Consider the following 72089-nt stretch of genomic DNA (forward strand, 5'->3'; position numbering starts at 1 on the left):
TGATATATTTGGATTGGTTAATTAAGGGATGTTTGAGCATTTTGAAGTCACATCCAGTTAGGGTGATTTCAGTGTTACTGTTACTCGATGCTTGCGTCATATGTACCTCGAAACAGCAGAATGAATCCTTTTCGGTCACCATTTGCTTAATGCAAATCGAAACTACCGTGCAATGCAAATGATTAAGCGTTCTGTAGGCTGCTGTGGTGCTAATGCTCCAGAATGCAAACACATACGGTAAATGTCCATGCATTAAAGACAACTGCTCTGCGCTGTTATGCTTTTGGCAAAACATAATGTATACATCTATAAATTGGATTATAAAGATGTCAACATTTTAAAGATTAAAAGCAATTGGCCACATTGTTAACCAGGCATTGTTGAACAAAGGCGACATAGCAACATAGCAGTACGGTAAGATACTGTTCCCAGAGTCTGATCCAGAGTATTTAATATGTTTGTTGCAATGTTTCTCTTTCATGGTTGGGCTTCCTCTTTCTGTAACAATGGTTGGTGTTGAGGCATTTGATTATTGGCATCGGCATGCAATACTTCTCACTACAAAGTCAAAATGTCAGATCCAGCATAACAGCTTTTGGAGCTGCCCGTCAAATGCGTGACATGCTGTAAAGTTAAATTATTTAAATGTGACTAAACACATTTTTGGATTTCAGAGAAGTAAAGCAAATAAACCATTTGTTATTAAACAAATGACAAACTTGCTCTAAATCAGTGAGGACGTCTGCAGTTGTGACAGTTGTTTCCAATTTCTGTTTGCATGATGCAAATGTTGATACCCAATAACATTCACATTGTATAGAAGAAATTCTGGTCACAAGTTATGATTCTGAAACTCTGTTTTGACATGACAAACCCTCTGTGCTCTGGTGGTTGAAGTGTAAAAAAAAAAAATTGTTTCATACAATCTCATTATCACAAAAAAAAGTCATTCATGTCATCCTCACTAATAGGACAAATTAATGCTAATTGATTTAGTTGCCCACTGCAAATTCTGAAGTTCTACTGAAGGCAGTTTCTTTTTTCTGGCATTCGTCCCGCCAAATCCAGTTGCGTATTCTCTTGTTGCACAAATTCAAGCACTTTCCTGATGTCCGTGGATACAAAACGTTTTTACTGTTTTTGAAGTGGCCTGACTGTTGTCCTTTGTTCATCTCTGCAGACACTGCCACCTCTGTTCATGGGGAATCAGGGGCACAGGCTAGAAGGGTTTCTCTAAAGGATTCAGTTACCGTAGAGCTAAAGCATTTTGGTGCCAGCGTCACCATCTAACTCAGTTTCCTAGTTGCCTTTTTCAGCATTTGTCCTCGTGGCATCACAATCCTGTTTGTACGTTGTGCAAGATGAACATCAAGTATCCACTGCTTGCGTTGCCTGCAGTCTCTACTACTACTGCCCCAAAATGTAACAAATTATAATTATTTTTTAAATCATGTTGAAGCTATTGAGATAATGATTCTTTTCAGTTGGGCATATCGACTAGTTGATACGGGCTGATGTTGTTTGAGTCTTCCTTATAATAATCAATCAAATTTAAAGCTGTTTTAGTTGTACTAACGTCAAAAAGGCTACTTAAATATTTGTGATCATTTCTCCTATAATAAGCCATGGTGAGGAATTTCTTTTGAGCTAGTGTGACTCTTGTTGCCCTACTTTTGTTGATTGAATCTGTTCTTTGGCATTAAGTCTAGAAAAGCACAATTTAGTATGCAATTCACTGCCTTGCCCAGTTGAGGGCACTCTTGTTTTGTTTTTGTTTTTAACTCAGTGTTTGGAGCTTAGCCTCGCGACCTACACTCAAACTACAAACAAAAAATAACAAATATTGGGGAATGATTTTCAGTAGTGCTAATTCAACACTATGTAACACTATAACAATATTTTCGATGTTGCTAAAGCTGGTCAAGGAAGAAGGGAGTGTATTTGCTGTGCATTTAAAGTAACACTAGAGTTTTAATGACAATAAAACACTTAAATCATGCTATTTCCCAAAAAGAAACGTGCATTTGCTGTGTTTATGTGTGTGTCCATGCACTGGCATTTTAATTTAGACAATACCCATCAAGTGTTCCCTTACTGTGGGAAGATGATGCCTGTTTTTAAAAAGAAATGTGTACGTGTGCATACTCTTTCCCTCCCTCCAAAGTAATAATTAGCTTAAAAAAACATTTTATTTTTTTGCAATGAAACGGATGCCTCAGAAACATGTAAGACATCAAACGTTACAGGTTACAAACACTGTTTTGTATTTAAGAAAACAAACAATGAGAGGTTGTATAAATATGTTCCAAGTTATTTTTGTAAGCCCGAAGTTTTACAGTGTTTTTAAAAGGGTAAGAATGTATATTGTTGGATACTGAAACAGGTATGGATGATAAGCTTGTTAGAGCTGGATTTAGTGTTTACCAGAAAGTGACATTTTGGCTGTCGAAGACGACTCCCAGACCAGCCTCTTGATCCTCGAGGCTCTCTCATTGCAAACTTATTTCCTAAATGCTGACCTAACGAGACACCATTTGAGAATATATATTTATAGTGAGATTTTTTAATAGGTTTCCTTGTGGAATGTTTAGTTGCGACATTTTAGGATGTTCTTTCTCACATGGCTAATTGTCTAGCGGTCTGGCTTTTATTTGTTTGGTTGATTATTTTTTTTTTTTGGGATTTCTACATTTTGTTTACTTTTTTTTTCTACAGCCACCAATCCGTGCTATGCTACAACATGACAGCAGCGTTCTTGTTGACCCAGCTCGTTTCCTCCAAACCAGAAGAGAAATGGCTCCGAATTAGTTTTGCGACACAACTGATATATTTTTATATATTGTACAACACTGTATTTTCTGTGTGAGCAGAATATTCATCATCAGTGACATTAACATGGAATACTTCGAGTTGCATGGGACTGGAACTGTTGCATGTAAATGGCAATCCATTTTACCAAATTTGTGCATTATTTTAACTTGATTTCAGTTGTCCTGGTATTTTGATGTTTATTTTTTATCGTTTTAATGTTGTTTTTTTTGTTTTCTTTTTGAGAGGAGAGCCCTAAGGCTGTGTGACAGTGCAATCTGGATTGAAAGAACATCAGATTTTATGTTAGGTTATTATTATTATTATTATTATTATAATTAATTTTTTTGCACCGTTTGAATAAATTCTCATTGTATTTCAAGAAGGCTGTGCTTCCTGTCTTTTCTGTGTTTCATATGAAAAAAACTGTTATAAACATATCGGGATCATAAATGATAACTGATATGGGATTAATTCCATAAAAATATAATTGACATTAATAAATGTAATGACATAAAGATGATTTTACACATTTAAAATGTCAATACATAAAATCTCAGCACTTGGCTGGAATATCTTGGAATTATCGGCCATTGGTAATTGACTAAGGAATCAATTATTTAATGTTTAACGCTAAAAGAAGCCCTGGTTCCAGCCTTTCAATTGTGAAGATTAGCTGCATTTATGTCTTATTTGATAGTAAACTGAATATAGTTGGGTTTTGGACTGTTGGTCAGACAAAACAAGCATTTTGAAGAAGTCCTCTTTTCACAATTTCCAAACACTTTATTTACACTTTACTTTACCAAGGGAAGATAACTGACAGATTATTCCAAAATTTAAATAATCCTCAATTGCAGGCTGTTTAAGGTTTTCAGGTGATGATGTGAAACTGTCCTTTAACTGGACAGAGTCACCAGAAAGCATCTGTCCTGCCAAAGTGTCCTTAAGCAAGGCACTAAATCCCGACCAGCTCCACAGTCACTGTTATATAGCTCTCGACTCTATGTGTAGAGAAAACAGAATTACTTCTTCTATCAAACAAGGATCATATTATCATCAATCTTTTTAACTTGGAGCTGCAGAGAAGCTAAAATAGTTGGAGACATTTCATTGGACTAAAAATAAATAGATAAACACAGAGCTCAGCCATATATTTTATTGTAAATGCTTATTTGTTATCTGTGTCATTCGGTATTACCCTCACCTGGTTGCATTATACGTTGTTGAATAACTCCAGCTCAGATGATGCAAGGTCCTGTGTCTGGGACTGTTTTATGTATTAGAGAAATCGGAGAGCCTTATGTAATATTGAACAGTTTCCCATGTGGTAAAAAATCCAGACCTCTCTCTATTATAGTTCACAAGGACACCGTCTCCCCACCTGTTAAGCAGGACACACTGTCGCTCAGGATTATTCAAACTGTCCCTGTCCTGTCTGGAAAGGAATTTCTGCATTGGCCTCCTGTATTTGCCTGGAAGCGAGTTATTGTTGGTTTCTTTCCACAAGTTTGGATGAGAGAGGAGCCAGTTCCAACACAGACCTGCTAAAGGATCAGAAAAAGGTACTGTTCACCGAAAAGAGACTGTAGATGGTAAATTCACAGAATCATTTCGGGTTTTTTTTAAGAGGGATTTTGTAAGACTGAAACACCAAAAAGGTCAAGAGTTGAATGGTTTTATGGATGTTGGCTTGCTTACAATGCCAGAGCACTCACTGTGAAACCTATCAAACCTCACTCTTTCATGTGTGCATAACATTGAATGTCATTGGAGAATAAAGTCAAATTTATATGAGATCCACTTTAAACAAAGATTTATCATGCGTGTCAACAAAGGACACAGATATAGGAAATGAATGTCAAAACAAAGGCCAAGATAGAATAACAAGCGTGGACAGTTTGAGTTTAAGGAGTCTAACTTGAAACTAATTATACAAATTGAGAGGAGTTTTATAAATGCAATGGTGCAAAGAAACTAAGTGCATGTACCTGCATACATTATATGGTATTGAGGTACTTTCCTTTTAATTATAATTAATACTTCTACTTCACCACATTTCAGAGAGAAATATTGACCTTTTCATTTTTTATATATAGGACATATGATTAACTCTTATAAAATGCATATTGTTATGGGTTAAACTACCAATGTTTGTATAAAGCAGTTGAATTACCTGAGATAAGATAAGATAGGCCTTTTTTTAATCCACAGAGGATACATTTGGGTGTTGCAGCACAAGGACAGACATGAGTACAGATGAATAGAGAGTAAAACATAATAATAATTAGAAGTATATGGAATAAAATAGGAAGAAGAAGAAGAAAAATAAGCTACAAGATCAATTTAACTCAAAATTACAAAGCAGCAGTAGCTACGCAATTCTCCACGACCAGTGTACTTGGATATACTGTATAACATGGTGATTTCTTTTTTATTAAAGGTGCAAGTTGCTGATAATACTTTTGTAACTTGTTTTGAATGCAAGACTTTTACTATGGAGTATTTTTACATTCTGGTACTTATTCTACCACTGTGTAAATGTCAGTGTTGCGTTTGTGGTGAGTTCGAGGAGTCTAGTGAAAGCGGGGAAAACTGACATCTTTGCACCTTCTGTCACTGTACTCAACTTCAATTTTGGACTCTCAAGGATATACTTTTTTATTTTCAAGATGTAGCCTACTGGCCCTTTAAGAAGCTCCACCGCTGCACTTAGTTTTTTTTCCTTCCACCAGTGTGCGTTTCACTATGGCGAATGGATAAACAAACAGAGCCCAATGGGTGGAAAGCAGCAGTAACGGTGAACACATCTCCCCGTTAGTGACTAACAGCAGTTAGTAACAGTCCGGTGACTGGTGGTGGGTTTCGGCAGGGTGTGCTCTCGGGACACGGATGCTGTCAGTGCGAATAGCGATGAAAAGAGCGAAACTAGTTTGCTTGTCCACACTGAACACCTCTTTTGTAGCAGCCGGTGATACAGGCTAACCGTTACTGGACTCCGGACCCTTTCTTCGGTCTCTGACGGTTTCTCTCGGCTAAAAATGGAAAGAGGACAACACTAACACAGCGACCGTTTTCACACATAAAAAAAACAAACAACATTCAGTCAGCTTTATTTCGCTCGTATTCTTTTCTATTTAAGTCGAGTTGACCAGTCGTCAAAAATGTTGACAGGATCTAAAACCACGTTCAAAGTGAGACAAATGCTCCCAGATATCAAGGTAAGGTCATAACGTTAAGTTAGCTATGTGACGCTAGCTAACTATATTGTCTCTGTTTAGTGGACTTGTAACAGCACTATTATTAACTTGTTTTTATCCTGTTTTATACTGCCGCATAACTAAACTGAGCTATAGTTTGGGTATTAAAAACCCAGTCTTGAGTGATTTAATTTTCTAATACACAAGATGTTAATTTCTAGACATTTGGGAATGGAAATATACGTTTGTGTATATTTTTTTCATATTCTCTGCTCTGGGACTTGCCACTAACGTTATAGTAAAAGCTGTTAAGTCAATTTAGCTTGCTCAGTGCTAAAACACACCAACACTCATGTGATGTGAACACCAGAGAAGCCAGGAAGCAGATGATGCAGGAAACACTGGCCATAATTCACAATGCAGAGCTATAAATGTACATTCAGGTAGTTTTCAGCCTGGCTGGATTAGAAACCTGTGATCCCTCCTCAGAGATCCCTCTGTGAGCCTGTTCAGTGCGTGCATGTGAATGTGGACAGTCTCATGTTATTTTTGTTCACAACTCAGGATGGCTTTACAGAGTGGATGGGGGATTGACTACAAGGCTACAAAGGGCTGCTGTTTCTTTCGGTCTGGACAACAGGGAGATGCATACAGTAATTACTGTAAGGGTACATAATGTCGCTCTAGCTTTGGCTGCAAGCCTTATTAAAGGCCAGCGAAGTGGTGGCGAATCTTAATCACTTCTCGTGGCAGGTGGGTTTGCCTCATATGGGATTAAGTTGTTGCACACAAAGGCAAATGTTGCAGACCATCATCATCTCCTGTGCAGTGAACAGTTGTAGCCAGTTCCAGCTGCTTTAATTGACAAAGCTTTGAAAGGTCACATGGTGCTATAATAAATTGCTTTGAAATGCTGAAGATGAAATCCATGCATTTCAAATGATCACTAACTGCCCCAGTTTTGGAGCACCCGCGAGGTTTGAGGTTAATAGGACTCATTTAGTTTGTTAGACAGCACAAAGCAATGTGTACACACAGTATGAATGTGTTCAGAGTTGCTCATTCCTTTGGGAACTTGGCACCGCCTTTGTGTTGCCTTGGCTTTTTGTCTCTTCCTGGTTATTTTCAGCAGCCGCAGGGGGAAACGCTAACAGATGCCTCTTTACTCTGCCCTCAGGCGAGGCTTGCATATGGAGTGGGGGTGATGTGCGCTGCACAACATCTGGCTGTCGCCATGGAGACAGCAGTTGAGAGGTAGAGGGGTTTTGAATTTGATTATCTCCGAATGAGACGCACAGAAATCATCACAGCCCCACACCAATTGAGTCTCATATGTCCAAATATGAGAATGTGGCCGAGCCTAAGATATGGTAATGTAGGGTAGTAGGCTGTGTATTATATGTGCACAGGCCACCCACACACACTTGTGGGTTCCACTTCCATGAGCATGTGCTAAGACTGCTTTAGAAAACTGAATCCAATCCTTAGCTGAATGTGGACCAGATGGCTTTGCAGTTTTCATGTATTGATGAACCTTCTCTTCCTCAATCAGGGTGTAACATTTTAGATGGCATAAATTATGATAGGGCTGCAACAATTTATTCACTATTATAATTTAATCTGCAAATCACTTTCTTGATTAATCAATTATTTGTTTCACAAAACTCAGAAAATAAAAATCACAATTAACTAAAACAGAAGGAGACATCTTTAAATAGCTTGCAACCAACATCCAAATAGACCTAGTTTATACTTACGTAAGATAAAGAAAAGCAGCAAAAGGCTTTAATTAGGAAATGTTTGACATTTTTGCTTAAAATATAAATGAGAATACATCAGCAGTACATGCTACACAAGGATGCTCAGGCCTGCATCTTGACAGAATAGCAGACCTTAGTTTGGATGCGCCTATCCCCTTGAGTTAACTCTATCTACATCTCGCAGCCAGCTTTGAAGCAGTCAGCATGAAAGGCACAGAGCACAAAGCTCCACAGAAGCAAAAATGCCAGAGGAGGGATAATCTGAGCTCTATTTAATGTGGCTGAAGATCCAAGCCTGATAGGAGTGGGCCAAAGCAGTACAGTCACCCACACCCGCTCCCATTGGACCCAGACATCACATTCACCGCCAGGCCCTGAGCCGCAGAGGCTTCTACTGCTTAAACAGAGCACAACAATGGGCTCTTCTTAATGGCAGGGCAGATTTATGGTCACATTAGAGAGTGTATTGACCTGGCATTGGGTTATAATTAACCAGAGGCACTATTCACTTGCGATAGGGCTGAGAGGCTAGGTCGTTTGTCTGTTTTGAGTATATGTAATGGCTTGGATAATCTCACTCATGGGACCTGAGCTGTCAGAGTAGAGGTGACTGTGAAAAACATTTTCTATGAGAGATGATTATGAGCCACTGAGAATACAATATTCAGCATTAGATTTTCACTTAAGCCATTTACCTGACACTGGCATCTGCAACGATGTACTATTAGTGAGAATGTAAAGGGTTTAGAGATGCAAGTGTGCTCCAGAGACCAAGAGGAGGAGATGTTGCTGTTGATGAACACGCTGCATGTTGTGGGCGTCAGATGTGATCCTTCAGTCACAGAACGGTCTGTCTGTCCACTACACAACCCTCCAGTCCTTTTTTAAAAGAAGAATCCTGGAAACTGATATGTCAGGGCTCCGCTGACAGGCAGTATAGGTATTGATGAAAAAAATACCAAATAGCGCATAATTTGTGAATGCACCTTTTTAATTTGATGCTTTTTTAATACTGCCATTTCATTTTTACCATGATGGTAGCCATGCTCGCAGCGTGGCCTGAAACATCGAAATGTTGATCAGTCAGTCCATCACTATTGGATGGATTTCCTTAACATTTGGTACAGCTATCCATGGTCCCCAGAGTGGATAAATCCTATTGACTTTGGTGATCCCCATTTCTTTAATCGAGTGTGCTTTTGACTGAAATGTCTTGATGACTATTGGATAGATTTTCTGAAATTTGGGCAGACATCACGTTCCCCTCAGGACGACTTGTCATAACAAGGGATGTCTAAGATTTAAGGTTTAACATTTTTCAGACCCAATCCAGGTCATAGTCCTTTCATATCGGGTATCTCCTAGACAGTGTTGGATCTGATATTCTTAATTCTCTAAATGTTGATTAAATATGTATCTGACACATTGAAATATTACATGTGTAGCCTTCCAAATTGTTAGCATGCTGACACATGACATTTGATGGTGAACATGATCAACATTATACCTTCTAAACAGTAGCATCATCACTGTAAGCGTGATAGCATGCTGATGTTAGCATTTAACTTAATGCACCGCTGTGCCTAAGTACAGCCTCAAAGAGCCGCTAGCTTCAGATGACCTTTAAACCTTCCTGTACTGCCCATACAGTGCATCATCAACTGCAAAAGCATCTGTGTAGTTCTCTGTCAACACTGAACAATTTAGCAATAAGGGGAGGAGATAATGAAGAAGCAAATATGTTATGAGACAATAAATAGCAAATCATTCAGCAGGGATACCATTAAAAAAAGCCAGTAATTATCTTTTTGTTGTGCGTCTGGAAGTCTAGGCTGATTGTGTTATAATTAAGAATGGATAAGAATGCAGACACTGCTGTAAATATTCCCTTTTATTTTTTTAGGCGTTTGTGGAAGGTTTCAGAATAAAACGTCACAACAGGGAGAGCTGCGCTAATTGCGGGAGGCATTTGCAGAGAAATGGCTTAAAAGCTGGATATTCACTATAGTGTGAAGCTGAAATGGTCTCATTAATTATTAAACATCTGAATTCCCAATTCATGAAACATTTATTTTACTACTAACCTCTATATGTTGGAATCTGTTTTGGTCCTTGAGGCCAAAATGCAGCTTTTTCTGCATTGCAGTTGTTGCGTTTCTTTATGCGATACACTAGGTAGTATGCTTCCACTGAGGCTGTTTCTATCATAATGTAGCAAATACAGTACATTGTTGCAGGTTTGTTTCTAAAGGAATTAAAGAAAGTTCTCAGTCTGTCTTTTTTTTTTTTTCTGCAGACAAAAATTCAAAGTGAGCCCCCTTTAGCAAAACTACCTCATGGCCTTTTTCCTTTCAAGCCAGTTCACAATGCCATATGACTGTCCCCATTCATGTGAGGAAATGAAAAGCACAATACAAACGAATGGGCTGTGACTTATTCAGTACAGAAAAGTGGCTAAAAGCTAATGCGTGTTTTACAAGCCCAGAGCGGAGCGTAACTCAGAAGGAGAAGCTTTCAGAAGAGACTCAGAACGGATGCTAGGTCCACAGTGTGTTTTGGGGACGTCTCTGCAAAAAGTATCCATAAGTCAGTAATTGAGTCTTGTTTGGAATTGAAAATCATATTCTTGAGACTGTTCAAATGCAGCTCAGCTTGTTGGTACAGATTTATTTTCAAAAGAGGTGGTGGCAGTGTGTCAGCCCAGAGCTGTTTTTCCCTCTCAGAAAACAACTTGGAAACAGAATTGTAGTGAAACAGCTCTCGTTATCTCATTGCGTTGTCAGTTGTCCCAGATAAAAATAAGATTTTACTGTGCTATTTCTCCAGTGTCCCTCCAAAATTCCCATTTGTTCTTTTTTCCTTATGAGTTTGACAAGAATGTTCCAGACCCAGGAACAAGCACACTTACTGTAGAAGTCTGGCCGCAGTAGCAAGGGAAAGCCATGAGCAATGGAAACTGCAATAAGCCTTGGCCGCTGTCCCTGGGGATGAAGGGAGGGAGCAGAGGAGGGCAAAAGTGGGGCAGAGAGGCAGCACGGGGGGAGAAAGCTGCAATGAAAGTGATAGGGTTGGGGACGCTGAAGCCACACAATTAAAGCAAAAGTCAAACGTCAGCTTAAACACAGCCCTGGAAATGTTTTTTTTTTTTTTTTAAGTTATTTGTGACTCCGAGATCAAGGCAGCCTTGCTTTCACTAAGGCAAGTTTATGCCTAGACATTATGTCATTCCTATTTTCCTTATCTTTGTTGCTTGTTTTACCTCTTGTGCAAAACTGTGAAGAAGTGAAGGAGAAATGCCTGGATTTCACATATAAGTACATTGGCTGTATATCTTTCTGTCACATTTATTGTGTTCACAAATTTCTGCTGCTAGTCTAACAGAGGGACTCATATCAGCGTTCTCATATTATGTGCACAGCCCAGTCTGCAGCTGATTGCCAGCCATCTAGTGAATTCACTTGCCTCACAAGACCCTGAGGCTTGACAACCGTCAGAGGACAGATCTAAGACAATAGATTTTTGAAAGGAGTAACAAAACAGGATCTGAATAGCCTCTGATGTTCTTAAAAGGGAATCAGGAATTCAGCTGCGGGTTTGCTGTGGGTGTTGATGGAGAGACTGAGGGAAAGCATAAAACATTTCAAAGCCAGACAGAAGAGAAAAAAATGAACAATGCTCTGGCAAGCAGCAACTAAGTCTTGTAAAAAAAAATTAGCGTCCTGCTGTATAATCAAAAAAGGCTTTCATTTTCTCCAGCGGTTTTTGCTATAGAGCTTTCAGCCTTTTAACTTGGTCATTAGAATTGTTGGAACTATAACCATATTTGAAATATATTTCATGGGGAGCTCCATGCTATTGGCGAATACTTGTAGTTTTATTACAGCTGTTGGAGTTGGCAGAACCATTTTATAGCAAGATATTGAAACAGAGCTAACTTTTGTCAGTTAATTAGTGCTCATATTATGTGGATTGATTAAAACCGTTCTTTGTTTTTATTATGATCATGGCTCACTTAGCCCTAGTTTAATTAATTAGCAAATAAGTAAGGTTTTCTTTCTTTCTTTCTTTCTTTTTTGCAGTTTACAAAGTATTCTACATTTTCTTTTCTTTTTAAATGTAGAAAAGAAATGGTTAATTGAAAGTTTGCAGTATATATATTAAAATATTGGTTTCGTATATACCATTATATAAAAAACTATTAACTAAAAACTTAAAGATGGCATCAAGATACCACCAGTAGCAAACTGAAGAATCCGTGTGTTTATGTTTTTAATAAAACAATCTCACATACATAAAAAAACAACCAGCTGGGAATAAGTGTGATTTTACTACCTTTTCAAGGAGCAAAGGTCCTCTTTATTTATTGTTTTTATGTGGGGCCACAAGCTTAGAGTCTCCGGTTTTCATGAGCAGGCTGCTAACACAGAATCCACCACACTGCAGAATTGGTAGCATAACATTGGCGACTGAGTAGATTCACTGTTATTGTTCACACATCCTAGCTGACTCGAAGAAATATCGGTGTTTTGTGACAGAGCTGGGGCTGTAAATGAACCAAGGATTAATAGATTCATTGTGGGGAAAAACTCAGACAGAATTGCTGAGAGAGACATTTTGGGGCTCCACAATGTATAGTTTTCTTGGAGGTCAACTCAGGGCCTTAACTCTAATTCTATTTCTGTACTACTATAAAGCTTATTCACCACCTGTATAATCACAGCGTCCTCTTACATTGCAGGCCTTGGCGTATTATGGGATTTGAAGCCGATAAACGTAAATGGCCTTCACAAGGGGGGCTAGTGGCAAAGTTAAGTGGAAGCATATGTGCTATTGAGCTCGCAGCCTGAATATTGAAACCTCTGTTGCTCTGTGGAGATGGATTCTTGTTTGTAGAACAGACTCAAGTACGTGAGACTTTGTGACTTTTATAGAGAAAGCAGGAACAAACAGCAACATGGAAACTAAGAATCATGGAGCATTGTGCGGTTTCTTTGTCTTGAAAATGAGTCTATTGAGACAAGCCAGACTTTGATGAGAGAAGCAGGCGGAGCCACAACTTAAAGTGCTCATATTATGCTTTTAGGCTTTGTCCCTTTCCGTTATTGTGTTATATATCTTTTTTGTGCATGTTATAGGTTTGCAAAGTGAAAAAGCCCAAAGTCCACCCTAAAGGGACTTACCATCTCCAACAGAAAACACTGTTAACAAACTGCTCCAAACAGCTCTGTTGTAGTCCAGCTTTTACTTCCGTGACGAACGTGCGTCACTTTGTAACACACGTTATAATGCTCGCCTAGCTGCTAGCGTGGCACGCCCTCATCCTCTGCTTCTGATTGGCTGGTAGTCCTGACCTAGCTACTGCGCATGTGCGACTCCCAACAAACATGGAACAGAAGTGAGATGCCTCACTCGGTAGCTAAAACAGAGAGCTCAACACACAGGGTGAAAAGAGGAGCTGCAGCAATGTGCAGTACAAAAAAAATATGGTGTTTTTTGAAAATTAAACCACATAAACCTATTCTGGTACAACCTCTAAATACAATTATGAACCTTAAAATTACCATAATATGAGCACTTTAAATATAATCAACAATACCAAAGGTGACATAAGGCTCTGTCCTTGTGTTTAGTGTGATCTGTTTAGTCTATTTCTTGACTTTTACAGTCTGTGGGCATTGTTTAGAAATATAACATTATTCCTTTCAAATGAACACTGCTTTTTTAACCATTCAGGGTATTTAGGTTCTTGTGAGGTGTAATTTAGCATGCTGTCAACATACAATTATTCAGTTATGTTGCTTTTATTTAAAAGTCACTTGACTTAGGCTTAGTTGGTTCCTTGTGAGGATTTGGATGAGAAGATCGGTACCACTTTATGTCTATGTTATATTAAAGGCTCCAGCCAGTTAGCTTAGCATAAAGCCTGATATTCTCATCTAGCTCACGGCAAGAAAGCGAATAAGCAAGCTCCCGAAATGTCAAACTATTACTTTAAACACAGGGCTCCTCCTCTCTGTTACAGTGATGTGTAAAATAAAGAGGTTTACTTTGGAAAGAAGAAGGATTAAATCATACTAATGTCTGCTGTGTTTCTCTTACAGGAGAGAATGCTGAGTCAGAGTGGGGTGAACGCAAGGAGTCGAGATGTGTTTGGGCTACGCTGCCTACCAGGTAGAGATGTGCTATTATGAGCTAATGTATGTAAAAATATGTACGTTTGCTTAGTCATTACTTTGATCAATGCATCAGTTTGGTTCTGACTTCCAAAACTTCTTTTTTTTCGACAAATCCCCACACCTTCCATCATGTTTGACAAATCCACACGTCTTGACCAAATAAATGAAGAATGATTCAAGCTACTGTAACAATAAACAGGTTGCAGCTGAACATCGCAGCCAGTCAGACACAATACATTTTTAAAGGTACTAAATAATACAACACCTAGCTCAAAGCACGAACTACAATTGACAACGGCTGTGCTGCTCCAGGATCAGATGAAATATCAACATTCAACACAGGCAAAAAAAAACTGCTGCTGCATTTATTGTTGGCTGTGGTTTGAAATATTGCACTTGTAGCCACACCCAGACCAGGAATGTCACAGCAGGTGCTTTGCCTTCGAGATGGGAAAACATCTACTGCTGAAAAGCTAATCTGAAAATACAAAAGTGGACTGGGAGCCTCAATGAACAGTTGTGTGGCGAAGACGCTTTATTGTGTAATAAAATGTGCTCAGATGTCAACACAGTGAAATTATAATCAGCAGCAAATGTCTAGCCAGCTAGTTTTAGCCAGAGGTCGGCCCTCTTAACACGTGCTAATCTGCTTGATGGTGCAGACATCCAAGAAAATCTAAATCATTTCCCAGCCCTACCCTACTCATATTCTTGTGTCAGCAACACCCTGCATGAGTTTTCATAAGAATGTAAGCAGACCAGATAGGCCTAGATCTGAGACAGGCTAATCTTTAACGCTGCATACTGTATCAGCAGTTAGTCACAACACTCTTCACCAGAGTAGGTTAAAGCCCGTTTTATGGTTCTGCGGAGGCTCCACGCAAAGCTTTCGCCGTAGCCTACATAAGTGGCCTGATGTTTATACTTGTGCGTTGGGTGTGTGTGTGTGTGTGTGTGTGTGTGTGTGTGGGGGGGGGGGGAGTGTGTGGTAGAGCAAGGGAGTGGTGAGAGAGTGACGCCGATTCGCTTCGGAGCAAGTACTGACTCTAGAGTCATAGTGAGAGAAACAAAGTGTCTCCCCTGTGTTTTCTGAACAAGGTGGGAAATCTGTAGCAGGAAAGGTTAACCCTCTCCTTGATTTCATGTTGTTTATGGAGAAGGAGAACCAGGAAATGAGTAGGGGGAAATGCAACGCTACCAAGCCACGGCCGAGCGACCTGCGTCGCCGCGACGTGTGGTTAAATTTTTCGAGAGGTGCACGCCAGGCTACGGTGTAGGGTCCGGCGTAGGTTTGTGTCTTCACGTACCTACGTGCGTAGCAACGGCGTAGATTTTACGCAGAAGTATAAATCGGCCTTAAGTGTGAGTAAGGGTGTGAGGAGAGTTTATGAGGTGGGAAGATGCTTCCTTGGTGTTTCAGTCTCAGCCTGCCACCCTATGATTGATATCTTTTATATATATATATATTTATAGAGTTTTTACACCTCAGTTGTTTTTTGTTGTGACATAGGAACTTGTGACCTTTCACACACTGAAACATACACATGTATTGTTACATACACTTCACACACGCATTTGCATGCACACATATTTTTCACAAACACACACACTTCCTTCCTTATTTTCATTCACTGAGTCAGCCTAATTGGTTTTCCGGCAGTGTGTTTTCATCAAATCTTTCCAGACTCGGCTGGTCCTTGACAGCACACACGGAGAGTATTCTAAGCTGTTAACATTTCCCTGTGAAATTTCAACTACCGTACTTTTTCCCCTGCTGGCTTTCAACTTTATCTCCATCTCCAACGTCATCCTACTGTTCCCTTACCTCTGTCTTTCTAACCTTTCTCCACCTCCATTCCAGGCAGATTAGAAACACAGTTGTCCATAAAAACCTGTATTATATTAAGAGAATAAAGAAGAAACGTGCATCGGGTGCATTCTTAGGTTGTTTTTTTTCTCTTTTTCCATTGAGCTCCTCTGTGAGCTAAAATGATATACTATTAGTCTGCTTTGAATGTGGCATTTTATTTTATTTTGGACATTTTCTTTTTTAACCGATTCAGATTTCAGGCAGGGAAATCTATCCTTTGGCTCTGTGCACGCTCTGCAGAGTAAGTGTTGAGACAATTTGTGAGAACAAGTTCACTTTCAGACACAAAGGAGTCGCGAGTCAGTGTTACCACACCGAGTGAAAGGGCTCACATTGCACCTGTGGACCTTCTCTCTTTCTCTCTCTCAAACACACACATGCACACATACTGCAAAATGATGGATAACTTGTCAACCCTGCATAAAACTGTATTTTCATATCAATAATGCAGTGGTGCTGTTGTTGCATCGTGGGGTAACTTTAGGTTGTGCTAAATAAAGTGCCTGTCTCAAGCTTGATCCACTGACAAGTTGAGAACAACCATAGGAATCACAAAATCAGAAATATGTTTGCAGAAGTTGTCCCGTTCTCCCATTAGTTACGGGCAGTGCTCAGTGTCTACAGTGTTCTCATGTGACACCGGGACACAGGACCGCAGAAACCGAGCTGGCCTGCGGGAGGGCAAACGGGTCAGGACAGCCATAGGTAGATCATGTACCTTTTCAATGCTGTGAGTAGGGGAGGGGGTATACTGTCCATTCACACACAATGCCAAGAGTCCAGCACCCCCTTCAGAGCAATTTAACAATCCCCTTTCTCCACAGTCTTATGTTACTGTGGGATTGAAAGGCTGTCATTCAGCTATATACCTCGTTGATTGATGGACAAGAGACCAGCGCATCGATATTTGTATACTTGGGCTTTGAGCTTGATATTGGGAAAAGGTATTACATTCTTTTTATTTGTGTGACTTTAAATGGCTGTTTTTTGTCCATGACAGGACAAAAGAGATAAAAAAAAAACAAGATGTTTTGGGACTTTGTATTTCTGATAATCAATATGTCTGGAGAGAAATAGTTGTTATATTATTGTTCGAATTTGGCTATCATTTACAGTTAAGATAAGATAGACTTTATTAATCCCACACTGTAATAACACAAATACACATTAAGTAGGCATAGGAGAAAAAAAAATGCATAAAGTATAAGAAATAGAAAAAATAGAATTAGTTATATTAATAATAGTAATTAAACAAACATATTTACACTATAAACACCCTTATTATATTATATATATTATTATTATATGTTAAACTGCATATGACGGGAAAGCGAGGTGAAAAATTGGACATGTTTTGCTTTTGTTGTATTACATGACAAGCTAACCTAACTTGGTCATCATTTTAAAACAGCTGTTTGTGGACGTTGCATCACATGAAGGATAGTGGTTTTGGACTCTCTGTACTATAGTTTGTCAGCAGTCTTCTGGACATTTTGTGCCTTGTAAAATTATAGGGTAGACTCCAGGCAGGACTTTTCTCATTGTTATTTATACAGAAAATATCTGCTAGTTTGTCAAAACAACTGTATGCCTACATTTAACCCAACGTAACCTATTCCTGGTCTTTACTCGTCCTCCCAGGGAGTTGAGCAGGGCAGAAACCTTTTCGCTCTGCATGCGTCCAAGCTGAAAATAAGTAACATGTGGATGAAAACAAATAAAACAGAGACTGAGAGAGCATGTGGTTCAGATCTCTCTCAGCTGTATTTTCTCAGGCTGACTCTTCAAGTCGCTCTCTCCTCATATCCAAGTCAGTGACCAACAGCATGTAAGGAATGCATACATTGTGTGTATTTAAAACAACAACTGGACTTGGTCTTCAGAGGAGCACACATCCTGAAATAACCTCCTGAAAACTAGTCAAACACTTTTTCAGTTTTCGAATTGAACTGATTTCCTCTACTATATCGACAGCCAAATCCCAAATTGTGGTGGCATGTGAGACCCCTATTCAAGTACAGATAAGAAATACCAGTAACTGCTGGGTTTCAGTGTAATAAAACTATGTAATGCTGCTGTTTGCTTGAGGCACAACATCTCTCATTAGTTTAGCCCCCTTCTGCTCCACAGTTGGTCAACGCTCCAACCCAACATTTTATTTTGGCGAGCTGTCCACCCTATAATGCTGTCAGAGGTGGATGTAACTGCAATCTGTAAAGCTGCCACTGGCATTGGAGAATCTACAGCAAACACGGGGAGTCTGAACTCTGCTGTATGGCATGTTCAACTGTTCTTCCGTGTCTTATTGCTTACCATTGTTTCTGCTATTGTATTACTGTCCTTAATAGCTGTAACCCAACTTTGTGCCACACCCACAGCAAAAGGCGTCTACCAAATAAATATCCTAAAATGTCACAAACATCAGTGACACAGGGTCACCGACAGGACACGGACTTGTAATGTAAAAGATTACATAGTTTGGCTTTATTCATTGTTTGAATTGAACCTGTGGCCGCTGCGACGAGGACTGAGCCTCTGTACACTCTGCGCACGCTCTACCAGGGGAGCTACCCAGGCACCCAAGTGGCTTTAAACATTGTTAAAGAAGCTACAAGAGCACTAATACTGCGTTAGTACAGAATACATTACACTCTCCAGGTTGTCCATTTGATTAAAGGACAACCTTCTCGTAAAACACTTCACTTGTACAGCGGACTCATTTGGGGCTGAACCACCTGCTAACACAAACTTTTTAAACCTCACGAAAGTGCAAAATAGCCCCCCCCCCAGTTCTCAAATCTTCAGGCTACAGGAATGTTTTCGGCTCTGTTGCACCCTGGGGAGACATTACAATGAGGCACGGAAAGCCAGATTGATTGTCCTTTGAAAGACAAGCTCTCAACAAGGGTTCACTTGCGTTCACTGTAATACTAAGCATTTTAAAGTGCCCATATTATGAAAAAAACACTTTTTCTGGGATTTGGGGTGTTATTTAGTGTCTCTAGTGCTTCCACACACATACAAACTTTGAAAAAAATCCATCCATGCTGTTTTGAGTGAGATACGGTTTCTGAATGTGTTCTGCCTTCAGTCTCCGGGTGAGCTGTTCAAAATCGGCACGGCTTGTGACGTCACAAGCCGAAACAAGCTGGCTAACCGCAACCATTAGCTCGTAGCATTAGCGTTAGCATGCTAATGCTAACGCTAGCATGCTACCTCGTTCTCAATAGCAAAGCACTGCTACAACACACACAAGTTCACCATAATCTACAAAAGAACTACTTACATGTGCGCCCTCATTTAGAAGTCTCCCAGCTAATCCTGCCTTGTAACTGACCGAAGTTGGAGAAACAGCCTTTCTTTTACTGTCTATGGAGCTAGCTAGCTGACATGATCTACATCTGAGCTACTGCGCATGTGCGAGTGCAATCAAAGATAGTACAGAAGAAGAAAAGAGGTCTCACTCTGTAGCTAAAACAGAGACCAGCTGAAAAGAGGATCTGCAGCAGTGAGAGAGAGCGGTGCAGTACAACAAAAATATGGTGATTTTTGAAAATTAAACCATGTAAACCTATTCTGGTACAACCTTAAAATACAATTATGAACCTGAAAATGAGCATAATATGGGTGCTTTAAACCTCTGTTGCTAAATCATGTGTGGTCGCGCTTAATTGATAAGTTCAGTCTAGGGTTTTCTTGCGTGGTTTTGGAGGTTGAAGGGCATAAGCCTAATCATAGAGCACACCCTAGGATTTAAACTCCTCTTGTGCAATCAGTAAATTATGGTGTTGGAAGTAAAGGCTCCTCTTCCTCCCTAAAAATGGCTGTTTCCTGTTTGTGCCTTGGTATCCCCCAAAACACTATTTAAGCTAAGAGCAAGGACTAGCAGAGACTGGGCACGGAACCAACTGCTACTGTCATTTTCAGTTTAAGGGCCTTCCTAGTTCCTTCCACATGTGCAGTGAAGAAATTGTGTGTTCCCTAAGAATGTTTTTTTTTTTTTTTTTTTCAGTTTCCTCGTCTTTTTCATGGTCCTTTGACCGAATATGAAAACATTTGCCTTGCCATATGTCTGGCAAAACACTCCTTGTCGTGGACAAAAAGGCCATTTTCTCCACGTCTACCCTATCCTGGACTCTGTTGCCATGGAAACCCACAGTCTAGCTGGCAAAGGCTTTGTATTCCTGAGGGAGACTGTTAGAAATGTGCTGTCTCACTGCTGTGTGTGTGTGTGTGTGTGTGTGTGTGAGAAACTGTTCTTTCTTTTTTTTCCCTTTCAGAGTGTTTATGCACATCTGTGTTTGTGTGTAAAAATTTCCTGAGTGAAAAGTTTGTTTTTGGAAGCTTTGTCCTGGAATTTCAGATGCTTCTTCAACCTTCATTTCCATCCATCATACAGGATCAGTAGATTATGAATAAAGTCCTGCACACATAACATACATATTTCTAACATATCAAATATTATTAAAACTGAAGAAGAAAAAAAATTAATTTCTGTGCTTTCATTGGTCTTTGTTTATACTGTAGTTATGATTATCATTAGTGGCCATTGAACATTATTACATTTCTCATAAATGATCTACTGAATTTTATTTCTCACGACATGCAGTTCCTCCCTGCCCATCCTCCGTGGCCTGAGAACCTGCAACAACTTGACCTTTTTGTTTAAAGGTGTTTGTTACACCCACTCCCAGTAGCTCACTCAGTGAACATCCATGCTGCTCTTTCTCTGTCTCTACACTTCCTGTTATGTATTTTCACTAGAAGCCCCAAGTGCCCCCCCACACATACAACACTTAGTTATGCAATTTTATCAGGCACCTACAAAACTACATTACACAGAAATTCCATCCTGTAAACTCTGCACTACTTCTCCCCTTTGTCCCCACTAGGCGAGTGTGTACTTCAGCGAGCTGTTATGGTGAGGAAGAAGTTGACTGCCAGGGAAGGAAGAGGTTGGGTGTCTGGGACCCTTTTCTGTACCCACTTCAGAGTGGCCTTCGTTCCCCAGGACAGTCCCAAAGCTGACGTGAGTCCCTCTTAACAGCTGTAGTGATTAAAATACTCATTCATATTCGTGTATGGTTTAATAATGTATTGTTATTGGCTGTTTATGGATGTTTAAAGGATGACATTGCAAAGTACATTAAGAAAAACTGATGAAGGGAGCCAAAATGTTTGTTTTTTTGGTACAGTATGTATATATTTTCTGTAAATAACATCCATGATGCAGGACAATGCAGACCCAGTTCTTTTAGGAGATCATGATGTGGCTTTGGCGTCCATAGAGAAGGTTGTGGTTGGTAAGTACAACCTTATGCCCAATTTTTACTCACAAACTCGTTCATGCAATGACTGGAGATTTATAGACAAATATTACTTTAACGTGACACTGCCTGTTTGTGTCCAATCACAGACTGGTATACTGTACTTACAGTATATGATGCTTTTTGCTGTGCTACGGTTGATGCTACAGCAACAACAGTTGCACCACTCTATCAGCCTTATGTTACTTATAATGAAGAGACTAGGAAACTGACATGTTGCATAGTTTGTTAAAACGGCGTTTGTATAACTTCTGACCTATAGCTTATATTATCACTACATTGGTTTGGATCTAAAAAGGGTTTAGGGTTAAGATTTCAGTCTTGGTTGATTTGGCAACACCTGTGGATATTGTGGTAACAGAGACTGATGTTTAATGCCGCAGCAAACGTGGGCATTACCAATTACAGCAACTACTATATAGAGAGGTGTTTACTGAATGTAAATATGGGACATTGCAGAAAAATACTGACCATAAATAGTATCAAATATTGGGTTTGATTTCATTAAAATGTTAAGGATTGTAAAGTGGCATAAAGGCTAAACAAAGTGTTCATTATAATAATAATTCAAGTGATAAAAGCACTTCCAAAACATCATAACTTAAATGTTATCATGCAAAATCAGATGTTTAAATAGCAGATACTGTATGTGCAGGTTTTTGGCTCCCTTATAAAGTAAATTTCAGTGGAGCACTATTACAGCTAAGCTACATACTGTAAGTATACGTAACCTGTACTCGAGGGTTCTTTGGCTCTTGACCCACTTGTCCGTTTAATATCTAATTAAGCCTCTATTCCCCTCCTGTGTTGCAGTGGGCCCAAACAGGACCAAGCTGGTGACCCCAAACTCCTCGCTGAAGTTCACACCAGAGGAGCTGGTGCTTTATTGTAGGGATCTGCGAGTCGTCTGCTTCCTGTTTGACCGCCTCACTCCTGACGCACAAGTCATAGAGGTATGCGTCCATATCCTGATTTTAGGAACTTAGTGATCTCATTTTAAGCATGACCAGGACTAACCTGACTCCGCCAGGTGGAATGCTTCGCATTTGCTCGGCATATCCATCTGGGAACTTTCCGTTGGAGAACTTTTGGGAACGGGCGAAAATACTGGTTAGCTGATTGGATAAACCATCTGTCTGTCACCACCTATGTTGGTGATAGACGGGCCAAATCAACCAATCAGATCAACGAAGCTAGCTAAGTTAGTGTAGCTAGCATTAGTTTGGCTTCGAGGACCTTGCGGTTCTTCTAATGCCATCGTTAAACATACAATTAAGTTAGGTAACATAGCTAACGTTAACGTTTTTAAACTTACCATTTGTATGTGACAAGTTTTCACGGTACACTTCTGAAGAAGAGCAAAAACATCTTTTCCTCCGAGAAAAGCCTCCAGTGCCGTTTTTTGCTCTTCTTTTAATGAAGGAATACTTTCTAATTCGGATAAAACTTGCGCGATAGCTACACTCATCTCATCCGTGGAAGCCGCCATGTTGTTTAGACTGAACAGTCTAAGGGCGCTGACACACAGAGCCGATTATCGGCTGTCGGACCGTCTGGCGAGGTCAGTGACTCGAGTCTGTTCGGTGTGTTCCGTGCCGTCGTCCGTCCGAGGAGCCGTCGGCCTTTATTTTGGCCGACCCGACATGCTCAGTCGGAGACAGGGCAGTCGGGACTCACCCGGAAATGGCGAGCGGATGAGCCTCTCAAAATCTGACGAAAATCTTTTAAACTAACCTTTGTCGATCTGAAATGAAGACAGATTCAGCAACTGCATGGCCTATTTCTCACTTAAAATGTTTTCAGAAACACGTTTCGGCAAACTATTTTAGTACAATATGAGATTGTATTCTGAACAAGCCGCCATGACAGTCTGGCTGTGAATTTCCGGAGAAAAAAGAACCACGTGACCCGTTCGTCCAATCAGCTGCCGGTTTTCATTTTCTGGGAAACAATCAGACTGTTAATGGAAACAATACAGAGCAGCGCCGCCTGCTGCTATGGAGACGTATTACGTTTCGCGCACGCGCAGAGCGTATGCTCAAGTCGGCGTCTCTTCGGTGTGTTCTGAGGCACTTTTTGGACCTCGGGGACTCAACTGATCAGTCCGACTGCCTTTTCTGCCGATGGTCGGCCGTCTGGTTGGTGTGTAACTACCTTAAACAACTGTTGCGTCACACCTAAACCCACCTCAAAACCAACGCTGATTGGTCGGTCGTTTGGCGAATGGCTCCAAATTTTCTCTATCTCAAGATGCTAGACTGATCTGCGAGTGGAAAACTGGAGCTCGCGAGATGAGATGACGGTGAGGCCAGACCAGGACTAATACTGGCTTAAATTCTGAATGTGTGCGTGCACAGCCTAAGAACAGGAATTGGCAGACAACCACTGATTGGTTTTTTTCCAGCCTTTTAAAAACACTTTTTATAGATTTGTTTTTTATGTAGTCTTCTTTTTTGCTCTTTCTAATGGGTGAATTTCAGTGAACCGTTTTATGAATTTCAAAATTCCTCTGCTAGAGATTTGTGCAATACGTGTGGTAAATATTTGTGTGCAACTGCATTTTTCTGTGTGTGTGTTGTGTGTTGCGTGCGTGTGATTTGAGTTAGATTCAAGGCTCTGTTCACTGTCACACTGTTCACTAGTCATTTCAGCGCACTTCTATGTAGAGAAGTTGATCTGTACTATACAGCAATGATCTGACTCTGCAGGGCATTGATGTTGACAGCTGATGACCTTTGTCATGTTGATAGGCTCATTTTGGTTTCCCTCTCCTCAGATAACCTACACCATCGCCAAGACCTACCAGCCTCCTAAACCCGGGTCAGTTTTATCTTTCCAGAACGCTGCCCTTGGGAGTGTAGGTGAGTAGATTAATGCATGCACCCTCATGTATACTGTACAACCATTCATTCCCTCGCTGGCACTGGTCCAATACCTCATCGGTCTGTCTATCATCCTGCTGCTGTCTTGAGTCCCCAAAGAACATAGAGGGATGCTTCAATATAGCTCACTCATTTCTGGGTTTTCATGATTTTTCTTTGGTATGTATGATACTCGCAATAATAATGTTATGCTCTTCAGTCCAAAGGGTGTTTACTGTATGTTTGAACCCATTCACATCAACCTTAATATACCAACAGATGTCCTGTAAATTGTAGACAGTTATATTTTTCGGACCTAGATCAAATAATATTGGTATATATCAGAGATAACTGGAAAATGAATACATGTTTCAGGCCTTATTCATGTGTCTGTTTGGATGTTAATGACATGAAATGATTGAGCTTCAACGTTTTAAAGTATTTATCAGTAAATTATTCTATAATTAATTTCTTTCCGTGCATATTTCACTGTGATGAATATTCTTAGAAATAACAGCTCAGAATGAGAAGCAAATGCCCGCATAAATCAGAAGTGCAGCGTGAATATGTTAGTCGCTGTACTTCCTTTCTAAAGCCTTGCATGTTTTCTCTTGGTGTGGCTTCATCACGTCTGTTTTCACTTTGCTTTTTCACCCATTCTAACTCCAGGGACAGAATGTACCCAAAAGACACTGTTTGTCATTTATGTCATGACTTCAACTCTGTTTCATCTATTTTTGCTTCTGATTTTTGTTGTTTGTTGATTCTATTTTTACTTTTTGGCGTACCGTCAGAACATGTCACACCTCTTAAGGCTGGAGAGAATATTAAACAGGAAACATAATGGTTTCTGTGTAGACCAGAATGAAAAAAATAAAGCTCACATCCTCTCTGGCTGGCAAAATTAGAAACGTTCTAGTAAACCATGCCCCTATGTGAGGACACCTCTGAGTGGTTTGAAGGCAAGGCTCAATAAACATTTCATGGGCTTTTGACAATGACTGAAAGCCTCACTTTGGGAAAGATTAAATTAATCGGAGAGAAGGAGTCGAACTCAGTAGGACACACTTAACATCTCACCAACAAAACGAAAGCTCTTAACCATTACGCCCACTTGTAAGCAAGCCACTGGCTGTTCACCTCGACCATATAGAGTAATACGAGCCCGTCTGTACATTACATTGTGCTATGTTAAAGCTATACCAGGCTGACCAGGCTGTGGATGACTGTGGGCTGTTGGATAAATAATGCAAGCCCTCCCTCTGAAACAAGTCGCTAGATGACCCACAGTTCAACTCTGCCGCAGGGGTCAAGTGTGTCTGGTGCGGTCAGCGCGTTGACTAAATCACTTTCCACACACCTGGAAACAGAAATATTTCACAAAAATGACCTCAGCAATTATTCCGCTCTACTCATAGATAGACTAATACCGTATTCGTTACTAATCAGTCCTCTGCAGTAGCTTTATACCAACCACAGCTGGGCTCACTGTTGTATTTTGCAAAATTGCTGCCCCTGATTCGTCTCTTTAGAAAATTTCCCAAAATGGATAATTTTTTAAAATTGCAAAAAATTAAAAAGTCACAATATCATCATATACTCTACCTGGTCTTCTCACCGAAAATGTCAACACCAAAACCATGTTAACATTCTGATAACCAAGATATTGTGTATTATTAAGATGTTTGAAATCACTTTCTTCCTCCAGAAATGAAGCAGTTTCTAAGCAACCGTCGCCGAAACACCCACATGAACTGGTATGAGTCTGCCTCAGACTGGGAGCAAGAGCTGGAGAGATGCGGGGCCACTGGCTGGAGAGTCAGCTCGGTCAACGACCGCTTCGAGATGTCCACCAGGTAAAATCACACCCTAGGTGTATAGTAACACACACATCCTCCCCTCAGTGTTATCTACTAACCAGTAGTGTTGAAAAACACGAAATGCTATCTACTGTACCAGCAACACTTTTCTTTGGAATGTGTGAATACATCTGCTTGCAAGTCCTTTACAAGAGAATGTTTGAGAAGCACCGTTTTGCAAAACATGAAGGAAATTGAGAATGTCAGGCAAAGCCAAGGCAAAACTCCCATAAAAGACACAAAGAAGACCACTCAGTTTGCTCAAATGATGTTTTTAAAAAGGCCAAAGTTGATGGCGTTTTGAAAACATAAAAATCTCATCCATGCCATCACTCTACCATTTATATTCTGTCAATAAAACTGTGCATTCTCTCTGTTTTCTGTCAGCCTGCCGAGGTCCATCGTGGTTCCACAGAAGGTTTTAGACACTGAGCTGAAGAAAAGCTTCGCCCACTTCAATGAAGGACGCATCCCAGTAAGTGCACTTAGTATTGAGAAACATTTTGATTTAACCTTCACATCCATCACTACCTGAAACCACTCATTTAAGAGTGGTTTAATCATTCATGTTAGCAGCCTCAGTCCTATGAAATATTATTATTTATTATTATTATTATTTTCAAAGCATTTTTATTCATAAAAAATATTTATTTTTATACAGATTTTATTTATATTATTTTAATCGGGGTGCAATTTGCTGAGGGGGGATGCAAGGGATTTCCCCCTTTCTGGTCTATATATCCCTGCCTCTGCTGAATTATTTTTATCTCCAGTGGGGACAAAATGTTTGCCTACTTCATTTTGAGATTATTTTCCATTGAATATTGAAGTTCTTAAATAAGTTTTGGCATGCCTGGCTACCCTTATCCGTGGTATTGAAAGGGGGATTTAATTGCATGTTTTGTTTTGTTGTGCTTGATCAAAGCTTTTTTGCAAATCGCACCCTGATTTTAATGGTGATGGACTTAAGACAGTATGTATGATTCCTGTATTTGTAACTCCAAAACCAAAGACCTAAGACACAACCTTGTAATGCCATTTGCTATAAATGTAGTGATGCTCACTGAGCACATACATGCAAATAACATTTCCAGTTTGACTTTGCATGCTTTAAAATGACTGTCCTCGACATTCAGAACATTAATATAGAAGCAAACAAATATTTCCTATGTTAACATATAGTGAAGTGGCGTCCTGAGCAGATAATTCATTCACACTACCTCTGTGTGTGTTGTAATCTGGGCTTCTCTGTTCTTTGTTTTGATAGCCGGTCCGGCAGCGTGTGCATGTTAGTGCATGTGGCCGTGAAAAAACATTGGTATTTCACGTATTGGGGAACGGTCTGTGAGAGCCGCGTGGAGGCAATACCAGCACGTCGGTTTTTTTTCCGGTATTTTAAGTACACCCGAAGATGGTGCTAACTTTTAAAGCTACATTTTTAGAAATTCTTGCCTTGTTTATTATATATTGTAATATGATGATCTTCATCAGTCATCTTTTAGATATGATTTCCCTACTTATAACATTACTGTGAGACAAATTACAAGATGAACTCAGATGCAGTAAGTGCCTTGAGGGATTTTTTTACAATGTAGTCATGTTGTCATTAAAAAGGGTGAATTTGTGTTTTGTGTTGCAGCGCTGGTGTTGGCGACACCCTCGAGGCAGTGATCTAATGCGAATGTCCAGCTTCCAGAACAACATCTACCACGAGAAAGACGACATCAGGTGTGTATGTGTGTTTGATGTTTTCCAAATGGATTTTAGCTTGTGTATCTGTCAGTGTTAAGCATTAACATTTGAATGTGGTTTAAGATGATTTAGCGGTAGCCTTGACTGCAGTCTGTAACTATCACAAAGCAAAGCATGGGGTACAGTAAACTAAAAACAGGGGGGATGTTACGTCTTAAAGCTCCTGTAGAACCCTTGTTCACAGTCCAGCAGTCTGCGTTGTCTGCGTGCAGTTTATTAGTTCAGTCAGTTTATTTGAGTCATCCTGTAGAGAAGATGCAGTGTTGTTATTGATAGTTATCTGAACACAGAAAACCAAACTGCTGAAATAGTCTTCACTTAAACAGCAGCTAGTCACAGTCTACTGGAAATACTGCAAGCTGTTAAAGAAGCTTGAGACTGCAGTTTAAAAGCAACACAATACAGCGTGCAATCCGAATATCAGACTCAACTTGCATTCAAGTTTTTACAACTGAAAGAACATTTCTGGGGGAAATATGTCCTTTTTTGTCTTCATTTTTAAAGGCATTTGACTTTAAGCTGTCAAGTCTTTGGAAATGAAATCCACTGTTTATGACGCTATGAGTAAAAAGCCACTGAAAGTCAACTTAGTCCCAAAGTAGCTTGTTGCAGGTGTGGCAGTGTGTTAACAACAGGATGTGCTGTTCTGTAGAAACCTGGAGATGATCCTGTTTGGTTGCCATTCCTCTCTGTGTGTGGTGGTGGAGCTAGGCGAGGAGCTACCCTCACCTACAGATATCCAGCTGGCACACAGCCGCCTGCGCGCCCTCTGTCTGGGAGGTGGGCATGAGACATGAATACACACAACCCCTGAGCAAATATGTGTTCACACACAGCACCCAAAAAAAACTAAATCATATATAGAATTGTGACAAGCTAAGCTTCCACTTGTTATAAAAAAAATGTATTTATTTATTCACTTAAGTCACTTATTTATTTGGAGAGTCAATTTGTCATCCTATGTTCTTTATTTTGTTGTACATTTCAAACTGTATAATTAAATCACTGTTTTTCAGATTTGTTTGGCTCTGAAACTCATACAGTGGCAGCTCAATATAGGCTTAGGGAGATGGTCTTTATTTTATTTTTTTTAAATTTTGGCACACACAGCACATTCCATGGTTTAGTAAACAGAGAAAACTCATGGTCGTCTACAACTACTGGCCCTGGAACTGAAATGCTGACCTATCTTGCACTCATACACATTCTCACTCTTTTACACGCATACAATGCGTAAAGGGCACTGATTATCACAGTTCACACATTTGTCAGCTTAGTGTTTTGTCTTTTGTGGGTGAGTGCTTCACAGCTGAGAGGATTGTCCTGTAAAAACAGCCATTTGGTCGGCTGACTAGCAGTGGGCATTGAGTCTTCACAACTAGACAGAAAATGAAAACAGACTTTAGGGATTGTATTAAAGGCTAATCTCCCAGAGATTATGTGGATTTTGCGTTTAGGGTCCCATTCAAGATGTGGATGATTTATTTTGAGGAGGTAGCTTTTCTGTTGGTGTGAAATGGTTTTTCAGTCTAATGTTGTTTTTAAATAACGAATACTGCTCAGTCGGTAACAACTAGACTGCAGTATTACATTTTTAAATGTACTGATTTATGGTTTTTTTGGTAATGTTTTTCAAGATGAATTACTGGGCAAAACCCTGCTAAACAAGAAAAAACGGAATTAAGACAATCAATTCAACTTCTTTGTCAAATGCAGAGATCCCCCGTACTGAAACATTTCGTAATGTCTGAACATGATTTGTCTTTGTACTGTTCTAGATATCTCCACCTCAGTGTCTGTGCCTGATGACAAATGGTTATCTACCCTGGAAAGCACCCACTGGCTAGATTACACCAGGTAACGGCTCTGATTGGCCTGTCTGGAAAATCTTGACATCCATAATAAAAAGTTATCTTCCTACCCATGGCTTTTTATTGTTGACTGATAACTGGCTGAGGAATGTCTTGAGTTGTGATCAAGGGCATTTAAAATCCTTGAACTTAGGACTTTGTACATTTGTAAAAGAAAAATTATGCTAATTAAAGTACCAGGTTTATATTCAAATACAGCGACGTTTTCAGCTTTCTGTTCACGTGTTGAATTTAGTTTGTTAAATGCATCATTCTTGAAGGGGAAACTCTGAAAAGTTGCTCCAATGTGTATTACCTTATATTTACTGAGAAAGGTTCAGTGGATATTTTTATTAACTGATTTGTAAATCAAGAAAGAAAAATTGTAGTCAGCTTTATTCAATGGTAACATCAATGAATTCATGTATTAATGCATTTGTATAACTTCAAAAAAGAATTAGTAATTGAAAAAAAAAAAAATTCAAGGAAACGTAAAAGCAAAATTATAACATTAGTAGTATGAAAAATAGTTTACAGACTACAGACTTTTTTTTAGACACGTTTGTGATGTGATTACTGTGTTTGTAACTGTAATGAGATGAACCTGGTTTGATATTATCCACCTGCCTCTCTGTCTCCAGGTCCTGTCTGAGGAAAGCTTCAGAGGTAGCCTGTCTGCTCCGCAGCGGTCACCTGACTGTAGCACTGCAAGGTGAGTCACGTGACCAGGACCCCGGCTCATATTAGTCAATCCATTCATTATTCACGGTGCCTCCCTCTCATTAATCCCACATTAGGGCTTGCCCTGAAGTAGCTATGTACCGGCGACAAGCACACTCCACTGAGCCTACATGCACACTGTCAATGGGCCTCCAAACAACAGGGTTCTAAAGACACGGTAACACCTGGCTCCAACTGTTGTGTTTGCTTCTGAAAGGCAGTATAGACTCCATATATGAAATATGACATCTACCTCATGCAAATAATTGATGACATGAAATAAAAACATATTATTGAAAGACCTACGTTTATCTTAAGACCCTTTGTACATAAAGTAAATGTAAAATTTATACTTTTGAAGACAGGGGCCTTGATTAACTGCCCCCTGGCTACAAAAACTGGCTCTTTGGACGTAAAAGGGCCGCCTCTTTGGTGGGGATGGAGACATAGCTAACTGTGGAAGATAGCAGTGGTACCAACTGTAGATATAGCTTGGCTTATTTTTTCACACAGCACTGGCTCATGCACCAAACTTCTCGGGGCTGTGGGGATACTCCCAAGCTCCCGTCTGAATGTTGCTGTGTGGGAGTTTACCCCTTAGATCAAGAGAAGTCACCGCTATAGGACTGTGTGTTGGGAAAAGGAACATGCTGACTGTTGTTTGTTGTGGATTAGAGGTGTCAACTGATCACCACCTGGCAGTGAGGTGGATCAGGTGACGGGGAACACTACTGGACAAACCAGGTAGACCCAAACGTGCAGTGAGGGTGACCTCAGAGTGTCTGGCTGGGGTTCCTGTCAGCTTTCACCTCCTCAAGTTATTGGCAATTGATTTGTTGTGTTATTGTTGTTCTGGTTTCTGACAGTAACATTGAACACTTATAGATGTGTCTGACGATGAAGGAATAGGGGAAAAACAATGGTTATTTTAATAAATAATATTTTGTAGAACTCCTTAGATTCCATTTTACGACTCATTTTACAGACAGTAGGCTGTTGTTGATTTCTAATCATCTGGTCTGGCTGCCTGTGGTGCATTCATAAACACCCAGAGAGACGGCCCCAACACTGCTTACTCAAACAATGGCCGTTTTCAGCTAAGGATGTTTACAACTTGCTGCTGGTGTTTGACTTTCTCAGCCACTCTGCAGCTGCCAAGTGACTTAACATCAGGCTGGCTTTTACAACGCCTGTATAGCTAAGAAGTTCATCTATCAGTCGTGCTCTAAGTCTCCCTGATGCAGCAGATCTGTGTCTGGCTGCTGGATCAGCCGTAAATATCCAACTGCAGACTAGCGGCTACACTAGCCCAAGATACCTTTGTCTCTCAGAGTGCCTCTCCCTTTTTCTCTTGTTGTGTCTGACACTGAGTCTTTGTAATCATCATCATCATCATCATCATCATCATCATTTTCATCTGCAGGTCTATCTAATCGATGTTTTCTTCTATTACTCTCTCTCCCTCTCTCTATTGTTAAACAGCACAAGCCTTAAGAGGAATAAGGGCAGAATTAAATGGTGGTTGTAAATTAAAGGATTGTGTGTCCCTAGTGGTGCTCTAAAATTGAAAACCGTAGCGGTGTCAGTTGGTCTATAGTCGAGCCAGAACAACCAGACACTGTAAACGGCAAAAATTGCCACATCTCCAGCAGGTTGATGTTAAAATAACTGTCAGGTAATAGTGTTTCCCCCTGTTTTGAACTTACAGAGGCGGATGACCGGGACATGGCCTGTGTGGTGTCCAGCCTGGTGCAGGTGATGTGTGACCCCCACTGTCGGACCCAGCAAGGTTTCCAGAGCCTGGTGCAGAAGGAGTGGGTGATGGCCGGCCACCGCTTCTACAGCCGCATCAACTACCACCGCGACAACGACAAGGAGGAGGTGAGAGCTCGCACTGGACAGCGACAATCGCAAGTTAAACTATGCAACCATAGAATTATACATCATTTTATTTATCTTTTATATTTTTTTATTTCACCAGTGTTTAACCTGAAATTATTGTTGTATTTTATGGTATTGTTTTTTTTATGTGCACCTGTGAAGCACCTTGTAACTCTAATTTTTGAAAGAGGCTAAAGATAAGGAAATTACACTTACTATCTATCCTATTATTATTTCATGTATATTGTATCCTTTTACTTCATGTATATTCTGTATGTGTGATGTGTGTCTGATATTTTTGCTGCTGCAACACCGGAATTTCCCATTTTTTTTGGGATCAATAAAAATCTATCTATCTATCTATCTATCTAACTAACTTCTCTTCCTTCTGTCCCTGCAGGCTCCAGTCTTCCTGCTCTTCCTGGACTGTGTTTGGCAGCTCTTGTCCCAGTATCCCTCTCGCTTCCAGCTGACAGATGACTTCCTGTTGGCCTTGCATGACAGCATCCACCTGCCACTCTTCTCCAGCTTCCTGGCCAACTGCCAGCGAGAGAGATGCAAACGCTCCCAGGTACTGGACACTTGAGAGGGGCTTTAGTATTTTGGCAACTCTATTTCTGTCATCTTTATGATAGAGCCTTAGACAGCAACATTTTATCACATTTTAAAGTCATCACAATGTAATTTGCTGCATACATATATTATAGTGATATTTCTGGATCTATGTAATACGCTCCGTTTTCTATACCTGTTTTTGTTTTATCAAAACGGACTTAGATAAAGCACCTAAATGATTACAGCGGGTACCCCATATAATATATTAGAATATTGGTGCACAAAGGTGCATAGAAAGAAAAGTTGGCATAAACATAGACCTATGAAATGTATATCCTACTCCACCCAGAACATCGGGCAGTCCTACACACCAGTCAATGGTTGGAGAGACGTGCTTCATCCGGATTCTTCCTCAGATCCGTCTGACCCCCCTCTACCCTCGGTGTGGGACTGGTCGCTGCAGTACAGCAAGCATAGACGAGACCGCTTCACCCAACCCGTCCCCCCAATCCCTCCTCTCCAGCCGCTGCTCAATGGAAACCTCAACACCAACCCAGACACACACAGGGTAGGGCTGCCAACTCTTTCATGATGAAACACACCCTCTAGTGGCCCTGGTGGGAGCTCTGGGTTTAACAGTGGCTGACATCAGAGAGAACCTCATGTTGGGATGTTAATTTCTTTGCAGCTTTTGACTCAAAATGGATCATTTCAGTAGTTACAGATCTTATCAATTGTGTGCATATACAGATGTCAGTTTGGGTGCTTACTATGATATTGTTAGAAAGCAACACATTGTTTTCAACAGACAATCTTCACTGATGAATAAAGGTAGAAACTTCAGTCAGTACATAGTAATGGGTTATCAGTGTCAGAGAACATGAGTGGATGTTCCAGAATTTGTTATTGGGAAATCGTCTAATCTCCTTTCCGGAGCTGACATAATATTTGCAAGAGGCCACTGCACCCTCTTGTGGCAGCCATAAAACATTCATCCAAATGAAATTGACTCCTTGGGAACAGGCTGAACATAATGCTGTTCCCACTGACCATCACTGATTCCTTGCTCTTCTCTGGTTAGAGAAGTGCAGATCAGTGAAATACGAAAGTTCAGTAATTATTTTAAAATAGGTACCTACAGTACATACTCTGTACACCACATGGCACATGGTTGAGACCCACAGTACACTCCTACTGTGAATGACATTCATAAAATTCAATTGTTAGGTTACTTTTGCAGGTGTCTGCAACTTGAAACGTTGACTGACCGTATCTTTTCCTGCCCAGCAGCTGACTGACACCATCCCCGGCTCAGTCTTCCTCCTCTCTCGAGGCACCTTCTCCTGTCCTGCTAACCTGCTTCCCTGGCGCAGCGGCAGTTCAGGCATTTACAAGAAGAGCCATCGCAGGGCGCCGTCCTCTGAGAACGTGCCTGGCCTGGAGAGGCTGCTGAAAGCGTGGGCCCTGGCTGAGTTTCCCCACGGCCTCACTTCCACCTGCGCACCTCAAGGACCACTTGACCCCTTTGAGCCCTTACTGCCTCTCCTCATGGGGCCCTGCATGGGCCTGTGGAGGGAGTGCTACCTCCGGGGGGCGCTCCATGCACAGGTAGGATGGAAGTGTTTGATAGGTGGTTTGGAATACTCAAATAAGAACGATAGTGAATCAGAAACAGTCATCGTAACTTCATATGTGTCTCTAAATTCTCAACTAAATCTTGAAAACAAAATGTGTTTACTTTTTTTAGTGGTCTATATATATTATATAATATACTGTTCTGCTGTTTTTATTTATTTATTTTTTGCTCGATTTTTTTTTTCCCACCTCTTCAGTCCTCTAAAAATCAGAGATGGAAAAAACACCCCTTAGTTGAAGTGTCCACACTTAGGCCGTTATCTGTGATGAGGGGCCGCAAATCGTTTGTTTAAAGGGGTCAGCATGGTTTGGAACAACTGGCTTAAAGGTTGAGGCTGTTCTTATTTTATCTTTTTATCATTATCCTAAATTCTCCTGAGGAGACTAAAACCCAACAATGACATTCTGCTGTAGTCAATGCCTCTGTGCCACAGAACCTATTAAAAACACACATCAGAGAGCTATACCATTCAACTTGTTCGACATATCCATATTTGAAACTCCACTGCTGCATTTTAAAGTTTAAGAGTCGAGAGGAGATTGTTACAGCTTCCTGAATTCACAAATTTCCTCCCAGCTCAATGTAGGTTCTTTTGAAGACTCACCACAGAGCTTTCAAAACTTTAAAAGCATGCTGGGAGGAAATGTTTGGATTTGGGCTGATTATTTGGTGCTTCAACAAAATCAGGGTTTGTAAGTGGCGAACCACAAACACAACACGCTATTTGACGTTTAGTATTTACTCTATAATGTGAGTGGATTTTAAATTTGAAAATATGTATAAGTATACAGAACCATCAGATAAGCAGCACTCTTCATCGGCTGTCTAATTTACATAATGCCGGGTTGAGTGTCTACAGGAAGTGCCGATTTGTCATTGGGTTTATCAAGTGGGTGACATCCTACACAAAGGTTCCAAGCATCTGCTGGGTTGCATCTTTTCACATCATGACTGCTTGTTCAAGAGATGATGTTGTCTCTTTTGATGTGTAGTTTGAGTTGTTGAGTGACAAACTCCCATTATGGACGTGGTACAGCCTTTGTGATGTCTGTGCAACAGCGCGTCTATCAGTGTTAGGAATAGTCGAGGGCTGTGTAGCCTATATCCACGACGTTCTGGGATTGCACCGTTGCCGTTTGAAATTCCGCCGGATTTCACTCTTTTCAGCCAGGAGTCCGTTACCTTCCATTTTGTGTTGGAATTTTAAACTCCGGTGGATTTCTGAGGACTATGGTTAACTGCTCCTCAGATCTCTGCAGGGTAAATCCAGACAGCTAGCTAGACTATCTGTCCGAGTGTTCTGTTGCACGACTAAAACAACTTTTGAACATACACACGTTCCACCAAAACAAGTTCCTTCCAGAGGCTATTTTGCAGCGGCTCCGCTGCTTTTCCCGGTGCCTAGCACCGCCCATGATGATTGTGATTGGTATAGAGAAATACCAATTAACCACAGGGCATTTTTCTTCCATCCCGGAGTGCTGTGTGGACTAGCCAGACCCTCCTCCGTAGTGCTGTGAAGGAGGGTCTGGCAAAGCGAGACTAAGGGCTGTGTGAGTAGGTGCGGTCATTTATTCTTTTTTAAGGGACCTGTAGAGGAACAAGTCAAACGTACCGCTAAAACACCAACTCAGGTTAACAGTGTCGCGAGATTAGAGTAAATTATGTTTTTCTGGGTAATTTTAGTGTTTCCTCTAGAATTTCCTCTTTAGAAAGTCCACCACCCCCAGGCTGACAAAATGCTGAGTGCCTCGATTTGGAAAAATTGGAAATGGGGTTGAATGGGCTCTTGACCAAATCTCAAATTTGCCGGAAGTTCATCAGGGTTTTCCCAGGCTAATACACCTCCCTAAAGCTGCTTGAAATGAACTCTTCACGCACTGCCAGGTAGGCCACAGAGCATAGTGCAGGCACTTTAGAGGCAAAGCGTAGCGCAGGTATATGTCATCATCACTTCTGGCTATATCACATACAGCTCAAAGTCAAAGTTGAAATAATTTGAACTTTGAGCGCAGCGCTTGGTGGCAATTTCGAGAGGTGTGCCTTGCTTTCCCCATAGGAGAACAATGGCACAGCCAGCGCAGAGGGTTTTCACTGCAGATCATGTGTAGGTGGCTTTACAGTGTCAACAAAAAATGAATATTGAAATCTTTAAGTAGGAGGCAGAATTTGTTGCAGGGCTGTGCGATTGGGTTGCATTAGATTGTACAGGTGTACCTAATAAACTTATACCTTGTAATGTTGATATAACATTGTTTAAATGTATTTTATTTTTGTTGTCAACAAAATCTACAATGTGTTAGTCCATCTCTCAATACTTTACGACTTCCCTACCCTGTCTGTGGCTTTCAGCCCAAAGCCTATTTGTCCCTACTGAAGGCGTTAATCTTTAAAAACAGGTCACTGTATATAGTCTCATTTTTTTAATTAAAAAGACAAAATATGTTTCCTAAAAGAACTGGGCACTGTAGTGTTTGACAAATGTTACTCAAACGACAGTAAATGGTGCATTTGTTTTCATGGGATTTGTTAACAATAAGAAGAAGAAAAAATAGAATATCACCAGCCTTATTCTTTAATGAAGACTTAAGAGATCATTCATAGGACTCCTCTGGTGGGTGCGATGCCGTTGAAGAAGTTACGTTAGTGACTACCTAGTGTAAATAAAATGAACCATGTCGCCTTCCATCCTCAGGCATTCTCCCACCCTATCTCCGCAAACCACCCCCACCCTGTGGAGCAGCTGGCCCGGGAGGTGCAGCAGCTCAAAGACAAACTAGCGCAAGTGTCCACCAGCACGGCTCTAAAGCCAGCCAGCATGATGGCCGAGCCCCGGCGGACCGACACCAACCTGAACCAAAACACCAACAATGGCACCTTCCTCTTCCCAGCGTCAAGGCCTCAGAGCGCGACGATGCCCAGAGCGGCGCCCCCTCCTACCTCCACCAACCACCAGACCTCCAAGGGCGCTCCGCCCGCCTCGGCTCCACCATCCAGGCCCGGCCACAAAGACAATAGCGGCAGCAACAAACACACCTTCCTGTTTGGCCACTCTTCAGTAGCAGAGGCCCGCCCTGACCAGCGCTATTACCCAGCACCCAATAACACCAAGCTGCCTAAGAGCAACGGGTCCTCGATATCTTCCTGAGGTCTGGTCCTTGTCTTTACTGTTCTCATATATGATCTACGACCGGGTACTATAACCAAATCATCTGTCTGCACAATATGAAACTGACTTATCCCTCACTGGTATCATGTACTAAGGGAGACCAAGACGCATGTTTCATGTCAAACCGTATTTGATAGAAAAACTTTTTTTGACAGGTGATAAAAAATAAAAAAAATATTAATAACATTTTGGTGGAACACAGTAAACAGCAACAGTATGAAATAATCAGTGCAAGAGCTCTTGACTCTGCGACTTATCGTCTGTACTGTATTGGAAAATGTGACAACTGTTTTGTTTATTGTAAAAAGAAAAAAAAAATTGTAGTTCAATATTCCACCAATGAAATCTATCTAAGACAAAAAGGACAAGGTGAAGAAGACGCTTAACAGTGTATAACAACAGAGCTTCATAGGCACATCTTGCAGTGTCTTAAAATGCAGTAGAAGCTGTCATGTCATGTCACCGTTCAAGAAAGACAGAAAGCTTGTAGTTTCTATTTTTAGCTTCTTATCCAAAATGGGTCATAGATAATAGTGTGATAAGGCGGTTCTTAAGGGCACTTTGACAGGACACATAGCAGTGAATGGACACATTTGGTTTTCACTGGATCTAACTTGTCTGACTACATGTCTCCAGAAGATTATTTTTTTTGACAACTAGCTATTTTAGATCTTTATTATGTCATGCTAATGTGCAAAATGTCTTAGTTTTTGTATTGCAGCTTCAAATTGAATAATATAATATTGTTTGGACAATGATTTTTTTTTTTTTTGAAAACCATCATTTTTGCAGGCGCTGTGACTAATGTGGAATTTAGGGCAGGAAGCTATTTTGGTACTGCTCTAATAAGATCTCTCCACTTGCATGCATGCTTGGGAGCAGAGAGAGGCCTATATTCAGTTATATTCAGTTATGTGGCTTAAGTCACTGCATATTATTGCAGTATAATTCAGCTCCTGCATGACTGACATGATTTCAGGGCTTTAGTTATAAAATATTATCTAAACTTTTATCTTTATTTTCAAATATATTTGACCCTTATTGGTCAATTTGTTGATGTCAGATTAAGTGTGAATTATGAATTGTTTCTGACCAAACTTAGTATTATTTTGAGAATTTCTCTATCATTTTGTGGTGTAATTCAAAAACACCAACATTATTCTGCCTTTTGATTGCCGTACCTTAAAAAAGGTACCAGTGTTGGAAGCAAAGGGAAGCTTTTTTCTTCCTGTTTACTTCTCTCTTTTTCCTGCCTGGAGGTGTATTAGTATGCAGCCAGCATTTAGGTCAAGGACTTGGAAGTGTCTGACTGTATTTAAACCAGAGAGGAAAGTATCTGGTCCAAACAGGTTGTTGTTCGCATGATGTGGGTGTCAAGTAGATGCACTGGCATCATTTCCACGGACGGATGAAATTAAGTATTTGTAAAAGCATGTTTTTCTAAATTTTATTTTAGGCAGGAGAACAGTCCGATGTATGACTGATGCCGACCTCCCCTCATGGCAAAAGGTACCTCACATGATAGCACTATGAATTATTAAATTGTTGTAAATATTCATCACATCAATAGCAAGACGCATCGATAGCTACAATTTCAGAGCTTTCCAGGTGTGATGCCAATGCATTCGCTTGCCTTCCATGGAAAAAAACATAAGGTCATCTTTGTCCTGTCACATGGAAAATCTAATTTGATCAGCTGTTGGTCTGCATCGTTGTATAATTTAATGTTTTTGGTACGAACATCACTTAAATTTGCCAGATGTACATATTTTTTGTTACAGCATGTTTGGATCCTGATAAATAAAGTGTTATACTCAACTGTGTTCATAATCTGTGCCACAAAAATAAAAGTCAATTCTCATACACCGCTCACAAACTTTATTTTTTATCAAAATAAATATTGACATATGATCTGGAACACTTAAAAAGTAGCATGGCACTGTACATGTCATTTAAAATCCAACCACTTGGCATTATATGTATAGTTAAAATAAAACAATTTGAGAATCGTGCAAAATGCTCAATACTTTCACAGGTAATGTACAAAGTAAAAACTCGTCTGACAGGAAATGTTGAATACAAAATATCTACTGCACAGTTAAGTCATGTAAAGCTCTGGTTTGGTCTCTCCAGTTCCCAACATTATGTTCAGTAGAATGAAAACCGTTTCAACTCAGTGTTTTTATACAGAAGTAGGCAGAAAACCTGCAGGCTTTTAAAAATATGAATGAGGGGTTTTTCTGGCTCATTATGTTGTTTCACCAAACAAACCAAAATGTAAGAGACCTCTCTTCCACAATTGTTACGATGCCATGCAGGTTTTCCACCATGTACTGAGATGCATTTTGGCACTTTGAACCAATGGATGTTAGTGCATGCATTCTCACGTTTCACCTGATGACCGCAGACGACAGAATAAAATAGGACGGCCATTAGTTTCAGTCCATGTTACCACATAGCTTTAACGGCAGCGGCAGTGCTTTTAAAACCAACCAGCTCATAGCTGAAGAAAGCAAAAGGTTCAAGTCCAACATCAGAAGAGACTCTACATTCATCTCATGCTTCAACTTTACCCCCACCGATTGCCGTGCTCCTTCCCTGTACACTGCTCCTGCTGCAGGATGCCATCAGGCCCGTAGAAGTAGCCAGAGGAGGACGGGCCAAGGCCTCCCAGCTGCCGGATGGACTTGCACATGGGGCAGGGGTAGTCGGACAGGCCCTCGATATCTTCAAAGGCCAGGTTGACGATCTGGTCGCAGCAGGGGTCGCAGTAGAGGTGTCCGCAGGAGAGGCGCTTCAGGCGGGCCTCGTAGGAGATGCAGCACTGACAGTGTGGCAGGTCGGGGCCCAGTGACAGAGAGCCGGTCAGGGAGCTGCTCTCCAGGCTGCCGGCCTGGCTCGAGCTCTGCTTGGTGGGAGACCTGAGAGGGATGGTCAGGATGTGAACAGCAAATGAGTCACAATCACACTGTAGAGCTGAAATGATTAGTCAACTAAATGAAAGAAGAAGAAAAAAAAATGGTAATCGATTAATTGTTTTAATGGTCATTTCTCAAGCAAAAAAGGCAAACTGGTTCCAGCTTCTCAAATGTGAGCATTTTCTGCTTTTCTCTCTGCTTTTAATATCATTGAATATCTTTGAGTTTTGGACCGTCAGACAATACAAGACATTTAAAGACCTCACAACTGGCCCTGAGAGATTTTGATGGGCACTTTTCAAACGATAAATCAAAAGTTATTTGACTGATTACTAGTTAAGGAAAATACTTGTTAGTTTCAGTACATATCTTGGTCACAATTCTTTAAAAAAGTCAAACTATTCCTTTAAAGTTTAAATTCACTGTTCAGCCTATTAAAATCAAAATATATATATATTTTTTTTATTACTTGCAATTAAATATAACAGGGAAAAATAAGCAAATCGCATTTTTACTGGACACAAAAAATGTCAAACGAATCGACTAATCATTTCAGCACTGTTTTATAGTATAACTTTGTTCCATGTAGCAGATTTGCTTGAAATCTAAAACAAACAAGTCAAACTAGGGCTACAACTAATTATATTTGTATTATTGATTAACCTGCCAGTTATGTTCTTGATTAATCAAGTCATCCAAGTGCCAGAGATCAGTGACCAATGTCCATTAAAGTTCAAGCTGACTCTTCAGATGTCTTGTTTTGTCCAATATATTCAATTTACAGTTATATAACAGAAAAGTAGCAAATCCTCACATTAAAGAAGCTGGAACCTGAGAATGTTTGACATCTTTGTTTGGAAAAAAAATGACTTAAAATGATCCAATCACCTGACACTCCAAACCAAACCTTAAAAACACGAGACAGCAGTTGTACTCATGGGAACATGCTGGGATCAGTCTTTTCCAGTGCACACTAAAACCAATGTAATGTGGGTGTACAGATTTGTTCCAGGGAATAAATAACTGGTAAAACAAGACCTGAAGTGATCTCAGTTAGGGTGGAGCTGGGTAAATACTCCATAATTTAAAGTGTGGAGGTGTGTCTGCTGTCTTTAGATTGAGACTGTATGTTCTGTGTCAGACTTGGACTCAGGTACTGTCTGTTACTTGGCTGTTGGAGCTCATTAATAGATGCGATGGATAATTATAGCAAATGAACCTCATTGTCTGAAGCCAAATTAGACATGTTCTTAACATGTAAGTAGATGGCACTCAGGCTCCCTCTGATAACATTCTTGGACGCATTTGAAATGGCTTTATATGATTTCAGATTCACTGTAAGTTGTGTAACATAAACTGGCCTTCAGTGAGGCAAAGCTGAATCAAATGAGAGCAAGTGACTCATAAAAACCTGTTGTCATAACAACTGTGAAGTGGAAGACGATATTTCCTCTCAAAAAAATCTATTTCTGCCTGATTTGTCACAGCCTACTCTGACATTTAATCATGTCACACATGGAATCTGACCTCAGTCGCAGACAACACGCGTTGGGCGTTTGCAGTGAGGGTTACACAATTAAGGATTATCCGGAGTGGTGACTTTTAAACTATACAAGCAATTAGGAGAGAATAATAAACAGGTAGATTCACAGAAGATTGGAAAACAGGTTAAGTCGCCCTATATTCATTTCGGATGGCCACAGACACACATTCAGGAATATTCTGCAAACACTAGCAATTTCAGATGAAATACGGTGAAATACAGGCTGATTCTGGCTGAACAGTCTCCACTCACTTTGACGACGATGAATCTTTAAAGCAGTCGAAGCTGAGAGCTGCTAGGATCCTCCACAGCAGATCCATGCCGGTTCTTCTCATGGTAAAATCCAAATGTCATCGACCTGATTTCTGGCGAGCGTCATTTAAGAAAACACGACACCACTAAGTCTGTGTTATATTTACATTCAGGACAAGACAACAAAAAGGAACCTACACCACCCCTCTCCCACGCTATGTGTTTAAATATGCGAATTAAAGAGGATGTGCCGTCATCATCATTCTGCAGGCATCTGAATGGAGGTAAACAAAGCGCTACTCTCGTTTGTGTGCGTGTTTGAGTCGATGGTTCCTCTCGTCGTGTCTCTCCTTTTCCTCCTCCTCCCCTCCTTCTCCTCCTGCTCAGCAGCAGCAGCAGCAGCAGTAGCACAGAGGGGCCGCAGAGAGGCGCAGCTGTACAGCCCAACAGCTGTTTGATTTGCATCAATCAGAGAGAGACACACCGGACCTCTTCAATGGTACGGAAGAGAATTTGGGCCACATTTGGAAAAAAAAAAAATGTATTTGACTTCTGAGTTTAAAGTCAGAATTCTGAGATAGACACTTAATGTTGCAATAAATAGTATATAGTATAGTATATAGTAGGCTATATAGAAAAATAGGGGTTTACTAAGACACAAACAAACTGCAATTTTCCCTTTTAAATGGATATCCGGATCACTGACCTACACATAAACCTAGAGGTGTTGGTGACATTATTCTTGTAATTTTTAGTTAAGGTGATACTGGCACAAAATTTTTTTGTTTCTAAACCTCAGCAGTATTTTGAGGCTGTTTCAGTCTCCTGCTCCACTTCTATCTCATTGGTACGGAAGAAGATTAGGGCCACATGTGAAACAATGTATTGAGTTCTGAGAAAAAAGTCAGAATTCTTAGCCTGGTTGACACCAGACCCTTCTCAGTTGTAACTGAGAGTGGGTCTGGGCAAGGTTCATTCGCAGCTCATTTCCAACGGACGCCGCTCAAATGCCTCTGGGCGCATTGGAGAGTCCTTCAACCAATTAGACCAACGATCCGGGTGACTTAGCAGCGACAGCAGCATCAATGGGTTGCTGCGCTTCGGTAGCCGTCATGTTGAATGTAAACAAAAAGCTGCTCGCCGTTGCTGTGCTATCGTCATCGTGTACAGCCCGCCTCAATGGTTGTGATTGTGGTGTGAATCTTATGGTCTCAATGGTTGTGATTGGTGCCTCGATTTGGAAAAATTGGAAATGGGCTTAAATGGGCTCTTGGCCAGACTGACTTGCAGAGCAAATCTCAAATTTGCCGGAAGTTCGTCAGGGTTTACCCAGGCTAATACACCTCCCTAAAGCTGCTTGAAATGAACTCTTCACGCACTGCCAGGTAGGCCACAGAGCATAGTGCAGGCACTTTAGAGGCAAAGCAAAGCGCAGGTATATGTCATCATCACTTCTGGCTATATCACATACAGCTCAAAGTCAAAGTTGAAATAATTTGAACTTTGAGCGCAGCGCTTGGTGGCAATTTCGAGAGGTGTGCCTTGCTTTCCCCATAGGAGAACAATGGCACAGCCAGCGCAGAGGGTTTTCCCAGGCTACAGAATTCTGACTTTAATCTCAGAAATCTGACTTTTATTTTTAAAGCTACATTGTGTAAGAATTTCTCCCATCTAGCAGTGAAATTTTATATGACAACCAACTGACTATTACTTTCTAGCCCTTCTTCCTTCAGTGGCCAAACACGAAATTAGCTCTCTCCATCATTTACACACAGCTGTTCTAGCCACTCCATTATTAACTTTGGTCTTGTTGTTTTGCCTGTCGCGTTGTCATTTTAATTCTCTTTTTCGCTTCCCTGGCGAGTAATCTCCCCCTTGCATTCGTCATGGTGCCAATAGGTGTAAGAGGGTGAGAGGTACGTCCCTCTTTGGCTAATGTATTTTAAAGATGGAGGCGCTACATGGCTGCCGTCATTCGAGTGAGTCGCTCGTATGTATTCTGAATGATTCTGAATGTCAGATTCTACGCTTACGAGTAGTAGGAAGTAATTGCACATGAATGAGTACATATTTGTGAAAGAACAAAGGTTTTTTTTGCTAAGAATCAACTCAGAAAATTACACAATGTAGGTTGAAGTCCAAAAAAATTTAAGTAAAAAAAATTGTCAGGATTCTGAGATTAAAGTCAGAATTCTGAAAATAAAGTCAGAATTCTGACTTTAAACTTAGAACTCAATACATTGTTTCACATGTGGCCCTAATCTTCTTCCGTACAAATGAGATTGAAGTGGAGCAGGAGACTGAAACGGCCTCAAAATACTGCTAAGGTTTAGAAATAAAGAGTTAAGAAGGTTTTTTTTTGTGCCAGTATCGCCTTAACAAAAAGTTACAAGAATAATGTCACCAACACCTCTGGATTTATGTGTAGGTCAGTGATCCGGATATCCATTTAAAAGGGAAAATCGCTTGAAAATCGTTTGTTTGTGTTTAAGTAAACCCCATTTTTCTATATAGCCTACTATATAATATACTATATACTATTTATTGCACCATTAAGTGTCTGTTTTCATAGAAAATGTCATATTTATTCAAATATCTTAAATTTCAATTCAATTTCAATTCAATGATTTTTAAATATTGTAGGCTATATGAAAACACTTCTCCGGGAACCATCACCTTATCGTGGTGGAGAGGTTTGTGTGTCCCTATGAACCTGAGGGCTGTGTTGTCTGGAGCTTTGTGCTCCTGGTAGGGTCTCCCAAGGCAAAGTGGTCTCAGGTGAGGGGCCAGACAAAGAATGGTTCAAAAATCCTATGAAAAATCGAGGAAGGGATGAAGTGACCCTGCCCGGAGGAAGCCTGGGGCCCCCGTCTGGAGCCAGGCCCGGATGGAGGGCTCGCCAGCGAGCGTCTGGTGGCCGGGTTTGCCACGGAGCCCGGCCGGGCACAGCCCGAAAAAGCTACGTGGCGGACATCTCTCCATCCCATGGGCCCACCACCTGTGGGAGGAACCGCTGGGGTCAGGTGCGCTGCCACATGGGTGGCAGTGAAGGTCAGGGGCCTCGACGGACCAGACTCGGGCAGCAGAGGCTGGCTCTGGGGACGTGGAATGTCACCTCTCTGTGGGGGAAGGAGCCGGAACTTGTGCGGGAGGTGGAGCGCTACCGGTTAGATCTGGTGGGGCTTACCTCTACGCACAGTCTCGGTTCTGGAACCATACTCCTGGATAGGGGTTGGACTCTTTTCTTCTCCGGAGTTGCCCAGGGTGTGAGGCGCCGGGCGGGTGTGGGGATACTCACAAGCCCCAAGCTGAGCGCCGCTACGTTGGAGTTTAACCCGGTGGACGAGAGGGTCGCCTCCCTACGCCTGCGGGTTGTGGGGGGGAAAACTCTGACTGTTGTTTGTTCATATGCACCAAACAAGAGTTCGGAGTATTCTGCCTTCTTGGAGACCTTGAGTGGAGTCCTGCATGGGGCTCCAGTCGGGGACTCCATAGTTCTGCTGGGGGACTTCAACGTGCACGTGGGCAATGATGGAGACGCATGGAGAGGCGTGATTGGGAGGAACGGCCTCCCTGATCTAAACCAGAGTGGTTGTTTGTTGTTGGACTTCTGTGCTAGTCATGGATTGTCTATAACGAACACCATGTTCGAACATAGGGATGCTCATAAGTGTACTTGGTACCAGAGCACCCTAGGCCAAAGGTCAATGATCGATTTTATAATCGTTTCATCTGATCTGAGGCCGTATGTTTTGGACACTCGGGTGAAGAGAGGGGCGGAGCTGTCAACCGATCACCATCTGGTGGTGAGTTGGGTCAGGGGGTGGGGGAAGACTCTGGACAGACCTGGTAAGCCCAAAGCGGGTAGTGTGGGTAAATTGGGAACGTCTGGAGGAGGCCCCTGTCCGACAGACTTTCAACTCACACCTCCGGCGGAGCTTTTCGTGCATCCCTGTGGAGGCTGGGGGCATTGAACCCGAGTGGACAATGTTCAAAGTTTCCATTGCTGAAGCTGAGGTGAGGAGCTGTGGTCTTAGGGTCTTAGGTGCCTCAAGGGGCGGTAACCCACAAACACCGTGGTGGACACCGGTGGTCAGGGAAGCCGTCCGACTGAAGAAGGAGTCTTTCCAGGATATGTTATCCCAGACGACTCCGGAGGCAGTTGCAAGGTACCGAAGGGCCCGAAGGGCTGCAGCCTCTGCTGTGAAAAAGGCAAAGCAGCGTGTGTGGGAGAAGTTCGGAGAAGACATGGAGAAGGACTTTCGGTCGGCACCAAGGTGCTTCTGGAAAACCGTTCGCCACCTCAGGAGGGGGAAGCGGAAAAACCATCCAAGCTGTGTACAGTAAGGATGGGATGCTGTTGACCTCAACTGAGGAGGTAATAGGGCGGTGGAAGGAGCACTTTGAGGAACTCCTAAATCCGACTAATACCCCCTTTATGGTAGAGGCAGAGCTGGAGGATGAGGGGGGATTGGCATCAATTTCCCTGGTGGAGGTTGCTGAGGTAGTTAAACAACTCCACAGTGGCAAAGCCCCAGGAATTGATGAGATCCGTCCAGAAATGCTTAAAGCTCTGGGTGTGGAGGGGTTATCTTGGTTGACACGCCTCTTCAACATTGCGTGGAAGTCTGGGACGGTGCCTAAGGAATGGCAGACTGGGGTGGTGGTTCCCCTTTTTAAAAAGGGGGACCAGAGGGTGTGTGCCAATTACAGGGGTATCACACTTCTCAGCCTCCCCGGTAAAGTCTACTCCAAGGTGCTGGAAAGGAGGGTTCGGTCGATAGTCGAATCTCAGGTTGAAGAGGAACAATGCGGATTCCGTCCTGGTCGTGGAACAACGGACCAGATCTTCACTCTCGCAAGGATCCTGGAGGGAGCCTGGGAGTATGCCCAACCAGTCTACATGTGTTTTGTGGATCTGGAGAAGGCGTATGACCGGGTGCCCCGGGAGATACTGTGGGAGGTGCTGCGGGAGTACGGGGTGAGGGGGTCCCTTCTCAGGGCCATCCAATCTCTGTACGACCAAAGCGAGAGCTGTGTCCGGGTTCTCTGCAGTAAGTCGGACTCATTTCAGGTGAGAGTTGGCCTCCGCCAGGGCTGCGCTTTATCACCAATCCTGTTTGTAGTATTTATGGACAGGATATCAAGGCGTAGTTGGGGTGGAGAGGGGTTGCAGTTCGGTGGGCTGGGGATCTCATCGCTGCTTTTTGCAGATGATGTGGTCCTGATGGCATCATCGGCCTGTGACCTTCAGCACTCACTGGATCGGTTCGCAGCCGAGTGTGAAGCGGCTGGGATGAGGATCAGCACCTCTAAATCGGAGGCCATGGTTCTCAGCAGAAAACCGATGGAGTGCCTTCTCCAGGTAGGGAATGAGTCCTTACCCCAAGTGAAGGAGTTCAAGTACCTTGGGGTCTTGTTCGCGAGTGAGGGGACAATGGAGCGGGAGATTGGTCGGAGAATCGGCACAGCAGGTGTGGTATTACATTCAATTTATCGCACCGTTGTGACGAAAAGAGAGCTGAGCCAGAAGGCAAAGCTCTCAATCTACCGGTCAGTTTTTGTTCCTAACCTCACCTATGGTCATGAAGGCTGGGTCATGACCGAAAGAACAAGATCCAGGGTACAAGCGGCCGAAATGGGTTTCCTCAGGAGGGTAGCTGGCGTCTCCCTTAGAGATAGGGTGAGAAGCTCAGTTATCCGTGAGGAGCTCGGAGTAGAGCCGCTGCTCCTTTGCGTCGAAAGGAGCCAGTTGAGGGGGTTCGGCCATCTGGTAAGGATGCCCCCTGGGCGCCTCCCTAGGGAGGTGTTCCAGGCACGTCCAGCTGGGAGGAGGCCTCGGGGGAGACCCAGGACTAGGTGGAGGGATTATATCTCTAACCTGGCCTGGGAACGCCTCGGGATCCCCCAGTCGGAGCTGGTTAATGTGTCCCGGGAAAGGGAAGTTTGGGGTCCCCTGCTGGAGCTGCTACCCCCGCGACCCGACCCCGGATAAGTGGATGAAGATGGATGGATGGATGGATGGATATTTGAAAACAATATGTCATATAGTTTCATACATTAAAAATGCTTAACAATCAAGTACTTTCTTATATCATTCTCACTCACATCAGTAGTAGGTCCTATTATTAACAAATGTTATGGTAACACTTGGTGACTTTTTTAAATTGTATTCTCAAATCTCAATTTTTTATTTTATCTTATACTGTATATCCTTTTATAACTTACACCTATTCATTGTATGGGGGTCTAGAGATTCAGCTCTAGCATTCCTATAGGCATTTATTTTTCTGTAGTGAGTTCATTTTCACTCAATCAATCAATCAATCAATCGATTCTATGTGTCATGTGAAATTAGTACAATTCCAGTGAAATGTTATCCCAATGTGGATGATGTTAAATTCTCTTCAGGCTACTGTCATTCAGCCTCTTGCACTGTGCAATCATGTTATCATATTAAAAGTACTGTTGGCAGCAGGAGGATCTGAATATGATTTATAATACACAGTATTGAGAATTTTTAAATAAAAAAAATCGTAAATGAAGACGGATTGAAGGAGAGTATGCCCTTGTTCTGTGGACTAAAGGTTTGGCATTTTTGATGTAAGCATTACCTGAAGTAACCACTAGATGGCGACAACTAATTGCCAAAAAAAAAACAACAACAACAAACTCAAAGGGCGGAAACATTTTATCTATGTTTCTACTATATTATAACTATATTTCCATCATTAAAGGAAAACCTACTATGAAACTGTTAATTTTGGTTATAATAAACACTAGCCAACATTAGTATTAGGCTACTGTTTGTCAGAGGTTGTACTGACATTAAATCCCTCAAAGAGATTTATGAGTCATAATACTGCATCATGGTTTATACTGACAGAATAAAACAATGGACACATAGACACTGGTTATATAGACATCTTAATTGAGCTGTTAAAAACAGACTGTGCAGTTTTACATAGCCTAAAGCCTCTGTTTGCTATACTGTGATTCATTACATTACATTTACAACTGCAGATAAGGGCTGGTGGAGGCACATCTTTGTGCCCAGGAAATTTGATCCTGTTTCAAAATGAAATGTGAGTCATCCTGTGTGTCAACCAGGCCTTTGCTTTTTGTTAAGGAAGGTAAAGAGCACACAGCTAAAAACAAATGTAGAGTCGACAGCTGCAGACCATAGACTGTATATTATTAGTGGACAGCGCATCCGGTTCGGCAAAATGCAGAAATGCCTTAAACCTGCATTCTATCTGAATTCCAGCAGGGGTCAACACGTGCGGTTGCAAAAAGGAGGTCGGTGTCTATAGAAGTCTATGGCGAAATGACCCACTTTTCACTTGATTTATTACCTCAGTAAACATTTCAATTAAGAGTTTATATTCTCAATCGCTAATTTTAAGTCTTCTGCAACACAGAATGATGTTAATTTTTTTAATTATGGTCTCGTTGATTTTAAAATCGCCGATAAAGCAGGGAGTGTTTTAGGGCTTAGCCTATAGAGGGTTTTCACCGATGTCACATTCTGGGCGGTAACCTGGATGCGCGGCCATATTGGAGGCACTCGGTGTAAACAACTGAATGGAGTAATGGAGTATTGTGCACTTTGGATACTTTAATACTTTATGTCTAAACAACAGAAAAGCTCATCAAAACGTGTCCAAGATGAAAAGGCATGGAAGGACTTGGACCACAAAAAAAAGGTGTGATATTTTGAGAAATTACAGTTTACTGGCAGTGCAGATCCCTACAAGTTGGCTCCCTCTTCTTGGATCCATGGCGATGCTTCCTTCAGTTGCATATCCCAATATAGTCAACTACCTGGTTTTCTCACCGAGCCCATACACAGCGGAAGACCTTAAAAAAAAAAAGTTTGGAGGCTTATAACCAGATGGTGTGTGGATGGGTGAGGGAGACGCAGTACCAAGTCATTAACGACCAATTGTGAAGGCCAAAGTAAGTAATCAACCTAACCTTAACTGTATGACATCATTGTCCAAAAGTTTTTAATAACTTTTGGAAGTTGATAATATTCCAAATGTTTTTCTCGGTCTGACCTATTGGTACGACCTAAAACACGGCAGTAATTAACCATTTTCCTTAACGCCGTTCGGGATCTTCAGTGCCTGTGCTTTGTTGTGATGCGGAGTACCTCCAACATGGCGACTTAGGGTCTGATGACGCGTCTGATGACGCACCGTGAAAACCCTCTGTTAATACATCCATGTCCATGGCACGTAAACTTCATTTTGGGGGGTTGACCAGCTTTCGTCTTCGTGACTGTGACACTTGGTCGCCTAATAATGTCTTGTTCAACGTTCGGTTGTACGACAAGACACTCGAAGGAGTCGGCAGTTCAGTTTTTTCGGTAAGTAACGTTACATTTTGTTTTAATACTGTTTTTCGTTAACCAATGTTAGCATCCCAATTAATATCAGTTAGCTAGCTAGATTGCACCTTGCTAACCAAGCTAGCGGGCTAACTAATAACGTTATGCAGACCAGACCGTATAAACGGATTAAAATATATATATTTAACGTTACAGTCGTATACAGTAGGTATGCACAACGGTCTCGCCGGTGATTTGTTTTTAACCATATGTGATGTTATTGCTAATCGATGCCTGATATAGCTAACGTTATAGTGCAAATTCATATAAACCCTATTCGCACGGGATTAGAATAATTTTGGGATCGCGTGTGATCACATCTGAGTTTCGTGTGGCGCATTCGCACGGGACAAGCGGAGACTGCTTTTACTTGAATATACTGAAATATATGTACCCCACCCGAGAGTTGGGCAACGTTACCCGGAGGAGCCCGAAGGACAGGCACATACGCTATCACCCCCGCCGCGGCGGCACCCACACAGCATCACCGTCACCTCACCTCGGACAAAGCTGCGCTGGAGCGCGCCGACGGACGGGGCAGTAGGCCAGACTATCTGTTTTTGCGATAAAATGTCGCACATATATATATATATATATATATATATATATTGTAAAATTACAGAAGTGTTCTATCTTGAAATTGTATAAAGCACCAGGTTCAATATTCTTTTCTCAAAAAATTCTAAATACATTATTTCAGACTGTTAATGTACCTAACAAGCATGCTGTTGCAGGAGTTATTAACCACTGTTGTTGATGCTGTTACACTGATGTCTTTCTTCCACTTACTGTAGTTGTGCTAATCTATTTGAAGACCTTCTGTAAGCACATTAATCTGTTTTAAGATGAGTCACATACATGTTACAATCTATATTTACAAATTCTGTTTATTACTAAAATGTACACAAAAGTGTTGCGTACAATACACAATGTCTAAGATAAATTTGACATGTAGGAGTATGTTTACTTAATACTGCATGTCCTCAACTGAAGCATACATTCATGTACAAGCTCATATATTAATATAATTAATTGTGATCTACCATGCCTTAACTACATGTTTGTCTTTACAAAGGTATCCTCACTGAAAACTGAATAACGAGAGCCTACAGAAGAAGACCTGGTGTATAGAGCAGCGTATTTGGTGCCATTCATCTGGTTGTGGAAAACTGATTGCATTGACCACATCCGAAGTTCTCAAATGTGTTCTGATTATAACGATGCCAGAAAATCATTTTTGGTTCAGCTTCTTCTGCTGAAAGGACAGACCAACTTTTAGCACTTTAGCAGTCATTGGTATTTAGAGGTTCAAAATGTGATTCCTGTAATAGATGTGTCCTCTTGTGTTACTGTTAGGCCTGCTGCTCCTAGGTAGCTTCTCTGTCTCTCCTCCCTCCCTCTCTGTTTGTCTCTTATTGCAGGAGTGTCTAGAGTGAGGGAGTCTGGGTTCCAGCTGCCTCTCATCTACCACAATCAACCAACAATTTGTGATAATACTTTTGTTATAATGAATTTACAATAACCCTACACAGATTAAACAGCACCTAGTGCATTTTCAATTACCTACTAAACACTTGACTATGTATGTCAAAATTAAATATATGTCTATAAATTAATCTAAAAGGATTTTGTGTTTTCATGGTGATTAAAATTGACAAGTACATAAAGACACACAAGAAAAGCAGAAACTACATTTTCCTGATCCTTCTTTGTCAACATTCAAGTATGGTAACATTTAAGAAATCATATTTATGTTGATTAAAGCCAAAATAGACACTAGCAGGTGCTGCAGGTCCTCCTTCATTCCTGCGACGAGGTTGACGCCTTTGACATCTCCCAGGTCATTCCCGCCACAGTGAACAAGGAGGACATCCGGGGCTGCTCTTCTTTGTAGGGACTGGAAAAAGAAAGGGAGAAGGCTCTTACACCGCAGACCACCCCAGCCGAACAAATAGATGAAAACATCTTCGATGCCAAGGTTGTTCCCCATGGTCTTTGCCTCTCTCTCGGCCCCACGCTGGACGTAGCTGTCACCAATGATCCAGACTGTTGCTGGATGGAAAAACACATTGTAATAGTGAGAAATGTATCAGATTTTAGGCTATGAAGGAAAAAGGATAAATAAACAGCTAACTTGTTATTTGAAAATGCATTATTACCTCGGCTTGGTTGTATAAAACAAGTCTGCTAAAAGTTTAATGTTGTACAATAAATAGAAAAAGAAAAGTAACTATTACTTCTGGGGCATTGGGTGGGTGCACATGCCATTGTGGCTCTCAGCACTCATTTCTGAAAGAAAGGGAAAGAATCATCAATTTCCATTTGAGCCCCTCATAGTTAAATATATAGCTATGCACACTAGCATGTAACTGTACTTCATTAATTATGTGGGAGAATACACATGAATCAACAGCAGTCTATTGTTCTTTAGTGTAACTTTAAATTATTAAATGAGCTTATTTCTGCTAACGTTAGCTAGCTCTTAAAAGCATGTCAAGGCTAAATGCGCCAACCATAGACGGATGGCGCGAACAATAGCAAGACATTATGGTCCATAATGGTTATTACAGTCAATCAAACGTTATAAGAAACTCGGTTATACGTTTGCTAATAGTTAGCGTTAGAAAATGATAAGCATTGACAATCCCCGTTTTGCTATCGCTGACACTACGTTTAAATTAGGAAAACGTAAACTTCGATTTGCAGAAAATTAACGTTAGCATGTTTCACGGTAGCTAAGTGGTTACAGACAATTTATATGGTAACTTCAGATACATTTACTTTACAATGTGACTCCTCTTATATGTAATGTAACTATGGGACAAAGATATATTTACAACCTAGCGAAGCTAAATCTTACCTCGAATTATGTAGGCTAGCTTTCAGCAGCAGTTGCATCCAGATTGCCAGTGAAAGTGTGTAACGTAACGTAGAAAGTGTAAGCAGCGTTGGCAACTCTCAGCTAACGTTACAGTCAGATACCGCCCAACAGTCTATGGCTCCTCCCTCTCTCCTCCCTCACCCCTCCCCTGTCTAAAAACGTCACATCTGCAACCAGGATGGCTGCGCCCATAAACACAAACTCAACGACTCATAGCCAAGGGGGTAAGCTTCGCTTCAGAGCTCAAATCTCCTATGGCGCCATTTGGATGCTACAAAGCGATCACCCGACGTAAGCATTCCATTGACTGCCATTCATTTTGACGTCACTTTGACAGCGAATAACTTTACATCTGAAGCGTTTAAAGACTTTATTTGTCCATTGTTTATTTCTAAAGAAACACGACAATGTATAAAAGGCTCCATTACCTTGTACCTCACGTTATGGCTCCGTAGTATACGTTTTTGTAAAAATAGGCTAACGATTGTGTCATAACCACGCAACTTACTGTCGCATAGTAGAGGAATTACCGTATAGTACGGGAGAAGCTCGCAGGCAGTTTCGACTTACATTAGCTGTTTAAGTTTAATTACTAATGTTATAACTAGCATTTTAGTTAGCAATAATTAGCCTGTGTCCATGTTATCTCCTTACATATACCTACGCTCTCTGTCTCTGCAAGATTGGGAATGATTGAGATTTCTCTTGGCACAGCTACCAGAAGACTTCCAACTTTCAGACACGTTGCTCACGTCACATTTACGTAATTTCTCTCAGTTGGAGGCTGCGCAGTAATGCTCAGCGCTCACCGGAAAAGTGCTTCTAAAGGCCTTCACTGGTCTCCGTCCAGAGCAACAAGATCTGTTGGTCCATTCTTATATACAGTCTATGCTCATAGCAGATCTCCACAAACCAATGGGTGATGTCACACATGTTCTGTCCATTAATAATATACAGTCTATGCTGCAGACACACAAAGTGCAGCCGAGCTGAAGTTTGTTTCTGGAGGTAGCCTAAATTTTGGTTTGTGGAGATGATAATGCGGTGTGTCAGGGCTTCAGCCAGGCCAGCTCCCGGCAAGTGCGGGGACACGTTACACACTCTGTCACATTTCCAACAGGTTTCTTTGCAGGGACAAAGATTTATCTTCCCGTCTCTCTATTTCTCTTTCCTACGGTGTCAAATGTCACATAATGGTTGCTTAACCTGTATCTGTTGTGCATGACAACTAAAGACCTTGAACCTTGATTGATTCATTGATGTAAAAAAAAGGGTCAGTTGCACATGCTGAAATCCTGAAACTGATCAACTAACCGCTTCAGCTCTATTATGGTGTCTACTAAGTCCCTATTCAATTCAATTTTATTTATAGTGTCAAATCATAACATGAATTATCTCATGACACTTTACAGATAGAGTAGGTCTAGACCACACTCTATAATTTACAAGGACTCAACAATTCCAGTGATTCCCCCAAGAGCACCTATATAAAGTAGGCTACAACAGTGAGTGATCCAGCAAACATATAGGCCTACAGAGTCAACAAGCGTAAGTAAAAAGATTGAAAAACAGTCAATTAAACAGTATTGAGAACATTAGCAAGTTAGCAAAATATTAGCATTAGATAGCTAGTAGCTATAATAGCTAGCTTGGTTAGCAGTAAACTGTGATCACAGAAAAAATAAGAAACAAATTACATCTGGATATGAGTCAAATTAGTGTCCACATGAAAAGACTACAAAGAATAGGCCTGCACCACCAAACAAATAAAAGAAATGCACTGGGAATTCAAATTAATAGCTGCCATTGAACTCTTTAAAGTGCTTAAAACCCATTGAAACCTTTTCGTTTTTCATTTCAAGCCAGTACAAACCCTTTGTAATATTATTGCACTCATGTTGTGCTTATTCTTTCTGAAGCTCTTGAATGGCAGAAACACATTAAACTCCCCCCCACTAATAATGTGTCACTTTCACTATAACATTCCCACTGCTTCATCACTCTTCACAATCATGCTGAGCCAGACCGAGGACGGAGTAACTGCATGGCCTTTCAGGCCAGCTGATCAATAGATGACCCAAACAGACAATCTGATGTGGCGACAATCAGACGACAGCTGGAGTGTCAGCGCCAATCCGACTGAAAGTGGAGGTGTTACACACATATGTGGCCATGAATGCAGGTCATGTGGTTTTAGACCAATCAGAGATGTTCATTTTCCTATAGAGGGAAGAAAGAAGAATGTAAATTATATATATTTCCAGGAGGCATGAATGAGGATTCCTAAGGGTAATGAGTTTTTTTGGGGTAAAATATCTCATTTGTTTGCTTTCACTGTGCTTATTCATGTCACGTTGTTTTTATATCTTAAAGCTTTAGTGCGTAACTTTTTTTATATTAATGAACGTCTGTTGCATTCAAGCAATTGCCAAATGAGTTGATACAAAGCTAATTAAGACTATCAGCTCCACAAAACTCTCTCTGTATTTCTCAGTATGGCTATATTCAGAAAACGGTGTCATCCGGCGACTTTCTTGGCAGAAAATCGATGACCTCTTCTGAAGAGTCCATGTTTTTTTAATGCTCCGTGTCCTCCTTGGTTACAAGCAACTGCGTAGAGGAGGGGTGGGGGTGGTGCGAGATCAGGGAAGGCTTGTATCATGTGGATGCACCGCCAGTTTTGTTGTCATGTTAATGACATTCAGCAGCTAAAGAGCCAGATTGTTTTAGCAGTTGGTGGAGACCAAAACAGAACAACAAAAAAGAGTGAATATTAGACTTACATTCATTAGGTGGCCAGAAACAAGACTCAAAATGCATGCTAACATTGCTGTGTCTGCTTAATGTGTAAATAGCCAATTGTCTGCTGAAGAAAAATCACCTTTATTAGGTGATAATATAATATTGTCTTGTTCACAGCTTTTTTTCTGCTGAAAAATTAGCTATTGCAGATTTAAAGTATTAGCAGTAAAAATATACCCCAGAATAAAAAAAAGCACTTATTGTAAAGTAGTTTAGAGTTTTATTTCACTGTCAGGGTCATTTTGTGTCTCTCTGTCCCTCCCGCCAGCCACATTCCCACTTTCCCAAACCCTATTGTAGCCTTTCTCTACCTGTCCACCAGCTGCCCTTTGAGGTTTCCTCCTGCACCAGTTATCTGACTCTGTCATCCACCTGCTCACCTGTTTCCACTTTCCTCATCAGCCCTGCAAATATTTAACCAGCCCTTTTCCCCTCACTCCCTGCCAGGTTGTTGATGTTGCATTTCTTGCTTGTACCTAACCTAACCAGAGTCTGTATCTGCCTGCACCTTTTTCTGGCCCCTGTCCCTGTTGATCCGTTTGGATTTTTATATGCATGCCAGTAAGGTCATGTACCTCTAGTGTTGTTCTGAATAAATCCCTGAACTGTCTTAGTCTGCATTTGGGTCCTATCACTGTTTCCGCTTGCGTCAGTTGTGACAGTAAAAACGTTTGACTTTAGTTTTAGGAATCGTTATACAAAAGGAATGATTGAAGAAAATTAAAAGGGAAAGAAATAAGGGCAGAAGGAAGTAAGAAAAGAGGAAAAAGACGGGCGGGAGAAAGATATTAACGTGATAGGCAGAGAAAATACCTTGCAAGTAGCTGAAGTTGTTACTAGAACTTCTCTAATCTGTTATACAAAATACAAGGTGGTACTGAATCAAGAATAAAAGATATTTGATCAAACAGTTTGAACTTTGTTAGCCAGTCAACTTATTTTATGTTTTGAATAAAAAACATTTAGTTTAGGAAATATTTAGATTTACTTTGCTATAGAAAGAATTTTCTTTCCCATAAGGTAAAGTGTGTGCCAGTTATGAGAAATATTATTACCTGAAACACAAACTCCTATATTGATTCAGTTAACTTAAAGGCTTTAATGCTGATCTACAATACTGTATATAGATGTTATTTTTATCTCATGGTTTCCGTATATTACTGAAATACTGATATTTGTGTCAGATACTTAGAAAATTAATAAAATGGGATTTCAGCAGTTTTCCACCAGGGGCATCCTTGTGATTTCTTCCCCATTCTTTTTAACATGGCCAATTATAGGCACGAGCCCAAAGCACGTGCAGGGAGAGGCTCAGCTTGCACATTTCATATGGAGCCAATGCTAGTTTAAAAAATGCCAGTCTAAAACTGAGATACATCGAGCATTAAGCGCGGAGAGTGCTTTAACCACCTGGCTGTGTGCATCCCACATAAAGTGTGACCCTGTCATATTTAGACTCGCTAATGATTGACTCACTCAGGAGAAAAATAAATTGCCTTCACCATTTCAGGTTTCATACAAAAGCAGCTTACACCCCCCCCCCTGTTCTTTCTGAGCGGAATGGTGTCTGCTGGAGGAGAGATGGGAGTGGAGGAGGAGGAGGGGGCGGTGTCTCCATCCAAGAGGGATGTTGTAGTAAGTAAAAGGGGGTGGGTGGGAGGAGGGTGCAGCTCTCTGCTACTACGTCAGTGGACATCACAGGGGCACACAGGACCTTTTTGCTTCAGGTACTCGGGTGACTCCCTGCACGGACCAAAAAAAAAAAAAAAAGCGAATCCCGGTCACCCTAAAACGCGCTGACCTTCCCACTATAAAGGTAAGCAATTGAACAATCCTTCTGAAATGTGCAATTTAATCTGAATCTTCCTTTTTATTTCAATAATTCCCCTAATTTCTTCGTCTGCTGCCGTTTTTGACGGTGTAGGTGCACCGTATTCAGATGCAGGATAACAGGAATGAAGATTTAGGCTACATGTGTTTATGATACAACTCGACATTTATTCGCTAAAAACGAGTTTAAAGGCCTGCCCTGCGCTACGCGGTGACCCCTAAAACTGTACTCGAAAGGAAATCAAGGAACAAGTCGATTTTGAATAAGCAAATGTAGGCTGTTCGTATGAAATGTTGCAGTGCAGGCGATATTTGAAGATTTCTGATTTTGGCGAAATGCGCCCTGCGTTCTTGTTCTCGCTGGGAGGTCTTGTGCGTAACGGCGACCATCATCCATCCCAGAGCAGAGGATTGACTCTGAGGAGGAGGAGGAGGCAGGAAGGGAAAGGTAGGAGGTTACAGTGTTATGTTTTAATGACATGAAACAGCACATTATGTTCAGCTTCCCGTCATGGATCCAGTTTGGTCTAATTGGTGATAGTTTGGGCACCGATGCCCTTGCCCCTCTCTGTCGCCTATTCCGCCTTCTCTCTTCAGGTCATACATTTGTAGGTCTGCCATTAAAACTACTTTTTCTCAGATTGTTGAAAAGTGTGTTGCCCTGCTTATATGCTACATTTAATTAGTACAACATCAGGGGAAATGTCAGTGAATCTGGGTGTCTCCTGCGTCGTGCGTGAAAATGACCTTGTAGAAACCCATCGGGGGAGAATGTGATGGAGAAGAGTGACGAGCAATTCCCCCCCACCCCTGCTTTCCTCTGTGGCGTTGCTTTGCGGTGGTTTATGTCGGTGGTGCTGAAACGACTTTGCCCAGAGAGGACATTGTTTGATATTGTGAGTGACCTTTAAAAGAGGAAGATGAATACGCTGTTGGAACATGATATATGGCATAGATTTGTGGTCTATTCTGTGTTTGGAGGTGGTTACAAATTGGCATGTCTGATATGTTGTCCCTGTGGCAGCCATGACTGCAGCTCAGGCAGTTTTTGAGCTGTTTATGCATCCAACCCACATGAGGGGTGGCAGTGAGGGGAGCATCTACCTTTGCAAACCTGCAGGACTACATCTGACAGCCCTCTTTTCTTCAAAAAAACAAAAATGATTTATGGTTTGTGATTGAAGGCCTGACACACTTTCAGCCTCTTAATTAGCCGTTGTCAGGCTGCAACAAGAGCCCTGGTTACATCTTTACCTTCACAATCATAACAAAATCTCCTCTTCAGCAGAGTTCACAGCGATCAAACATCCTGTTGACAGGTTTTTCTTTTTTCTTTTCTTTGTGACTGGATGTTGACTTCTTGTGCACCCATCCATTCTTCAGGAAGATGCTTTTCTGTTTTTGTGTTGTGGTAATTCAGTGTTATGTTTTTATGCAATCCATCCTTCAACCCATTTACACACGTGTGCAGTGTTGTGCTAGACTTTAGACATGCAGGAGGAGAACACCAAGCCAGCTGTAGGAATAGAATCCCACACCTTCTTAACAGTGCAATATCAATGTCTAAAGGTTTTCAATATGAATCCTATTTGAGCTGTCACTCAACATGCAGCAAAAGAGGCTGTAACTATTAGTAGAGATGTTTGCTACAACTTTGCAGTGGTGCAGCAGTAAAGATAGCTGCAAGTGGTAAACCCAAATCTGTGCTTCAAAACATCACTTTTAGATAAGTTACAATAAGTTGATAAAACGATTAGCAGGAAATGAACAACAGCAACTATTTGATAGTTATCAATCGTTCAAACAAATGTCAAATATTTGCTGCTTCTATCTTTTAAACGAGAGGATTTGATGCTTTTCTTTCTCATATAGTAAATTGAATATCCTGTTTTGGATTGTTGGCTGAATGTAACAAGCTGTCTAAATGTGTGACAGTGGGCTGTGGGAAATCACATTTTAGGCAAAATGGTTATGAAATAATAGAGACAATAATGAGTGATGTTACTGACGTGTGCATGTTGTTTTGCAGTCTGTGGCTAAATATTAAAAAGAGTTAACAGCATGTTGAATTGATTAAGAGTTTTCTATGCCCCGAGCCATCACTTAGCACAACAGAAGCAGAGTGACTTGACATCAGTGGGGCAGGTGAGGCTGACGTTGTTCCAACACCTTAACACAGGAGCTCCACTTGAAACCAGGAGGAGCTAAGGGAGCTGCTCTGTTTGGTGTTCTCATTTTCTGCCTGCTACCCCTGCTGATTGGGCCATGCTCCGGTCTGTCCACAGAGATTAGCCCTGTCACAAGTTACAGCTCGCCTCTCCCTGCAGCTGCGAGCAGTGGAGCCGGATATATTAGCATAACAGCTAATAACCCCACAGGTTGCATTGCAGCAGAGCAGAGATATTCTCCTCAACTACCCAATCCGGGTGTTGTCAAGATCAGCAATTAGCACAGCTGTTTCAACATTTAGATCGGTGCTTCCAGGAAACGCTGGTTCATTTGTGCTGCGTGGTCTTTCTACACAGGTCTGTTTTTGGCTTGTGTTGCTGCTGCTGAAATGTTGCTCTCCGCTAAAGATTTACTGTGAGACTGAGAGATAATGGATTGCTGTCTCTGTCGTCTGCAGATTGGTGGGTCGAAGAAGCGATTACAGCCAAACTCTCCCATTTAACAACTGACCGTGCATTTGTTTCTTCTTCTTTTTTACCAGAGGAGGTGTCTGACTACTGTCTTCTGCTTTTAAACAAATGCATTTGATATGTACTGGCCCAGCCTTTTTAGCTTGTTTTTAAATTTGTGAAATCTATTTTTACAGTAGTATTTCCCCCATCAGGGATAGTACAGGTTTATTTTACAAGTCCCAAACTATTCTAATAATGTAATAATATTTAATAGAAAGAGACTTGTATGTAAGTGCAATTTCTTAGGGAGGTTTCTGGTAAGGGCTCTGTAATGTGCCAATATTGCAAATGGAGACAGTGTTTAGGCTTCACCTGATTAATTCACTTTACCTTTTTTTTAAGTAACTGCAATGTAAACATGTAGACCTTTCAGTATACTTGTGAATTTTGGGAAAGTATACAATTAAAACACATTAATATTTACTATATTTGCTATTCAAATCATTAAGATTTTGCCAGTTCTTTTAAGGAAATTGTAACTTTGCTCTTTCTGAAAAACTATTTTAAATAAGTGGTTACTTAAAGAAATGGCTAGATCATTTAGGAAATTCACTAGATCAGAAGATTGATAAAACACTTTCTGTGCATTACGGATGGAGCTGGAACCAGAAGGCAGTTAGCTTAGCTTAGCTTAAAGACAGGAAGTGGCACGTAGCTCCCAGTAAAAAACACAACTTCTTACATTTCAGTTTGTATAAAGATTAAACAAATGACGACATGTTAATTAGTCAGCTTCACAGGCGCTGTTAGGTTTATTTTTGGAGAGAGCAAGGTTAGGTGTGTCCCTTGCTAGTCTTTATGCTAGGCTAAGCTAATTGCATCCACACATCGCCCCATAGTTAACACACAACACAAAAAAAAGCATATTTTTCTAAATGTGTCTTTTCTCAGATTATTGTCTCTAGTTCCTCTGTGATTTGAACCTAATTACAAAGACCTGACAAGAAACCTTCCAGGAGATTATTAAGAAATCATGGTACCTGTTAAATAAAGCGCTTCTCCTTTCTGCTCCACTACTTTGAAGACGAAGTGTTCGGCAGTTTGAGCTGAGCGCAGTGATGATGAGATGACACACGCCGCAGCTCCAGGAGAAACACAAATGGCTTTGATGCACAGGGAAGGAAGAGCAAAGCTTGTACTGGCAACAATTTAATTCAAACAACCATAAAATAAAACATCATACCTATTGTTCAATGAGAGAGAAGAGCTGCAGCAGAGCATCTCTGGTGTGCAGTGGAAGTGATATCTGCAGAGAGAGTTTGGCCTATATATTCTTTGGTGTCTAGGAAGAATTCATTTTCTCTTTGGAAGTAGTAGTGGTGGTGTCTTGCAGTACATGATTCACTATTGCACAGAGCATGTTCACCTGATTTTAACATCTCAGGGCCCTTTTTTATTTTCACAATTGTATTATGGTAAAGTCAGTAGTTCCACTACTTTAGTCCAGAGTGAAATACACTACCGGTCAAAAGTTCAGGGTCATTTAGAAATTTCCATTCCACTCCATTATAGACAGAATACCAGCTGATCTGAGTGGGTGGCTGATCTTTAATGCAATATCTACATTGCCCATTATCAGCAACCATTCATCCAATGTTCCAAAGGCACATCTGTTTACTAATCTGATATCATTTTAAAAGGCTAACTGAGAAAACATTGGAGAACCCTTATTAACCCTCATAACCCAATTATGTAAGCACATAATGTAATCTGAAAACTGCTGCCCTGGTTAAAAAAACAATGCAACTGATCTCAGCTGGTATTCTGCCTATAATGGAGAGGAAATTTCTAAGTGACCCCAAACTTTTGACCGGTAGTGTATATATTAATACAATGATTAATTTGAATAATTTTCATTGTGTTTTAGTTTCCTTAATTTTTGCAATTTGCAGTGGTGGAATGAAACCAAGTACATTTACTCAAGTACTGTACTGAAGTACATATTTGAGGTACTTGTATACATCTCATCCTTGTGCTCAGAGGAGAATATTTTACTTTTTTTACTTCACTACATTTGTTTGATAGCTTTAGATACTTTTAAGATTACATTTTTTCATCGCCTTCCTGTCCATTAAAAACCATGTATCTCCAAATTTGGTCATATTGAAATTTGAATGTTTCTGATAAACTGAAGGATAAAGTGTTCCTTTGTGTTGAGAAAATTCTCCTACTTCTTAAGCTAAATAAACTATTTAAAAAGTGTCTTGGATATCCTCTTGGTATCTTCACAAAGCTGAAAACGCAGTGTTTCATGAAAGGTGGCTTAGAGATACATGGTTCTCACAGGACAGCAACGCTGAAACTAATTATGACCTTATAGAATGTGATGCATTGCTGTAGGTTAAACTACCCAACAGTATATACATGTTTAAGGCACAACCTTAAACATCTACATGAATACAGCAGTAATATTAATCCAGAAGTGTCATATACAGTATAATATAACACTGACAGGGAACATTTTACTGCACAATGAGTACTTTTACTCTAATACTTTAAAGTACATTTTGCTTATACTACATATTTACCTTTACCTAGAGGTTTTGAATGCAGGACAGTGTGGTATGTGCTTTTACTTAAGTAAAGGATCTGAATACTTCTTCCATCACTGGTAATTTGTCTCAGCAGGTCAGTCATTTTCTATCAAACAACTTCAGTTTAAGAAAAACATGAAATGACTGCAGGTCACAACATCATTAACTTGTAGCGACACAAGTGGTGAATGCTAATGTGCTAAACATTAGGAAATGACAGTAATGTGAGCTGCTTGTACGTGCTGTGAAAAACTCACACCACTGTATTGTGCACAACCACTTGTGCTGCAGGTTTTGAACTGCACTTCTCAGCTACCCTCAGTCTCACTCCTCTTCAGTCCATTTTGCAGTGAGCAAAGCCAAAATGGATGCAGAGCGCTGACGTCACTGTTTGACACGGTGTTGCTAGCCGCTTTGGTGCCACCAGGGTGACGGTGCACACAGAGCCCGAGCAAGGGAACAGTGACGTAACTCATGTTAGGCTGCACATTCTCCCAAAGGGATCTTTGCAGCCGCGGAAGCGCTATGGCTCTGTAAGCCTAACAACCAATCATCACACCCCCTCTCAGGCTGCTGTTATCTCCTCAGCCTGGATGGGCCTGAAGCCACGCAGGAACATGGTGCAGCTGAGTAAAGCTGTCACTTCCTGTGTGACTCTGTGCAGATGTCACACTTTGGTTGGTGCAGATGAGCAGGAGCTGAGCCGAGGCAGCTGGGAGAAGAGTTGTTTTTTAACGCACCCATTCATCACTGCTCAGTGGGCGAGTCGACTCGGGCATCTCTGTCCTTGTGGCCAGAAAACAAGACCTAAATAATTGATCCTTCACACAGCCTCAGGAGGATTGCCTTGGAAGCTCAGACCAGAGTAGCTGATAGAACAATGATGGATGAGGACGGATGAAAAATGCTGCTTAATTCAGAGGTGTGTGTGTGTGTGTGTGTGTGTGTGTGTGTGTGTGTGTGTGTGTGTGTGTGTGTGTTGATTTAAGCTTTGACTCGTCTGAGCCACAAAGTGCTTGTTAAGAAATGAGCCAATACAAAGAAATTACCTTTTCAGAATGTAAAGATTAAATATTTTGTTGTGTTATGATTTAGCAGTCAAGACTTCCTCCTACAGATAATGTTATATATAGTATTACTTTTTCCACTTTGGCAAGCTGATTTGAAATGAACATACATCTCCTCTGAGCGTGCTTTATTATGAGCGTAGGTGTTTGTTGACTGAGTCTTGTGGGGGGGAAATCTTCAAACGGAGCAAGCGTGTGGGCTGTGCTGACTTGACCCAGAATGCATCACTCCTGATGCACTCATGTGAGCAGAAAAGACTCAATGGAGATATCAGTGGCCACCCAGTGTCTTACACATGAAGACAAAGTCAGATTTTATTATTGTGTGCTTCAGGGGTGTTTTATATGCATCTCAGGGGGCTGTCAGGAATAATTATATAGATAATGTTTTCCCTTTTTCTCCAGTGGCTATTGTGAAGAATAAATGCCCCTAAATAACATGTAAATACAAAAAGAAAGCACATGAAGCTGTACTAGAAGCCAGTTGCTGGAGTTTTATTGACTTTAGAAAGGACTCTGGCCACGACTTCATCTTTGAATATCAAGCTTAAGCTGATGCTTTGTTTTTTTGTCATAATAGATATGTGCAGTGGCGTTTCAGGAATCCATCACATTTCATCAGCATCCATGCTTTCTCTGTCCGCGTGCCGTCTTGATCAGGATTGCGCTGAGCCTCGGGGACAATCTATCAGAGGAGAAAATTCACTGCGTGCGTCACGACAAGAAATCAAAGATGTCAAGAGAAATGCATTTGGCGCCGCATGACATTACCAGCCATCTGCAGCTCTGAGGATTCACCACTGACCTAATCATCAGCCCCCCCCCCCACTTCTCTCTGCATAAATCTCTCACTTTCTATAATAACGGCAGCGTCTGAGCATCAAGATTTAATTCAGTGTGGGAATGTGTGAACGAAAAGTGGAGAAAAGACTGCAGCAATAACACCAATTAATTAATTAATTTAATATAAGTAGACGTCAGTATTTTCAACATCGATTTGATGCATTGTGATTTTGCATATATTTGCCATATCATGATGTATGTTAAAATTGGTGGGCGTCTGGGTGGCTCACCTGGTAGAGTGCGCGCCCATATATAGAGGTTTACTCCTCGATGCAGCGGCCGCAGGTTTGGCTCCAACCTGCGGCCCATTGCTGCATGTCATTCCCCCTCTCTCTCCCCTTTCCAAGTCTGAGCTGTCCTATGAAAATTAAGGCCTAAAAAAAAAATGTTTTAATTGGAAAAACACATACATTTAAACCGCACAGGTGTACTTCACTGTTTATTCCTCTGTGTTGAAAAAAAGAGCCGAAACAATTCGATAAGTTGATTAATGGAAAATAAGTATAAATGAACAATTTTGATACATGATTAAAACATTAATTGTTTGAGCAATAGTAAACTGAATATCACTAGGTTTTATCGTAAGGTCAGAGTTTGTATCGCATTGCCAGACCTTCCTCCACAGCGCTGCGGAGGAAGGTCTGGCTAGTCCACACAGTATTCTGGGATGGGAGGAAAAACGTGCTCTGGTTCATTGGCATTTCCTTACACCAATCACAATCGCACCTAAGCTAAGCACTGGACAGAGCCACAGTGCCTCTGCAAAATAGCCTCGGGAAGGATCTTGTTTTGGTGGAACGTGCATACGTTCAAAAGTTGTTTTAGTCGTGCGACAGAAAACTCAGATTGGACAGATAGTCTAGCTAGCTGTCTGGATTTACCCTGCAGAGATCTGAGGAGTAGTTAACCGTAGGCCTCATAAAACGCCCAGAGTTTAAAATTCCAACACAAAGAAAGCGGAAGGTAACTGGACATCTGGACGACGAGTGAAATCCGGTGGAATTTCCGTTTGTAACGGAGCAATCCTGGTGGAATGTCGTGGATATAGACTAGGTCAGAATAAATGGAGATATGCATATGAAGCCACAGTGTGTAACACTTTTTTCTTTCTATCTCCAGTGATCAGCACCTCACTACAGGTGTGTGTTACTTTTCTATATTATATCGTTAGGTTTTAGACTGTTAGCAGGACAAAACAAGACCGTTGAACACCTCATCTTGTAGTGGAAAATTTGAACAGGGATTTTATCTAACATTTAATTGACCAAACGATTAATCGATAATGAAAATAATAGTTGCAGCCCTACTGGAGAGTGATAGTTATGCATGAAGTTGTGTTAACGTGTATGTGTGAAGGTGGGTTAATCTGCGTGGTGATTATATTTGGAGATGGCAATGACTCATCCTGACAGCCAATGAAGGGGCTGTTAATTGGATGCAACTTTGGAACCAACACAAGAAATTTGCATGTAAAATAATGTACCTGAGGCTTTGAGAGCTCCAGAAACAGAAACTTTTCACACACTGTTACACCTTTCAGAGGCATGAAGTAGATTATCGGCTGTTTAGTTAGTCAATGATTTAAATCATTAAATTATGAGAACTGTCCGTGCCATCAAATGGAGAAAAACATTCTAGATGTCTTGTGCATCATATTATGCAAATTTAGCCCAAATTCAGCCTAAACTATTTTGGTATATTTGGAATCTTTTGGATCTATGCTAGTTTGAACAATGTTTGGTTTGCACAGCATGACACACAATGGGGTTTAATTAATCCCCATTGTTTCCTGTTGAAGGTTGTTACTGCTTCCTGGTGTTGCTGTGGGTTCCTTTTGTTTTATGTGTTGCTCTGTTGAAAAGGTTTTCCGACATCACTATTTCACTCGCTACAGTATGTTCTTGCCAGAATCTCAGAAGGCTCTTAGGTCTTTTTACACAGACAGAACAGAAGCCTTTCATTTATGTTCCATGAAGCTGTCTTTCTTCATGTCACAAAGAAATCCAGCAGGTGAATATAAATATAGTTTAGACTCTAAAATAGAATCCAATATTTTCTGTGTAGGTCTTGTTTGTCTTAATGTGATGCTGTTTATTGCTCACAACCTGTATTAATTCTTTGGCCTCTCGGCGGCAGCACAACACTTTGACCTTTAATTAAGTTAAAATGTTAAATGTGTTACACATCTACAGTAGCATGGAGTAACATTAGCATCTACTTGGAGTTCTAGATACACAAATAGTTTAAGTCCAACACTCACTCTCTTTTTAGCTCTGTTTTTGGTCCCTACCAACCTCTAATGGAAAAATCTGGCTTTTAAGCTGCTAAATGCTCCACTTAAGATGTTTCACATATAAACTCTGGGCAACGTCTGGAGAATCAGGTCCCGACAGACAAGACAACAGGAGATTGTGTTATTAGAAATACTCTGTTTGGTTTAGGCGCTGGGTAGAGTGTACAGCAGACATGATGCAGATTACACCGCGTCACGGAGGTGATTCGCAAAAGTCTCTTGCTGTTCCTTGAATTTGTCTGATTTCTGCCCTGGCTCTTACCGACAGAAGTTTCAGAATCTCGTCGTCTCTCCAGTTAGACATTTTCATTGCCATCTTTGTTTGTTTTCTTACGGTTTTCCGCAAGCCGATGGAAACTTCATCAACACACCCATAGCTCGCTGTGAATTCTCACACTTTGGGCTCAATTGGAGATTACATAGACTTTGTTCTAGGGGCTGGCAGGGTTAAGACCGTTTGCATTCTCACATACAGTACAGCTCCGCCGGGTAATGTCTAAATAATTTTAGGGTTGCAGTGCATGTGTGAAATAGGCTTATGTTGTGTGCAGTAGGTCAGAGTTGCAGATTTCATTTTTTTTTAAAACCAGGTTGATAAGAGCAGTGAGAGTCAACCAAAACAGTAAAGTTGTGGGCCAGAAAACCAAAACGATGAGCTAAAAAACGCTCCATAGAGTTAAGGGGAACTACAGAGGTTTGTAGAGCGACACCTTTCTCATACAAGTCGTCATTTGACCCATTGATAATATAAAAATATTGATCAGTAAAGCATGCATGGAACTCTGTGACGTCGTAATGTGATGCTAGATGATTCCTTGATGATAAAATGCTGCACATTGCATTCTCTAAACTGTGTGCAAAGGTGCAAAATATTTGTTCTTAAAGGTCCCATGGCATGACAATTTCACTTTATGGGGATTTTTAACATTAATGTGAGTTCCCCTAGCCTGCCTATGGTCTCCCAGTGGCTAGAAATGGCGATAGATGTAAACCAAGCTCTGGGTATCCTGCTCTGCCTTTGAGAAGATGAAAGCTCAGATGGGCCAATCTGGAATCTCCTCCTCATGACGTCATAAGGAGGAAGGTTACCTCCCCTTTTTCTGCTTTGCTGCCCAGAGAATTTGGCCCGCCTATGAGAAAGAGAGAGATCATGGCTTGAAAACAAGCGAAGCATGGCAGTTGGTAAAGGCCACATACCCCCCCCTCCTCAATAGCATTTAAAGCTACAGACACCGAAATGGCACATCCTAAGTAAAGCTCATTGTGGGACTGGCTCTAGCGGCTGTAATTCTACAACAAAGCTGAATTTCGGGAAAGAGACTTCAGATACAGTATTAGGGGACCACTAAGACCTATATAAAAGCAGCATGTCATAGGACCTTTAATTCTGTTCAGCCATAGCATCTCAGTTTATTGTCCAGCTCAAATGAAGACATCTTTCTTGGATCTTTTTTAGATGCTGAAACAACACTTGGGCCTATGACAGTTTTACACCTAGCTACACACTGCACAACATATCTCCACCAGTCATAATGGGGTCAAACTAAAGTGTGCAGTAGGTGAACCAGATCAAAGACAGAGCAGTGCCTTTTTTATGTGGACATGAGTAAAAATGATGTGACAAATCCACAATGTGGACATCTGTTAATGGAAACATGTTAGGAGAAATTTAGGGATAAAAATCAGTCTTGTACGGCTTTCCATAAGTCTTATTTGGGCATCAGGGAAGAGAAAGAAAGCAGATAAAAAGATAGTAACTCTGTGTATCTCATGCTGTCAAGAAAATAAATTGTGCTGTGAGTGTGATGGGATTTCATCAAAGCTAGTTTATTCAGAGAACGTTTTTAGTGTGGTGTGGTTTAAGGGCGACGGTGGCGGTGCTCTATGTGAACTGTTCACTGGTTTCTTACTCCTCATCCATCTTCTCGGAGCACTTAACTGCTTGTCTTTTTCCCTGCCAAAAGCTGTCTGCTGCTAAATGGGTCTTGTATTTCCACTAAATAAAATGTCCCGCTCCTATCATCGAGTGCCAAGGACTGATGTGAAAGGGGAAATCCATTTTCCTTTTCAGCAGTTTAGCAGATGCTCTTAACATTTGAGTTTTAAAGGGGTGATAGAATGCAAAACCGATTTTACCTTGTCATAGTTGAATAACGACAGTTCGGTGGGTAAATAGGACATACATAGAAGCTCAAAATCCCATTGATACCCCTATCCTCTGCAAATCTCACATTTTGAAACTGCCGCTGAAAACGGGCGAATCTCAACAAAGCTGGAAGCTGACGTAAGCATCCCAAATCCTAGTCTTTGTCACGCCCCAACATTTGCATAGGCTACACCACTGACCTGAGGTCAGCTTAGTCTTCTGAATCTAGCTAGGCAGATCTCCAGAGGTCCGCTATTGAATTACTAAATTCACTTCTGAGACTTTTTTATGCGAGAAATCAACTATGTAGAGGTCAAATATGGGCCGTTTTACGAAAATTGATGGCTAATTGCAAATTTTGTCCGACTGTGTATGACAGTTCAGCAGGAGCTCAGCAGGTTACGTGACAGCCGCCGGTGCTGCCTCGCCACCCGGCGTGTCCTACTTCATAGACTCCGGCTCGCTGTGAGCTAGCTGGATCTCCGTCACAAAGGGAAGCCCGCGGCGCTCCATACCCTCGCAAAGTCACTGGTTCTGGGTTACTGGACTACAAAATGCAGAGGCCCTGATGGAGCTCCAGGGCCTGCAGCTAGCCGCGATTCATAGGATTGAAGGGACAGTAGCAAACCTAATCCCTAATGTTCACAAAAATGCATTAAATTGAAATCGGACACCATTGTTAGCTTTATAAGACCTTGGGGTACATGTTATGTAAGTGGCGTGACGAAATTCAAACTGTAAATATACTTTAATTATGCCGAAAGTGAAGCTAACTAGCCGCGATCTGTAAACATAGAATTGGAGGGACAGTCGCAGCTAACAAAACCCCTAATGTTAAAAAAAATCATTAAATTCAAATTGGACACCATTGTTAGCTTTATAAGACCTTGGGGTACATGTTATGTAAGTAGCATGACGAAATTCAAACTGTAAATATATGAAAGTTATGCCGAAAGTGTAGCAACAATCTTTTCCCCCAGATTAAATGGGACACATAGCCTAGCTTGCAGCTCCGGAGATCCGCGGAGCCCAAAGCCCCGGTCGTCCAGTAACCGAGAAACAATGACTTTAACTGGGTATGGATATTTCTTTCACATCTACTGCAGTCAGATTTACTGCGTTCACTCAGAAGGAATCACTTCACATGGGTAGGCACTTGTAATGATATTTGGAACATGTTAAGAGGCTAAAAGCACATTTAAAACTTGCCCTGTTTCAGCCTGTTGGGTGCTAATGCTAGCAGGAGGATAACACGGTGTAGGCAACACCGATTGTTTCCGTCTCGCTACTGACAGCACTCCAAATTTACAAACAACAGAGCTACGTGTTGAAATCAACCGGAATTCTCCTTTAATTGATGCTTTTGGCCACAGTTGCCTTTTCACTCAACGTTTAAATCTATTTTGGTTTCCACACCCACTCCTGAGGGAAATATGTGGCTCTTTATCTACTTAATGCTCCACAATGTTCACCAGCTTGTAGTTAACTTTGTCTCCTCTGCCGTTAAGTGCTCAGCAGGTAGTGTGCTCAGGGTTTATCAGGTTTGTCTGGGAAACCCGCTGCCTGCCACGCTGGAATCAACACTGATGGAGGTGATGAAAATGAACAGAAAAAGTTGTGGATAAGCTCAAGCTCCATAGAGTTGAGGTGATAGTAAGGCGAACCTCTCAGATTAGACATAGTAATTTGATCCAGACCAGGCCAAACCCCTCAATGCTTCCATCCCCAGATGATCTGTAAAACTGTGTGATTATTTGGTGCAGCGTGGACTGCTTGGTGTAGCTCCAAGATGTCGTAATTCATTTAGCTTCCGTGTTTTCCTGCCATCTTGTATTTGCATGCTTTTAGACCATCCACATTGTATGTTGCACGTGTTAGTGTGTGAGGCTTCCCGAAGTCCCTCTGGCGTCTTTTCTGCTCACTAAAAAGAAAATGGGATTACATAATTAAGTCTTTCATCAGTGGCAAACGACAGCCGGGGTTTTGCTCGGTCCCCCACTTCGACTGTTAATTTATTATCAATTTACACTTCATTACAGATGCCAGAACAGTTTGGAGAAGTGATTTGTTTTACAATAACTCTTTATAATGTATTATGACATTATCTTTTTTTCTCTCTACTCCAAAAAACATTTAGCTTTCATTTAGCCTACGATATGTGTGTATGTATACTGTATGTGTGCATATTATATATATATATATATATAATATGCACACTGGTAAGGTATTTGTTATTCATAGGCAGAGAGGCCACCAACACCCACTCTTCTCTCAGTATCTCCGGCTTGTGAAAGGCTAATCAGATGGTGATGGGCTGCCTCGATGCATTCAAATGGGCCTCAAGAGTCTCCTTGTACAAAGATCGTGACCACGGTGACGAAGGAGGATCAACCATTGGGCTGACTCCTCAAAGAGAAATAGAAAATGAATTGAGTCAATGCGCCAAGATGGATGTAGAGGACTCGAGCTGTACAATGTCTAAA

General features: G+C 41.2%; 3 protein-coding genes across 4 annotated transcripts in view; 2 read left to right on the forward strand and 1 right to left on the reverse strand.

The window, feature by feature from the left end:
* Positions 1 to 5525: 5525 nt before the first annotated feature.
* On the forward strand, positions 5526 to 39242 carry mtmr11 (myotubularin related protein 11). Of its 2 annotated transcripts, none has more exons than XM_078252247.1 (17): positions 5526 to 6029; positions 13870 to 13939; positions 20707 to 20843; positions 21048 to 21117; positions 21955 to 22094; positions 23918 to 24002; positions 25711 to 25858; positions 26249 to 26336; positions 27501 to 27589; positions 28266 to 28393; positions 29392 to 29470; positions 30105 to 30175; positions 31892 to 32064; positions 32465 to 32635; positions 32969 to 33187; positions 33910 to 34227; positions 36951 to 39242. In XM_078252247.1, the coding sequence occupies exons 1-17, from the start codon at positions 5973 to 5975 to the stop codon at positions 37401 to 37403; spliced, it is 2496 nt and encodes an 831-aa protein (XP_078108373.1). In that variant the 5' UTR covers positions 5526 to 5972; the 3' UTR covers positions 37404 to 39242. The 2 variants fall into 2 exon arrangements, with proteins under 2 accessions (XP_078108373.1, XP_078108374.1); XM_078252248.1 differs by lacking the exon at positions 5526 to 6029 and adding an exon at positions 7213 to 7262.
* A 45-nt stretch (positions 39243 to 39287) lies between these two features.
* Positions 39288 to 42260, reverse strand: LOC144519240 (uncharacterized). Its single transcript, XM_078252250.1, has 2 exons — positions 42138 to 42260; positions 39288 to 40345 (listed from the first exon to the last, which is right to left on the reverse strand). Exons 1-2 carry the CDS (start codon positions 42218 to 42220, stop codon positions 39994 to 39996), a joined length of 435 nt encoding a protein of 144 aa, XP_078108376.1. The 5' UTR covers positions 42221 to 42260; the 3' UTR covers positions 39288 to 39993.
* A 21726-nt stretch (positions 42261 to 63986) lies between these two features.
* Positions 63987 to 72089, forward strand: part of sv2a (synaptic vesicle glycoprotein 2A) — a 51491-nt gene continuing 43388 nt past the window's right edge. Inside the window, exon 1 of the mRNA XM_078252251.1 lies at positions 63987 to 64179. The gene's annotated coding sequence lies outside the window, so the exon portion shown is untranslated. The remainder of the gene's footprint in view (positions 64180 to 72089) is intronic.

Source organism: Sander vitreus, chromosome 6 (genome assembly GCF_031162955.1).
Source record: "Sander vitreus isolate 19-12246 chromosome 6, sanVit1, whole genome shotgun sequence".
Classification (NCBI taxonomy): Eukaryota; Metazoa; Chordata; class Actinopteri; order Perciformes; family Percidae; genus Sander; species Sander vitreus.

Coding starts and splice junctions, on each gene's coding strand:
- mtmr11 (XM_078252247.1), top strand. CDS start 5,973: ATGTTGACAGGATCTAAAACCACGTTCAAAGTGAGACAAATGCTCCCA. Junction 20,844..21,047: donor AGGACAGTCCCAAAGCTGAC/GTGAGTCCCTCT, acceptor TCCATGATGCAG/GACAATGCAGACCCAGTTCT. Junction 34,228..36,950: donor GGGGGGCGCTCCATGCACAG/GTAGGATGGAAG, acceptor TTCCATCCTCAG/GCATTCTCCCACCCTATCTC.
- LOC144519240 (XM_078252250.1), bottom strand. CDS start 42,220: ATGAGAAGAACCGGCATGGATCTGCTGTGGAGGATCCTAGCAGCTCTC. Junction 40,346..42,137: donor AAAGATTCATCGTCGTCAAA/GTGAGTGGAGAC, acceptor CATCCCTCTCAG/GTCTCCCACCAAGCAGAGCT.